The following is a 72,089-nucleotide window of genomic DNA, read 5'->3' on the forward strand; positions in this document are numbered from 1 at the left end:
ATTTATACTGACTTTTTAATCACCTGGTATATTACCCTTCTCTCCCTATAGCTTACCCCTATTTTGTTCAGCCTAGATAAGCCATTAACATATTTCTTTACAGCTTCAGGTCTTAATATTCATGATTTGCATTCATTCACGTTTATAGTTACTTTGTTCAGCTGAAACTCAGGAATGTGAAAATGTTGTGCGAGTTGTGCTTTGTTTCAGCTAGTATTCTAGTTTCTCTGTGTGAATGTGCATGTGCTAACGTTTCTTATATTCTTCCATCTCATTAGATTCATTTCTATTCTGTAATTTTATCAGTTAGTACATGTGCGTTTGTTCAATTCCCGTGATAGATACGGTTTAGATGTCCTTCCCTTCTCTGAATCTGTTTCCACTTCCAATTACCCTGCGATAATTTTCTTATGCGGGAAACTCTTTCACCGGAATGAAAGATTTTCAGTATTTTCATACTTTAACTTGGTCTGGCTTTGAGTGGGATGCACCACGTGGTCGAAAAGCCAATGAGCCGCAGCTCATCAGTCTCCAGTTCCTCCCTTTGTCGTTATGCTTCGACGTAAGTTCAGTTCCAATGCGCATTATTTCTTACAAGTGTTTCTATACATCTCGTAATATTTCGTAATTTCTTGTCTCCGTGCGGGTGCTTTGTGTGAGTGCACCAGCGGACGTGTCTATCGTGTGCTCGAGGTGATTATTTTAGCATCACAATTTGTTTTGGATTTACAATATACTTTCCTCCCCTTATAATTTTGGAATTGGGCAGGTCCGTGGTTTATTCTGGAACGTGGTTCCTGTTAGATATATCCGTATTTCTGCACATTATTATTTCCGAGCTAAATGGTATTTCGTGTCGTAATTTCCACTCAGTTCTAAGGTATGAATCTCCGGTGCTCCTCACTGATGTGTTACGCCAGTGGAGCAGTCCTTTGCCAACTACTTTGCTCGCAGCGCATGTTGTAGTCCTTCTTGTTCGTTTTCTTCCTTCTTCGTGGTGTTAGTATGGATCTGAAGGGTGTGTGTGCTTCCCTTAGCATGAAATTACTGCTATTTTGCGATTATCTAATGTATCTCATTGGTCAAGGAATTTGATTAACTTTTGCGTTCATTTGGTTATTTAAAGCGGGCACCAGCGATCATTATGTTTCCTACTGACCGCATAGAGTAAACATTCAGTCCAATTTAAAATTGATTTCCCTGTTACTGCTAGCGATTTATCCCATACATCCAAATCTCTGTTTCATAGGATACATTCTACAGCCCTTTTACCTTGTGAAAATGTATACAGGCCCATTCATTTATTTTTTTATTACGAAGAAGTTCATCTTCTAAGGTGCTCAGATTAGGAACAAATTGACTGTCTCATTAATGATGTTTAAACTGCGAGTCGCCTACTCTTTGAGTCGTCCACATTCAGCCTGCTCTACGACCAAAAGAAACAGTATTTGAATGTTCTCTATCCTCAGATGACAGACTCTGATCCGGTGATTGTTAAATTAGAGGTTATTTAATTCTGAGTAAGAAAATATCGTGGTGCTGCAGATGCTCTCAGTTTATTCCAAGACTGATCCAGCAACTGCACCACTGGCTCATGATTTCTGTTACTTTTAAAATGTGTAGACAAAGGTCCTAAGTCAAAACCGCAAAAATTCGTTTACTGATAACTAGAATCAGCTCACTGACCGATCACATACCTGTTGACCGATAAACACTAAATTGAGAGATTTTTATTGATCCGAAAGTGTCTCGTCAAGGAGGTGAAACTAGTTATCATTAAAGGAATTTTTGCGATCTTGACTTACGACTTTTATCCACACATTTGAAAAGCAGTAGATCGTATTTTTCGCTATTCGATAATGCCAAATAATATGAGTTTTGTCCGTTCTTTCGGATAAATTTTCAACTTGCCCCATTGACGTAAATAAATTCTTTTTTGTTTTAATGTCAAATAACGACGAGTCAGTTTTACATGAATCAAGTGATCAGTCAGTTGCTATCAAAGTTAAAACCATATACCAACAACTGCCTTTTAACGGTGAGCCTCAATTATATCTTTATAAAAATTAAATATTTATGTAAAATAACCGTAGAGAAACAAGTTGCCACGGGGCGCCCCCCCCCCCCCCCTCCCCGTCGGAGGTTCGAGTCCTCCCTCGGGATGAGTATATGTATTGTAATTATCGTAAGTTAGTTTCATTAGTTTAAGTTACATTAAGTAGTATGTAAGCCTAGGGACCGATGACCTCAGCAATTTGGTCCCATAGGAATTGACAACCAAAAATTGAAACAAGCACAGTTGTACAGGTTGTTTAATACAGTATATCATCTGTCTTACGATATTGCTGACACTTGTTCTCTTGAGTATTTCGATCATCTTACACTATTTTACAACTGAGCGCTTTATCTAGGTTGAAAAACACTTAGACGTCATTTTAAAAGCTTCAGAAGTTTAAATTCTGGATATAAAAACAAACGCTGTAGTTCGGTGTCACACATTAAAATATTTCAGCACAGTGGTTAGAAAACCTGGTTTCCTTTACGCTCAGTGTTGGAAGCTGGTAACCTAACGCTTCTGATTTTGGCAGGAGAGATTGAGAAAACTTGCATATCTTACTGGGTTAGTGATTAAAGTATGCAAGAAACATGGTTGCTACATTGGAGAGATGCACTCTTCTGCTTCAAATCAAAATTAGTGGAATGAACAGGAAACAGGATCGGAAATCGAATTCTGAATGTTATAATTATCACAGAGCCAGATTATCACCGTTATCTTAATTCAGACGCTGTCAGACTTCGGGAGTGTTATGGTTGCCAGACTATTTCTCTGACTGGCACACATCTTTTGCTTGGGAGTCATACCATGAAAATACTTTTACAATAAATTTGTGAACAACGTGCATGACTTAATGATCGATATCCATTGTGGTGCAATTTCTTAATGTTGTGAAACAGATAAGTGAAAGGTAATATGAAAACATAACTGTTGTAGTCGAATTAAGTCGGGTGATTCAGAGGGAATTAAATTAGGAAATGAGACAAATGGTTCAAATGGCTCTGAGCACTATGGGACTCAACTGCTGAGGTCATAAGTCCCCTAGAACTTAGAACTACTTAAACCTAACTAACCTAAGGACAACACACACATCCATGCCCCAGGCAGGATTCGAACCTGCGACCGTAGCGGTCGCGTGGTTCCAGACTGTAGCGCCAGAACCGCTCGGCCACCAGCGGCCGGCGGAAATGAGACACTTTGAGTAGTTAATGAGTTTTGATATTTGGGGAGCAAAATAACTGATGATGGTCGAAGTAGAGAGGATATAAAATGTAGACTGGCAATGGCAAGGAAAGCTTTTCTGAAAAAGAGAAATTTGTTAACATCGAGAATAGATTTAAATAACAGGAAGTCGTTTCTGAAAGTATTTGTATGGAGTGTAGCCATGTATGGAAGTGAAACATGGACGATAAATAGTTTGGACAAAAAGAGAATAGAAACTTTCGAAATGTGGTGCTACAGAAGAATGCTGAAGATTAGATGGGTAGATCACATAACTAATGAGGAGGTATTGAATAGAATTGGGGAGAAGAGGAGTTTGTGGCACAACTTGACTCGAAGAAGGGATCGGTTGGTAGGACATGTTCTGAGGCATCAAGGGATCACCAAATTAGTATTGGAGGGCAGCGTGGAGGGTAAAAATCGTAGAGGGAGACCAAGAGATGAATACACTAAGCAGATTCAGAACGATGTAGGTTGCGGTAGGTACTGGGAGATGAAGAAGCTAGCACAGGATAGATTAGCATGGAGAGCTGCATCAAACCAGTCTCAGGACTGAAGACCACAACAACAACAACAACTGTTGTGTTAGTAAGTAATATGTAAGACATGGATTAATGAAATACAATTACATATAGCATATTCTTCAAACGCTCGAAAATCGATATAGTTTTGCAACATTGCTGCTTTCTTTTCAAGTCTTTATCCTCACTTTTTATCCTATTTGCGTACTGAATTTGTATGTGAGTCTCTCTTCCTTCATTTACCTTCCGAGTCAGATTTTATTTGCCGACTTTCCCCCTGTATTGCTTGTTGGTTACATGTGTGGTTAGGAGACACCGTGTAACAATGTAGGTAACCCACCTCTCTGTACTTAATCTGACATTACTGTCTTGTAATAGGTTTTTTCATTAAATTAATGTGGTTAAGACCAGGGAAACGTTTTTGGCTGTGGCGGAAAAAGGGGAAAATTTTGCATGATCTGAAAAAGCTGTCGGTCACTTAGAGTGCAAGGTATCACGCTAGTGTACCGCGGAGGCGGTCGGACGAGCCTTTGCAGGGTTTATTCTCTTGGCTCAGGTTCTGCGAACAATGATGATGATGACATTATGTGTGTAGGGCGCTCTTACATATTCCCAACCTTTTCACAGTCCAGTCATGGCACTTTTCCCGAATGACGATGGAATGACGAAGACAACACAAACACCCTCTCCCTGGGCGGGGGAACCCTGACCCGGCCGGGGATCGAACCCGGGAACCTGTGATCTAGAGACGGCACTGCTACCCACTGGATCACTAGCTATGGACGATGAACGGCGGAATGGAAGATTGGTGTCCTCTGTAGCAGAACGGGAAACCACTTCTGGAATGGGTGAGGACTCATCCTTGTTAGTAAACTTCTTCTGGAGTCCTCAGCTGTTCACGTTCTGTTATGCAGCTGTGTGTGTCGTCTCCAGACACATATTCGCAAGCAAAATACATAGCGTGAGCTGCAAATTTCTAAAATTTGGCCTTCCCATGGGAACTGTGTGCCAAGTCTAAAACTATTTCCAGAAGTTTTGATAAGTCTGGACAGGGGGACGAGCGACACTCGTCTACCTTTTCCAAATACACGTATCTCAGTGGCAGATTCATTTTAAGTTTATGAAGGGAGCTAGAAAACGGATTTCCAGATCCCTGAATGGGAGAGCACTGAGGCCCTCTAGGCGCGCAGTCCGGAACCGCGCGACTGCTACGGTCGCAGGTTCGAATCCTGCCTCGGGCATGGATGTGTGTGATGTCCTTAGGTTAGTTAGGTTTAAGTAGTTCTAAGTTCTAGGGGACTGATGACACCCGATGTTAAGTCCCATAGTGCTCAAAGCCATTTGAACTGAGGCCCTGGACTTTCTAGACAAGATTTTGTGCGGTGCCTTTCTGAGGCCTGAGGGAAGGCTACCAAAATTCTAAGAATCATTTCTATTTGGATTCGTGTGGGTATGGGATTCGAACTTTTCCCTGGTGATGCTAATTTGGACTCCGCGCTCTTACGTGTTTTTCTTAACTTTCTGTCTCCTGCCAAGTCTTGGAAGTTTCGTTTTGGACATACGTCCATCCGCAACGAGTATGACAAGATCCGCGATTCAATGCCACATCACATCGGCTCAGCCCCACGTCTGTTAGCAGCGGTCGGCAGTTCGAGGCAGCGCGACTTGTCCGCCGACTCCTTGACGCCAGTCACGCGTTGGCAACGGGAAATCGACATATGGTGGGGGAAGGGAAGAGGAGTTTATGCCCGGTTTCTACTTCTAAGTATGGTTCCACGCACTTCACTCACCGTATGTAATATTTTCTTGCTTCAAAGTGGATTTTTTTTTTTCGTATCCACTTATGTTTTGTTTCGTTATCGAGTTAACTCAGCGGAGCTCACCTACATAGTGATGTTTGTGATTCTTCGTTTATCCACTGATCTGTTGTGTGCTCTGTTCTAACGCATGGTTTGAGCAATTTTAAAGTTTTACGATCATGCTTGAAAGCGTAATTCGTGTCTTATAGGTGTGTAGGCATCATTTCTGCCGTTAATGTCCAGCATCACGCTGCTGGCAGTTCTTATTTTTATCACTGTTCTAACTATGTAAATTCACTCTCAAATTGTTTTATGACGACGTTTAAGTGTCCTGAGTAATTTCTACGCACTGTTTAAATAAATATCCTTTTACCAGATCAAACTGTATCATTCAGCAACACATTAAAGCAAATTATTTAATTGACGTAGCCACTTCCTCCAACCACAAGCAATAGGCGAGAAGGCGAGACCCCTGACGAGTTCACGAAATTACGTTTTTAGATGTGCGTCGCAGCTGATCTTGCTAGCAGCCTACTAGCTTCATGGGGATAATTATTATATTATATGATCTGGGAGCACCTTATGAACAAGGGGTGTGTTGAAGCACACCCAGCTTGTGGCAAGCTGTATGTGAGTGGCCTACAATTTTCAGTTATTTAGAACGTTGCACTGTCACATGCACATGATCATTAACAGTGCTATTTTCACCTCAAAACTTCGTCTCCTCCCTCTAAAAGAATACACACTGAAAGTGTGGGGCCCCTCGTATGACCTGCATGTGACGTGTGGATAAATCGCTTCTGGGAATCTGGATGGGACTCCTAAACTGGCTTAGAGTTTTAAATTTTCTCATATAATCACCGTAGCGTACAATACTCTTGGAGCAAGAGAGTTGTCTGACGATTTTGCTTATCACAGCTCTTGTGGCCGATACCGAGTCGGTGCACAGCGGGGTGCATAGCAATCGAAAAATCTAGACGAAGGGTGCCAGAAGAAATTGAATTTTAGACTTCAGTTTGCGTTACTGCCTTAAAGCAATGAAAGAAACATTTGTCAGTGCGTTTGAGACATTTCACCAAGGAGTAGACAGAATGTTCGAAGAGGTGGCGTGTTTTCGTCCCAAATGGAAACGAGGTTTTGTCGCTCGGAATTGCCGCGTGGTTTGAGGCGCCATGTCACGGGTTGCGCTGCCTCTCCCGCCGGAGGTTCGAGTCCTCCCTCGGGCATGGGTGTGGCGTTCTTCTTAGATTAAGTTAGCTTAAGTATTGTGTAAATCTAGGGACCAATGACTTCAGCAATTTGGTCCCTTAGGAATTCACACACATTTGAACATTTGAAACGAGGTTTGCCACTAACGGTCGAGTCGGGAAGCGGTAACCCGGCGGACGACAGCATCGACTGGCGGCAACAAAGCCGGCGACAACCAGGCGGCGCAGGTGGCGGGACAGTCGGTGGTAGACCTTTCTGTGGCTGCGGTGCCTGGCCGCGTATCGACGGCGCCAGGGCGGCCTTTATGGCATTCCTCCGGAGGTGACGCTCGCGGTTCAAGGCGCCCGTAAATTAATGAGAGACACAGTAAAAGCGGCGACAGGTGCTGTGTAGGGTGGGACAGGTCGGGGATAGGTTAGGCGCTTTGTACAGCTACCTGCCCGCACGCAACGAGAGGCAGCGGGCATGGCGCTATCTAATGCCAGATAGCGGAACCATTATACGATTTAACGCAAAGCTCGTCGTTGTAAATCCTGTGGTTGGCGATCTCTACGGAAATCTACGTTCCAACACGAGGTCATTAAATAGTAACACGTGCTGGTACTCGACAAGCTACTGAATCACCAACCTGAGCCAGCGACGTTTTGTTTACAAATAAAACTTCGTGCCCAGCCAACGGTTAATCTTGCGTTTGGCTTTCTATGTTAGAGCAACGCTGCAAGTACCGTCTATGTCGTTCGTCATAATCAAACAGCGACGACATTTTCCTCCAGTCGTGTCTGGCACTCAGAAATAAAGTGCGGAATTACAGACAATATTACACACATCAAAAAAAGTTTTGCGTCGCCTCGGTTACGAGTGTTCCGGACCCTGTTCACAATATTGGAATAGAGATCAACATAAACATCATTTCCGTCCTTTATATTGCTCATGAATACCACACATTGCATGCCGTACCCTCACACAGCGAGAGCTTCAGAGGCGGTGGTCCAGATTGCTGTACACACCGGTACCTCTAATACCCAGTAGCACGTTCTTGCATTGATGCATGCCTGTAGTCGTCGTGGCATACTATTCACAAGTTCATCAAGGCACTGTTGCTCTATATTATTCCACTCCTCACGTCGTCCATAAACAGCCCCTTTTAGTCTATCCCAGGCATGTTTGACAGGGTTCATATCTGGAATCTGGAGAAGACGTTGGCCACTCTAGCCGAGCGATGTCGTTATCCTGAAGAAAGTCATTCACAAGATGTTCTCGATGGGGGCGCGAATTGTCGTCCATGAAGACGAACGCCTCGAAAATATGCTGCCGATATGGTTGCATTATCGGTCGGAGGGTGGCATTCACGTGTCGTACAGCCGTTACGGCGCCTTCCTTGACCACCAGCGGCCTACGTCGGCCCCACATAATGCCACTCCAAAACAGTAGAGAACCTCCACCTCGCTGTACTCGCTGGACAGTGTGTCTAAGGTGTTCATCCTGACCCGGTTGCCTCCAAACAAGTCGCCGAGGATTGTCTAGTTGAAGGGATATGCGACACTCATCGTTGAAGAAAACGCGATGCCAATCCTGAGCGGTACTTTCGGCATGTTGTTGGGCCCATCTGCACCGCACTGCATGGTGTCGTGGTTGCTAATATAGACCTCGCCATGGACGACTGAAGCGAATTTGCGCATCATGCAGCCTATTGTGCACAGTTTGAGTCGTAACACGACGTCCTGTGGCTGCACGAAAAGCGTTATTCAACATGGTGGCGTTGCTGTTAGGGTTCCTCCGAGCCATAACTCGTAGGTAGCGGTCATCCACTACAGTAGTAGCCCTTGGGTGGCCTGAGCGAGGCATGTCATCGACAGTTCCTGTCTCTCTGTATCTCTTCCATGTCCGAACAACATCGCTTTGGTTCACTCCTAGACGCCTGGAAATTTCCCTTGTTGAGAGCCCTTGCTGACACAAAGTAACAATGCGGACGCGATCGAACTGCGGTATTGACCGTCTAGCCATGGTTGAACTACAGATAACACGTGCCATGTACATCTTTCCTGGTGGAATGACCGGAACTAATCGGCTGTCGGAACCCTCCGTCTAATAGGCGCTGCTCATGCATGGTTGTTTACATCTTTGGGCGGGTTTGGTGACATAGTGAACAGTCAAATGGACTGTCCCCGTGATAGAGTATCCACAGTCAACGTCTATCTTCAGGAGTTCTGGGAACCGGGGTGATGCAAAACTTCATTTGATGTGTATATCAAAGAATAATGACAAAAAATATGACATTGAAACAAAATAGTTAAAACTGGCGCAAATGTAACATTGTAAGAACTTATAAAATTATTTACGTTAGCTATATGGAAGAAGACAAATCCCAAAATATGATATAATGTTTTATTTACTCTCCAAGAAACGAAATAAACAAGTTTAGAAAAGATAGAGGACTAAGACTGTCTTGTCTGTAATGTACTGTACATTTGAGAAAATCGTAAGCAACAGAAATTAAAGCACCAACAAATAGGGGAAGTATTCGATGGAGAGAAAACCCAAGTTGACGTCTTGCGGGAAGCTAGTTTACATGACGTTATCGAATTTATTACATTTTGTAGGAATGCTCTGATATCGAATGCCACTCCCCCCCCCCCCCCCACCCAAGTCACGGATGCCGGCAAACCTAATGAGTCATTGCAGTGTCGTCATCAGATATGTTAAGAGACCATTTTTCTTCTTATATCAATTAGCTAATATTTTGTTATTTGTGTGGGTATTCAGATTACTGTAATAATCTCCTGTTAAGATCGTAATTTTTCGGACCTGTCACGTAGGTTTCCATGTGCTACAAAATCCCACGAATTCTCAATAACTGTAGATGATTTTCAAGACATAAAGCAATAGATTGCCTGCCAAGTATTCCGCACGTTGAACAAAACAGATTATTTCGTGTGCATTTCGTCTCCGTGTGTCCCTACTATACACACAGCATTCCTACGTTGCACAATATAAAGTTAGGGCCGAATAAAGAATGTAGTTACAAGGAACAGACGGCACTCCACACACCATCTGACCATCTTAATACCACATTATTACGTAAAAGGAGAGAAACAGGAGTTTGGAAATGAGAACCGTGCTGTAATTTGAGCTCTGCGCCAGGAAGGATATACTAGTCGGACAGTAGCAAGAAAAGTTGTCGTAGCCCAATCTACAGCGCTGTATAGACATCAAGGGATAAAGTAAACTGGTACCAAAGCGAGTATTTTGAGATCTGGAAGAACAGATTAAACATCAGAGTGACTGGTTCAAATGGCTCTGAGCACTATGGGACTTAACATCTATGGTCATCAGTCCCCTAGAACTTAGAACTACTTAAACCTAACTAACCTAAGGACATCACACAACACTCAGTCATCACGAGGCAGAGAAAATCCCTGACTCCTCCGGGAATCGAACCCGGGAATCCGGGAATCCGGGCGCGGGAAGCGAGAACGCTACCGCACGACCACCAGCTGCGGACAGAGTGACTGGTATTGCACCGGAATTCGCGAGTAAGTAAACAGTATGCGAGCAGCTCCTATTTCTGTCTCAACAGAGCAACGCCGTCTTCGTGAACAGGGGTTAATAGGGTGAATAAGCGGCCAAATAACCTTTACTACACAAGCAAAATAAGGTAAAAAGATGGCAGCGGGCACGCAAGCATAAAAACTGCAGTGTGCAGCAATAGTCAAAGTGTTATTCACGGGGGATCTAGGTTTGAGGTATTTGGAAGCCATCGTGGAATGATTGTCCGTCGACTTCGTTGAGGTAGTATGAAGAAGTAGTGTGTGACGCCAAGGTGGAGCTTGGTGGAGTATCAGTCATGGCATGGCGATGTTTTTCGAATAATAAAATCGGTGATCTACTGAGAATTGCTGGAACATTAAGGTAGGATAATTATCTTAGGCTACTGATCAACAATGCAGTTCCAGTAACAAGAGACCTAGGGGTAGTGGGTTTGTTCTGCAGCAGGACAATGATATCAAACATGCATATATACGCAGAGGGTATGTCAAGAGCAAATAGAATTGTGAGGAAGTGAAGAACAAGATTTGGCCACGTCAGTCGCCTGACTTAAATCACATTTAACTCTTACATGGTGAACTTGCTGGGAAGGCCAGAAAACTTGGTCATCTAATGCTGCAAAGGACTTTGGAATGATTTACAAACATGTTGGACTCCAGTATCTGAAAAACGCAACGATCGAGCCAGGTGGCGCAGTGTTCAAACCCGGGTTCAGCCATCCAGATTTACGTTTCCCGTGATATCCTTAAATCTGCAACTGCGCTTAATGGCAGAAAGAGAAGTTATTTGTTTTGTTGGTCTATCTAATTTATACGACGTGTTTGTAAGTTGAAATATAATACGTAGATTTTCTCATGGATGACCGAAAACTTGTGACAAGTAGTGGAAAAAAAACAATTACGACCACACCGACAATGGGGTCTCGAACTCCAGTGTTCCAGCGCAAAATTATACCCACTGCACTAACTGTTTTTTCGCCAAGTGGACAGCACAGGTGCGTTGCATTAAATGAAGCTATCTGTCTTACATGGAATTACAATGTTGCCAAATTTCCTTTCTTTGACATCCATTTTGTATCGACATGCACTATTTTAAATTTCGTTGCAGACATTATTACAGTGTTTATATGCAAGCAATCGCTCTGTGGCGTAAGGAATCGCCAATTTCAGTGCATCATTTGTATACGAGTATCATATATTCATCAACCACACAACTGCTCATCAACATAACGTACGAAATAATAGTAAAAAAATTTATTCTCTGACATAATTCTTATTGTAGATGTCGCTAAAACAGCATGTAGAACAGGATGAGACCTGATTTCAAACATCCTGTTACCTGCATTCGACGGAGCTAGCCTAAACTGCGTCAGTTTACTGCTAACCATAGTTGTCATGGAGGAGGGAAGGACGAGTGTGATTTAACGTCCTATCAACAACGTAAATCAATAAAATACAGGCTTTTCAAGAAACATTTACGAAAATGGTCTTTTTTCCGTAGAAATGTCGACGCAGTATGTAATAAATCACGTGGTTAAGAAACATAAAACACGAGAAAGAGTGTTCTATAAAATGAGGGCGGATGAGTATTATATAGTTCTCGGAACTTTTGATATCCTGTTACTAATAAAGAATAAATAAAAAAGGTTCCTGCTTTCGTCAGTGAATTTTCTTTTTGTACATGGATAACCAACCCGCATGTATGTTCATTTAATCAAGCAATTCTCACTTAACCCAAATATGGCGTATGACCCATAGGTAAACTGCCCTGAGACACAGACTCAAACTTAGGAACATTGCAACCGAAGGTTATGTAGTACATTACCAAGAAACAGCGTCAGTCACGCATTATTTTTGTAACAGAATTATTCATCGTCACATTCACAGACAAGTATAATCAAGTTCAAATGGTTCAAATTGCTCTTAGCACTATGCGACTTAACTGCTGAGGTCATCAGTCGCCTAGAACTTAGAACTAATTAAACCTAACTAACCTAAGGACATCACACACATCCATGCCCGAGGCAGGATTCGAACCTGCGACCGTAGCGGTCACGCGGTTCCAGACTGAAGCGCCTTTATAATCAAGTATTTTTCTATGCGTTAAGACCTCCTGGTAGGTTTCTCTATTTTCTTTTTCAGTCATCTAGAATGTTTTGAGACAAGATAATTGCCATCATCAATAAATTATTTTTCTTTAATGATACGTGTAAACAGAAGGAGAGTTCAGGATGTACATCGCAGCTGTCCCCACTTTCTCTCCACGTCGAAGGACTTGGGGTCCCCATATGACCTCTCTGTGGTTTCACGTTTCTGTATGAAGTCACCAGTTGCCTTGAAGCCGTTCAGTAAAGTCGTCAGCGCGTCAAGATGACAATCGAGTGAAGTGCATCCTCGCTATCGAGACCTTTGCACAGAGCTGCCAGCCCAGGCATACAGAGCCATTGTCCATTGTGACCTTTATGCTTGCGTGGTTTCCGCCTACAGTCGCTTTCCTACGACTTCCACACGAGATATCCGTAACATCCTACGTCACCCCACCCATATAGCATTTACAAACAATAGATGGGAAACCTTCACGTTTCATACACTATTTCGATGTCTCCAGTTACAATGACATTTACTAAATCATGTGACATACAGCTTTAGAGATTTCGTAAGTTTTAGTCAAGGTGAAATATTTAGTCAGTGTTAAAATTTAAAATAAAATATTCTTAACAACAAAACCGCCTCTCGACCCTTTTCATTATCGTGTTCGCAGGATTTCATGTTCAACAGTATCTAAGGCGGATGTTTAGTTTCACACACCTTTTGATGAACTGCTATCACTTCGCCCCGCTGATCCACACAGTGAGATGAACGCTCTACTTTCAGGCAGATTGTTGCCGATTTGAGTGTGGAGCGTGAGAAACCCACCTTAACCTGGACAAATAGACGTCATAAGCTTGATCAGCCGACCGAGATGTCCAGAGCTTTGTCCTGATTTAAGATAGTCTACAACTTATTGAGTATAGCAAAATGATTTTGAATAAAATATGTAACAGTTTGTTTGCCCCGCACCTCTTTTGTTGTATAGAATTGTGCCCTGAGGTTAAAAAAAGACAGTACTGCTTTTGTTCAAACAGAAGTCACTATTTTCGGAAGACTGTACTTCTTGGAATATTTGTCTCGAAGACTACAGCAAACATTGAGCTGCATAGGCGGTGCTTTAATGTTGTTGACCTACAATTATAGTGACTTATGGTAGTATGCAACGTAATAATTGCCCATTTACTGACAAAAGACGTTCAGTGAGCGTGAATGAGAAGTTTGGGCCACACCGAAATGTTAAGAGACGGAAGTGTGATTTAGAAACGAATAATGCTGACATTAAATGGACAAGATAAGTAGCAAATAAAGAAATATTCTATTATACGAGATAGGAAATCTGTGAAACGCCCTTAGCAGATGAAGAGTGAGTTTGATACCACACATTATGTGGTATCACCGAATATCTAATCCTCTTGGGACGGGAGCAGCAGAATTTGAGGAACTATAGACGAAGCACCAGAATTTGCAGGTGTAGCATTTTAGTACCAAGGCATATCATGTAAATTGTAAGTTACACAGTTAATGCTAATGTACCACTTAGTTCGAAACTTATTGTAATAATAGTAAACCAAAATATATTAAACTCAATAGCAGAATTTAAATATATCAATGAAAGACTTTCTACATTAACCTTCAAATCAGGAAAAAACTATACACCATTGTAAATACACATACACCAACAAATGAGAAAAACAGAACACAAAAGAACAAACAGAATTTTTTTGGCGGGAACTGTCAAACACCTCAAACCAGATTTTATCCAAAAACACAATAATATTGCTGGGAGACTTTAATGCTCAAATCGGGAAAGAAAGTCATCACCAATCCATAGTAGGCAAATTCCCTGCACATAAAAGAACCAATGCAAATGAAGAAAGAATTATTAGTTCATGCATAGAGCATAACATAGTTCTAAAAGCTAAATTTTTTAGAAAACTCCCTAGGAAACAAACTACATGGGTATCCCTGAATCCAGTCTGTGGGAAGAAACAACTTGACCACGCTACTATAAGCAGACACTCTACATCAGAGATAATATAAAAGTTGCTAAGAGTGCAGGTTTAGATTCAGATCACTATCTATCTAACAGTAAATACAAAATTAGGTCAATATATTAAAGAAAGACCCAATATCAACCTAAAACGTTTGACACTCAGAAATTAATTAAGGAAGATAATTTCAGAACACTTTTGGAAAAGAGAACACCTAAAACATGGGAGCAACTTGAAAAATACATAGTACAGGTAGCAGAGGAAACCATTCTCCTTACCAAAAAATGGAAACATGCCTGGTGGAATGATGAGTGTGACGAACTAATCCTAACAAGACAACGAGTTTGGAACATACGGAATGCAAATAAAAATGATACAAAACAACTCCCTAAAAGAAGCCTGGAAGGAACAACAAAAGAGGCCTTAAGAAGACCAAAGTAAAACACATGAAAGACAGACTAGCACCAATAGACTCCAACTTCAAAGAGAACAATGCTAGGGACTTTTACAAAAGTTTGAAAAGTAGCTTAAGGAAATACATTCCATCTAGTCTATTTTTCACTGACCCAAAAACGCAGAAAACTGCATACAATAGCACAGAGAACTGTAGAATACTTGCCGAATACTTCGAAGAACTACATAAGTGTGATCCACCGAAAGAAAAATTTTATTTTGATATTGTAAACCCAACACCAACAGACTCAAAGCCGCCAACCACAGAAGAAATAAAAGAAATCATAAAATACCTTAAAAATGATGAAGCACCTGAAGAGGATAGATAATGTAGTTACTCAACTGTGGAAGTACTTTAGTGACAACATGATACAAAGTCTATCAGAAATACTCAAAGAAATCTGAACAATACACAGCTTACCACCAGAATTGACATCTGCGCTAATACAACCACTTCATGAAAAAGGGAAGAAAACAGACCCTAGCAATTATAAGAGAATCTCCCTCTTACTAGTTACCTATAAGATCTTGTCTAAGGCGCTTTTAAAAAGACCAGAAGAAATACTTGACAAACAACTATAAGAGTATCAGGCTGGACTTAGGAAAGGAGGGCCATGTGAAGAACAAATATTAAACTTAAAGAACATAACACAAATGAGGAAAATCAGGAACTTAAACTATGTAATCACTTTTGTGGAATTTAAAAATGCCTATGATTCAACTGACAGGAATACACTGCTTGATATCTTAAAAGAATTTGGGCTCAATACTAAAATAACTGAAATAACTAAAGCAATTTCGACAAATACAAAATCTAAAGTAAAATTTAAGGGAGAGCTCTCAGAATCGTTTGAAATAAAGTCAGGTGTCTGGCAGGGAGATGGTTTGTCACCTGCGCTTTTCAATTGTGTGTTGTGTGTTAAAGAAGGTAGTTCAAGAATGGAAAAAAATGGTTCAAATGGCTCTGAGCACTATGGGACTTAACATCTGTGGTCATCAGTCTCCTAGAACTTAGAACTACTTAAACCTAACTAACCTAAGGACATCACACACATCCATTCTCGAGGCAGGATTCGAACCTGCGACCGTAGTAGTCGCGCGGTTCGGGACTGAGCGCCTAGAACCGCTAGACCACCGCAGCCGGCTCAAGAATGGAGAAAGGCCATCAATATTAAAGGGATTCAACCAGGAAGGAATCCAAACAAGATCACTGTCGACTGTTTAGCCTTCTCAGATGACATAGCACTGATTACAGATTCGCTATATAATGCCTACGAACAAATAAGAGAACTGCAAAAACAAGCAGCTAAAGCAGGACTACAAACATCCTTTGAAAAAACCAAGTTCATGAGAAACATCTGTACTGCTCCTCGAAATATTGCAGTTGACAACAATACAGTACACAAAATCGATTCCTTTAAATACCTAGGAGAGTGGATTACATACAATGCAAACGAAAAGACAGCTAAAGAAACTAGAGTGCACAAAATGGAAACAGTGTTTCATATGACCAAAAACATTTGTAACAAAATATCCTTGTCCTGGAACACGAAATTAAGACACTACCAAACACTGGTCAGATCTGAAGCTCTGTAAGCGGCAGAAAAACTTAGTCTAACAAGAAATAAAGATCTTGATAAACTAGAGAAGGTCGAAAGAAGAATTTTGAGGAAAATACTGGGAGATAAAAGAAACGATAATGCTCAATACATGTTAAGCCCAAACGGAAAACTGAGAAACTTATTGATGTAATGAGGTAGAGAAGACTAGAGTTTTTTGGGGATATATTCAGAAAGGATAGCAGCAGACTAACCAAGCGGATATTCACAATACTCAATACCTACAAATCCAAGCCCACATGGTTCATAGAGACTGAAAAGTATATGGAAAACGCTGGAATTACAATAGATACAATAGAAAACAGATCACATTCCAGAAAGTTCAAAAGGCAGAATTTCAGGAGAGAAAGAAAATAACTAGACCAAAGTGGACTCAAGAAGAAAGGGAACAACACTCTAAAAGGATGAAGGAAATACGGAAATTAAGGGAATCTAATACAATGAAGAGTAGCCAAAAGAGAGTCATCGTATCCTCAAAATGGGTTATTCGAAAGAAAAAGAAGTTTTTTTTTTTTACAACTGAGTGTTTTAAACGAATTTACAAATCTCCAGAAAGAAACTGTCGCCTTTCAGTCTTACAGTAAGATTATTTGATTATGATTAAAATTCAGGTCATTACTGAATACCACCTGTGATCATGAAGATAACTGTAATACTAGAAATAAACGTAAATGGGAAATGCTCTTTAAATTACTTATTTTCTTCAGTTAACTTTCTGTCCTCTTAACAAGGTCATCACTTTTAAGTTCCGCGAACAGATATTTAACAGCTGTGACAATATTCAATGATATCATCAGTCATGTAATAGACGAATATTTTCTCTTATTTATGAGTAATGTGCTTCATGTTGAACGTCAAGCACTAGTACGCGTTCCAACCACTAATCCATTCAAGTCTGTCTACGTTTCGCTGCAACTCTGTTAAACATCTTCATGGAGCTTCGACGTTATCCGCATGACACAGGACATAGTACCGACATACTTTAAGGCGACATTGTCGACCGAGCAACCAGATTTCGCAGTAGCAATTGCTTTATTACATTTTCACAGAGAAATAAATATAACGTATTCTTGTCATATCCCGAGTATAAATTGTGATGTAGCTTCCTTTTCCAGTTTGTGCTGAGATTGTTCGAGATTATTTCCATCGCTCAGTACGGTCAAAGTAGTTTAACATTCCTAATCTGCAATATTACCAGTGCTTATACAGTGCGAAAGTTTTTATTTAGAAGATGATCTTGAAAATATCTCTATGCGAAGTGTGCCCAATCTAATTTGCTCATGAATAGGTATTTTTATGCATGAAGTTTCCTACGTTATATACAGTGTCTGTGTCTTGAGCAACGAGAAGCACTAATTTATGACTGAGAAATGGTTGAAAATGCGGTTGATCTGAGGATTCCAGAAGTAGAAAATTCCACCTGTCACTTTCCTTTTCATTTTTTTGAAGAAAACGTTTTGACTGTAGTGGGTTTAAAACATAACTTTATGCTACAAGAATGAGTCACGTAACACATAATAAAAAATAAGAGAAAGGACTATCGTAACTCCACTCGTAAGTTTCCATCGCTGGAATTGAACATGAACTTAAGAAAGAGCTACCCGTCTATCAAAAAACAAACATGATTATTCAAATGATTCCCGTGCCAGAAAACTATGATACCGCTAACAACGTCTTACTTGGACAGTAAATTCTGTTCTGAGGAAACTTCTTAAAAAGTACTCAAAGTTGCTACACTACTGGCCATTAAAATTGCTACACCAAGAAGAAATGCAGATGATAAACGGGTATTCATTGGACAAATATACTATACTAGGACTGACATGTGATTACATTTTCACGCAATTTCGGTGCATAGATCCTGAGAAAACAGTACCTAGAACAACCACCTCTGGCCGTAATAACGGCCATGATACGCCTGGGCATTGAGTCAGACAGAGCTTGGATGGCGTGTACAGGTATAGCAGCCCATGCAGCTTCAAAACGATACCACAGTTCATCAAGAGTAGTGACTGGCGTATTGTGACGAGGCAGTTGCTCGGCTACCATTTACCAGACGTTTTCAGTTGGTGAGAGATCTGGAGAATGTGCTGGCCAGGGCAGCAGTCGAACATTTTCTGTATCCAGAAAGGCCCGTACAGGACCTGCAACATGCGGTCGTGCGTTATCCTGCTGAAATGTAGGGTTTCGCAGGGATCGAATGAAGGGTAGAGCCACGGGTCGTACCACATCTGAAATGTAACGTCCACTGTTCACAGTGCCGTCAATGCGAACAAGAGGTGACAGAGACGTCTAAGCAATTGCACCCCATACCATGACGCTGGGTGATACGCCACTATGGCGGTGACGAATACATGCTTCCAATGTGCGTTCACTGCAATGTCGCCAAAAACCGATACGACCATCATGATGCTGTAAACAGAACCTGAATTCATCCGAAAAAATGACGTTTTGCCATTCGTGCAGCCAGGTTCGTCGTTGAGTACACCACCGCAGGCGCTCCTGTCTGTGACGCAACATCAAGGTCTCCTAGCTTAGTCCATGCTGTTAAAAATGTCGTCGAACTGTTCATGCAGATGGCTGTTGTCTTGCAAACGTCCCCATCTGTTGACTCAGGGATCGAGACGTGGCTGCGCGATCCGTTACAGCCATGCGGATAAGATACCTGTCATCTCGACTGCTAGTGATACGAAGCCTTTGGGATCCAGCATGGCGATCCGTATTCCATATTCTGCTAACAGTCATTGGATCTCGACCAACGCGAGCAGCAATGTCGCGATACGATAAACCGCAATCGCGATAGGCTACAATCCGACCTTTGTCAAAGTCGGAAACGTGATGGTACGCATTTCTCCTCCTTACACGAGGCATCACAACAATGTTTCACCAGGCAACGCCGGTCAACTGCTCTGTGTGTATGAGAAATCGGTTGGAAACTTTCCTCATGTCAGCATGTCGTAGGTGTTGCGAGCGGCGCCAACCTTGTGTGAGTGTTCTGAAAAGCTAAACATTTGTGTATCACAGGATCTTCTTCCTGTCGGTTAAATTTCGCGTCTGTAGCACGTGATCTTCGTGGTGTAGCAATTTTAATGGCCAGTAGTGTATGTATCTAAAACGATACACTTGTTAAATGACACTGATTTTTCTATCCACATTGTGTGGAAGTTGAAAGCGCAGTGATCATCATTTTCGGTAGTTTAAAGTGCCTTGACTTCCCGTAACAGTTACGTAATTACTGGATTAAAATCACGATATATCTACATGTTTCAAAGCATGACGAATCGAAGACTAATGAAACGTACGTTCTGGCTTAATGAAGTCAATGTCGATGAAAAACAATTTCGGTTTCAGGGATAAGTTTTATGTTCGGTAAATGTGTAGGGCACTAATGTGGAGTAAAGAGATCGCAGCAGAGCGATCCGTTCATTTACCAATTTTCTCTAAGGAAATGTTCGAAAGTTTACGATCGCGATATAAATATTGCTGTCATGTATTATTTTGTTCTGCCCATATTATGTCACATCGTGTTCCATACAGTTCATTCTTGCAACAGAAGTGTATATTGTCTGTATTTGAGACTCACATTTCCGCTATTTTTACTCAGATTTGTTAATTAGCATGAACTCGACAAAAAAGTACAAAATTCATAGTTCTAAATAGATTCAGGATATCAGTAAATATTATGCCGGTTTATTTCTTATTATTGCTAAAAGAATTTCCATATTCAGTTTATTGCTACTAGACCTCTTTTCCGCAGTCGCATTTGGATAAGTAATATATGTCTCATACCGTCTTTTACTATTGTAAGAAAGTCTTATTTAAACTAGGTGTTTTTCTCTTTATTTCAAAGCACCAGGAGAAGACCGCCTGGAACTGTTTCACTGGGCTTGTATACATGTGCTATTTCTTTTGTTGTTAGGCCCCTTTTCCATAGTCGCAGCTGTGGAAACGATATTTGTTAAAAAGAAAGAGACAGCATGTATAAGATGCCCAGTCAAGCACGCTTTGAAATGAAGCGAAATTCGTATGGTCAAAATAGGACTTCTCTTACAGTCGCTGAAGATAGTGTATAGCACATATTACTTGTAAAGTTAATGTTATATCATTCTGGAAAACCTTCGACAAGCAACAATACACTCCCATTTTAAATACCGTTGTTCGATCGTGGGATGCTAATATGAATGTTGTTCTCAGATGTGGGGTGTGTTCTAATCAGCTGGAAATCTGACTACTGTCGAGTGATTGGATGGTTCTGTGAGTGTGTGTATGACACAATACCGAGAAATACACACCAGAGATTTTTTGAATGCATGGTGTCTGTTACTTCGAAAGAACAGACGCCACGCAGATCCCGCAGCTGTGAAACACTACGTATAAGTTGAAGGGGGATCACTGGCGTCAGATGCAGTGGGATAGTGAGCAAAATCAGCGGCGACGACAAAAAATGTGTACCGGACCGGGATTCGAACCCGGGACCTCTAGCTTATTTTTTTTTTGTACTATAGATTTATTTTTGTTTCATTACAAAGAAAGATCCTACAACTGCCGTAGCTGAGCGTCCGAGTCGTCTTCTCGTCTGTTGGGAGGGTTTCCCCCCTATTCCGTCCCTAGAGGATCAATATGCCCCAGGATTCTTCTTCATTTTCAGCGTCTCATACCCGGAACGCCCCAGTGAGCAGGAGTATCCGCAAATAATGAACCTAAATAATTTGTGAAACGAGTTCTGTACTGCGGGTGGCGGCTGAAAGCTGCATGTGTCGTCATCAATAGGGACCAAAAGTCGAGTGTGCCTTTGGGAGCATCGCAAAATATGTAGTAAACGGCCATGCCTTTTAGCCAGTTAACGGCGTTCGTTCTGGTTGATGGAAAGTATACGCCGTCGGGGCGCAATACGTCATCAGGGGAGATAGACTCCGGCAATCGCCGCAAGAGTAATGCCAGCATGCGCTGCGTCAGTAGCCAGCACTCGCTGGTCGTGGCACACGTCAGACGGTGTGCATCCGAGTCAGCGACTGAGCATGTCGGACACAAGGGGTCGTCCGTCAGATGTATGGAATGTGTTGTGTCTAGACCATACAGCCTAGACACAATGCTGTAGCCGATAGGGCACGCAATGCTAACGCAGACGGGCGTGAAGTCTGGAACATGAGACTTATAAATGAATAAGAAGAAAAGTACGTAGATGCTTGTTACTTAACTTTTAATTAGTCCTTGGAATACATCTCTCTTGAATATTAGTAAGCTATAGGCACTGATACAAATGGCGCCTTGCTAGGTGGTCGCCATTTAACTTAGCAGAGGGCTATTCTACTGTCTATCTCTCGGCAAATGAGAGCAAGACTTAGCACGTCCAATCGCTAGCTATGTTGTCCGTACAACTGGGGACGAGCTCTCCTCAGTCTCTCGAGACCTGCCTTGTGGTGGCGCTAGGTTTGCGATCCCACAGTGGCGACACGCGGGTCCGACATGTACTACAGGACCGCGGCCGATTTAAGTTACCACCTAACAAGTGTGGTGTCTAGCGGTGACACCACAGAATGTAACCTCTGACGAGTAGCAAACTTCCCATTCACAACCACGTACCACAATGAACGCACCGTCGTAGGTAGAAAAGGCGTGTGTACCGCTCGCCACACCGTGTTCCAAGCAACTTCAGGATGTCTGTGGGTGACCGTATTTACAGGTTGCCGCCGTTGATAGAGGCGATAATAGTCTTTTGTGCTGGGCTTCCGTGTCGTCGGAAGTTCTGACCGTAAGTAGCTGAAGTCAATAAAGAACTCTCTGATGTGGGTGAGTGCCGGTGAAATGTGTCCTACAGAAACCGGGGGATGCAGAGAGTGTGGTGCCACTTCCGCTATCAGGGTGCCCGTCAGAGTGGCGTGGGCAGAGGTCCACGTGCGACGCATAGTGTTGAGATAAAGCGATCGCGCACGGTTATATACGTGAATTAAACCGATACCGCCCGCCCACTGCGGCAGTGTCAGGGTGGCGTATCGGACTTTAAAAACCAGACCGGTGCTTACGAAATGTCCATATGCTGCTTGCAATCTGTCGGCCATCGTAGCTGTCAAGGGAAGGATATGCGTAAAATAGTTCAGTCTTGAGACAAGATAGGTGTTGACATAACGTGTTCTGAGGAGCATATCCAAGCTACGCAGTTTGTTGTCCTGCAGCAGAGCACGTGTCTGGTGTAGGAGCCGGCGGTACGTAGCCGCTGCCGTGCGGCGGACATTGCTATAGAATTGCACTCCTCAACACTTGAGTACGGGCACCTTGTCAAAGGGCACCACCGTTGTGTGGGAAATCCCCCCTCCGACATCCATGTATTTTGTCTCCTTCACGTTGATGACGCTCCCAGCGACCGCCCCGTACTGGCGTAGCCACTGAAGCGCCATATGCATTTCATCCTCTGATCTGCCCAGGAACATCACGTCATCGGTGAATGCACCACAACAAAAGGTCACGTCCCGCAAGGAGATACCAGTTAATCGCTGCCGTAGACCATGTAAAGCTGGTTCAAGCGCTGCAGCAAATAATATGCCCGACAGGGGGCACCCTTGTCGCACTGACCGTCCAACAACAATGTGACCAGACTGATAACTGTTGACCATCATGCGGGAGCGCGCACCGTGGACCAGTCGAAGGACCACCTGTGCAGACTCCGGAGAGAGGCCCATGTGTTGCAAAACTGCGCGTAAGAAGCCGTGGTCGATGCGGTCGAATGCGTGGTCAAAATCTACGGCGACAAGGGCGCCTCGTATTTTGCAGGCCGCCGTCAAAGAAATTATGTCGCGGTATGCTCCTAACGCCGTATGAATGTTGGTGACACCACCTAAACATGTCTGATCGGTGTGGATGGCTTTCCCGATAGCGGTGTTGAGACGCGCGCGGAGGATACGGGCGAAGATCTTGTAGTCGTTGTTGAGGAGTGTGAGTGGGCGAAAATCCTGCCACCTACAACCACCATTCGGTTTCGGAACTGGGATCAAGATGCCTTCTGTGAATTCTGTGGGGACAGTGAAATCATGGCGGATCAGGTCTTGAAACATTTGGAGCCACTTGTCACCCCTTAAGGTGGTAAAAAGTGCGGTAGAATTCCAGGGGTAAACCGTCCGGTCCAGGTGACTTGTTCGGTGCTCCACGTGCCAAGGCCGATGTCAGCTCGTCGGGTATAATGGGCAACAGCAGACTATCATCGGGTGCCACGTCCCGAGGGGCGGGAAAATCGAGCAATAGCTCGTCATAGTCACGTATATTTCGCGGATCTTCCATGTACAAGGTCCCATAGTGTCTGGCGAACGTGTGCGCGATGTCCGTTTGTGTCACTGCGCGCCCGCCGTCCTCCGTGTTTACCGCCGTATTGAGCTGACGTTTGCGGTGGCGCCTCTCGCGCACAATGTGATGCACTGACGCTGTTTCGTTGGGGATACAGTCTTGCACTCGCGCACGGATGCGGACACCGTCTAGCTGCTCTGTCCTGATGCGAAGTAGACGAGCTTTGATGCGTTGTACGGACATCTGACGTTCGGGAGACGGCGGTTGCGTCGCCAGCTCACGTAACGCTGCATAGTAAAATTCCGATGTTGCCCTTTGCCAGTTCGATCTGTCACGCCCGTAGGCCATCAAGGTCTTTCGGAGTGCAGGTTTGACACATCCCAGCCACCACAGCAACGTGGAAGCATACATAGGCAGGCGCCTGATACATCGATGCCACGTGTCAGTGACTGCTCCACGACACGCTTCCTCGCGAAGGAGGGAGACGTTCAGCGTCCACGGGCCCCTGCTGCGTCTCGTGAGTTGTCGGGGCAAGGTGACAGTGCAGATGTACGCGAGATGGTCCGTGAAGGCCGTCGGCCAGAGTTCTGCATCACGGGTTGCTGTGCGGAGGGCACGCGAGACGTATATCCGGTCCAGACGACTGGCAGAATGGCTGGTAAAGTGCGTGTATCCACTCTGGGTCCCATGATGTAAGAGCCATGTGTCGTGGAGCGCGAGGTCACGTATCAATGCTTGTAGAGCCGGGCATGGGACGTAATGCGGTATCTTGTCCTCGGGCCGCAGAACACTGTTAAAATCGCTGCCCACTATGTAATGGTCCATATTTCCTAGCAAAAGTGGGGCTACCTCCTCCGAATAGAAGACATGCCTGTCACCACGGTGCGAATTACCGGAGGGAGCGTAGTCGTTAATGAGGCGGACTGCGCCAAGTGTGCGATGCCTCGCCCGTTCGGCAAGTACGTCGCGTCCGTCGCGTCTATGCCATTTCGGAGAAGGATGGCCGTTCCTCCTGCGCCATCAGCTACGGGTAGGCTGTACGTGGTGTAGCCATATAGGTCTAAACACAGCTCGGGACGGACCTCCTGGAGAAGGGCAATGTCCAAGTCTGCCGCTCTGATCATGTCGTGTAACATGCGGGTCTTGACAGTGGAGTGGACACCATTTACATTGACTGTTCCCACACGGTATGACTGAGACATATCAAGTGGCGGAAGCAGTGTGTTGGTGCAATCCAATAGTGATCTCACATACCACACACCACACAGCCATCCATCTGCATGCTGTGCATTACTGTGCCGTAGGAGTCCCTGACTGGCAGAGCCCTCCCGGCTCAATGTCAGCCATGGGCTCTGGTGGAGATATCGATGTTTGCTGTGCATCATCTGCCTCCATATTGTCTGCCCAATCACCAAGAGACGATTGTGATGTCATTGGGGGCTGGTCGCTTTCACAGGAGCCCACATTTTGGGAGTCGACGCAGTGCGCCTCGTTTTCTGGGCCACCAGATTTAGGAGAGTGTTCCTTGTCTTCAGGCGCCTTCTGGTGAATGATGCCACTGGAGTCCGTTGCAATTGTGGGCGAGTCAACGAAGTCGATGTCTTCCGCTGGCTTCACATCCCTGTCCTGTTCGTCAGCTGACAATCGCCTCTTCTTGTGTCGCTTGGGTGATTTTTGCTTTCGGGTCCGAGATTCGACATCCACTGGAGGGCGGGGCTCGACACAGTCTCGGTCGCTAGGAACCCCTGTGTCTGATCCCGACAGTGACGGTGGCTGGGTGCCCACGACGCTGCGGTGGGCAGAGGCTGTAGGAACCTCTGCACCGTTGGGCTGCGGCATCGTCGACGGCGCTGACTCTCCAACGGAGCTGGCAGCGGCTTGAGGAGGTAGCAGGTTTTGATCATCCATCACATCATGTCGTGCCGCCTCCACATATGTTAGCGGGAGAGAGGTCATAGTGGATCGTTGCGGAAGTTCATTGCGGGGCACCTGAACGAGGCGGCGCTGCAGACACTCAGTTCTAACATGGCCCTCCTGGCCGCAGCCCGAGCAGGTCCTCGGTTGTCCATCATACATAACAATTGCGCGGCAGCCACCAACGAAAACATATGATGGAACGTGCTTCTTAAGTTCTATGCGCACTTGTCGTACCCCGTTAAGGACAGGGTACGTTTCGAATGTGTTCCATTTCTCCTCTGTGTGGCTCAGAACTGTGCCGTATGGCCGCAGCGCATCAACGACTAGGTTGGCAGGAACTTCGAATGGTAGTTCAAAGATGCGCACGGTACGCACCCCCAGACCAGCATGGTCAACTCCTACCACGCTCACGTTACCGTCTGCGTGACAGAAGCGAAAGCCGTTTGCAGATCGTTGGAGTAATCTGTCGCAGGCCGCTTCGTCAATCAGTTTGAGGTACACTGTGCTGGTTACAATAGACAGATGAATTCCTATCAGTTCTTGTGGTTCGATGTGCATGATGTCTCGTAGAAACCGTTCAATTTCATGGGCCTTCGGTCTCGTGTACGATGCGTTGAACGTTAGTTTGATTGTAGCTTTCCGATATGAGAACGCCATGTCGGGTCGGTACAGGTACTATACGGCAATACAACGACGCGACCGCGCGCTAGCGGGTAAACAACAACACCTGCGGAGCACTGCCCGGCGCGCCGAGCCCGTCCGCACGGTAACACGGCTGAAAGCCGACTGCTTATTAGGCAGGTACGGTAACCACTGCGCCATCCAGGACATAGGGTTATCACAACTGCGCGACGTATATGGTTACGTCTCACGGTTTCGAACGGGCGTATAATGGGTAGGGACTGCGGATTGGTGGGGCTCGGTAAGAGTGTGGATCGGCCGAGAGGCATACCGAGATAGTTCGTGCAGTTGCGATAACGCTGTGTCCCGGATGGCGCAGTGGTTGCAGCAGTGATTAGTAAGCAAGAGATCGGGGTACACATTTTCGCTCGTCACCGCTGATTCCGCTTGATGTCCCGCTGGAGCTGACAGCAGTCACGCCCTTTCGATTTACAAATAACGCACCAGAGATTCCGAAGCAACCTTGAGTGCTATTCTGTCGCACTAATAGTGTCTCCTCTTCAAGAAACTCCGGACCTGTCACCATTCATCGACTGAACGGTGAGTGGCGTGTCAGTGGTAGGTCTGGGGGTTCTGGTCCTGGCAGTCAGGGACCACGTGAAGCTAATAAACAAGTTGAGGTGCTGTGCCATACTGAAACCGTCGGGGAACCTCCTGTGTCTCCTGTCAGGGGCAACCAAGTTTGTTAACCGTCCAGGATTAGAACGTACTGCAAGTAACAGCACGCTTTACTGAAGTGGCAGCAGGAGTAAGAAGCATCAGCTAGCGCACTCAGTGTGTATCCTTGGAGAATCATACAGTACATTGTTGAGTCTATTATGGTCGATTTTGGGGGAGGGGAGAGAGGAATCTGCCGGGGCTGTAGCTTGAGACACACTTCGAAACTGACGAAGTCTGTCATCCAGACTCCGAATTCATATTTGGATCACGCCAGTGATAGAAACAGAAAGCTGAGAAACTCACAATTCTAACGAAGATCACAATCTGTAGCATGCTCTTGAGAATTCGGTCGAGCCCTCCTGGTTCTGGTTTAAGACTTGCATCAGAGACTTCGAATATCATGCGAGAAGCTAGGCTGCCATTTCCTAGACTTGCACCAAAGGACTGAGAACTGTAGGGTCCCCCTAAATGGCTGAGTGGTGAACTAAATACCACACGCTGCTATCCATGTAGCTGAGCATGTGGAGCTCATAAGGTGCCTTTGTTAGATTCACTGACGCTAAATCCAGTAAATATAACTACAGGAGACACAGAACTACTAGTGTAAGATCAAAAGAGATGCTACCCACAGGTGATACTTGATACTTGTACACTGAAGTGTCAAAAAAAATGGTAGAAGCATGCGTATTCAAATACAGAGGTATGTAAACAGGCAGAATACGGCCATGCTGTCGGCAATGCCTATATAAGACAACAAGTGCCTGACTCTGGTGTTAGATCGATTACTGAGGCTACAGTGTCAGGTTATCAAGATATTAGTCAGTTTGAACGTGCTGTTATACTGGGCGCACGAGCAGTGGGACACAGCGTCTCCGAGGTAGCGATGAAGTGGGGATTTTCCCGTACCACCGTTTCACGAGTGTACTGTGAATATCAGGAATCCGATGAAACATCAAATCTCCGACATCGCTGCGGCTGGAAAATGATCCTGCAAGAATGGGACCAACGACGGCTGAAGAAAATCGTTCAACGTGACACACGTGCAACCCTTCCGCAAACTGCTGAAAATTTCAGTGCTGGGCCATCAACAAGTGTCAGCGTGCGAACTATTCAACGAAACATCATCGATATGGGCTTTCGGAGCCGAGGGCCCACTCGTATACCCTTGATGATTGCACGACACAGGGCTTTACACCTCACTTGCGCCCGTCAACATTTACATTGGACAGTTGATAACTGGTAAAAAAATGTTCCCTGATCGGACGAGTCTCGTTTCAAATTGTATCGAGCGGATGGACGTGTAAGTGTATGAAGAAAACCTCATGAATCCATGGACCCTGCATGTCAGCAGGGGATTATTCAAACTTGTGGAGGCTCTGTAATGGTATGGGGCGTGTGCTGTTGGAGTGATATAGGGCCCCTGATACTTCTAGATACGACTCTGACACGTGACACGTACGTAAGCATCCAGTCGGATCACCTGAGTCCATTCATGTCCATCGTACATTCATATGGACTTGACCAATTCCAGCAGGATAATGCCCCGCTCCACACGTCCAGAATTGTTACAAAGCGGCTCCAGGAATACTCTTGTGAGTTTAAAAACTTCAACTGGCCACCAAACTTCGCAGACGAGAATATTATACAGCATATCTGCGATGTCTTCCAACGTCCTGTTCAGAAGAGGTCTCCACCCCTTCGTACTCTTACGAATGAAAGACCTGGCGAATGGATCAGTGATTGTGGTGTCGTTATGTCTGTGTGCAAAAATGTATGCATATCTCACATTAGAAGGTACCACCCAGAGGCAGGCTAAGGGTATGTGTCATGTTGCCCTGAAAGCCCTCTCTATGCAAGACTATTTACAGTTCCTCTACAGTGGTAGTCGCGATGCTCTGCTGCTGCCGCAGCAGTTGGTGCAGTATTCTAGTACTCAATCGAGAGGACATGAGGTGTACACTGTGCTGCAATCTAAAGTCAGCCTGTCACATCATTTCTGATGATGGAAGGGAAAGAGGTGATTGGTGACTCTCAGTGAAAGGGAGAGAATGGGACTCGGTGTAAATGCTGCAGAATAGTATGACTCTTTTATCTTATTGCAAGTAACTGTGTTTGTGGTGTAAATGTTTATTTATTTATTAATTTATGCACATCATATGTGTTAGGAATGTGTATCATTATAATTATATACATTGTAAAAGAGCCTGCATACCATATTCATCATCAAAAATTGTAGAAAAAATTGTAGAAAATAGTACATCAGATATATATATACACCTTACACATCATTAAGTAGAATCATTTTTAAGTTTCATTTGCCTCTAATCATTCAGATGTGAACAGTTTTTAAGTGCAGATAGATATAGTAGTTCACAATCCTTCGAATTTGTTATATAACAACTCTGTAACTGCTACTAATGTTATTGTGGAATTTAGTTGTTGTGTAAGAACAAAAGTAGCTCTACTTTAATTACAGGGTGTGTCTATGTATCTAAAAATTGTAGATATTTCTTCTAGTGAGTTTTCTTGTTATTGTGTAAAAAAAAGAAAGTATCTCTACATTGACTATTAGCAACCACATTATACCTCAAACACCAAATTGCACATCCTTCATCTTCATAGTATGAAGCATGGAACCTTGCATATACATCATATGCTAGACTGCATATATTATCATTCCAATGCAGGTGTAAATTCGTCATATGGGTATAATTTGGAGTTCAGATAGACTTTGGCATTAGTAAACCAGCAATTTTCAAAATTGTGGAGTCCTTTGCTACACTCCTTCTTCCTTTATTGGTAGATTTCGCAGTTCAGATACACTCTAGCTTTAGTTAACGTGCAGTTTTAAAATTTGGTGAAGTCATTTGCTGTATTCCATCTTCTATAGGTCTGAAAAGCAAGTATGGTGAACCTAGGTGTTTCCTATTGAGAATAGCTTTTAATAGCCCATCCGGCAGTCCGTATCAGACTAACTTCCTGTCTAGCATTCAGAACAATTCGCTGGATGTCTGCAAGGTATCCCATAAGCAATTTTGGGGGTATACATACAGTAAATCTCATACTCCTCCACTGTTCTACACACTGGCCCGTCTATGAACTATACAGAATTTTCTAAATCGTTCAAATCCATGTAAGAGGCAGACACACATGTTAAGAGTTAATTCTTTGTCACATTGTGTGTATGGTCAGTCACAACCCCGTTAGTTCATATTATATCTCATGAAACAGGAATGCTAGACATTAAGTACAAGATTCGATGCCACTGTAGCAATACCAACCGTTTTCATAAACAATCCACCGGAATGTGTGAAACTCTTGAATGGGAGGGCTAATGCCCCCTGGCGTTGGATGAGAATCATAATTTCATCGTTCTTGTTAAATGTGGTTGATGTATAAGGTTTATGCTAGAAGTATTTCTGGCATATAATACACTCATCATATTCCATTGGTCTTGTTAAATCGAACAATATCATTGTAAGGTAGCAGACTTAATGATTTAAGGAACTCGTAATTCGCACGCTATCATCTTGCTGTTCTGCTGTGAAGTGTGTGCTCTATGTTGTGCACCTTGGTTTCATGCACTATGCTCATCCTCTCTTCACTGGCAATACGAGAAGACTGGGCGCTGCTGCAAGTCCCGACCTGTTGGAGGTCGCTACCGCCTCCAGTCCTGGCCAGTTGAAGGTCGCCGCCCCTTCCGGTCCTGACAGGTTTCTGCATGTTTGCTGTCACTGGTGGTTCTACTTTTGATAGAGCCATACCGTGATTTCCTCACCACGAACGTCAATGAGTTGGTTATCCTGGTCCTCAATACGTAGTTCAAGATAGCCCAATGTCTGAATTGTTATTGGGAGATAAATAGCATCGGTAAGCAGTCAACATTCATATATCCTGTTGCAACTATAAATTGTATGAATCAGTCAGGAGTTTGTTACCGTGTTACATTGGACACGGACTGTGCTGAAAGGAATATATCCACTGATTGGTCGGGTCTCTGAAATTTATTAGGGTCCTTCTTCAATACCCTTATAACTCTGCCACTGAACCTTTACAGTTAAAACCAATCGCTGAATTCAGTGATTATTTCAGATTGAAATGTGCCGATGTTTGCATGTAGCACAACCCCTTTTTCAGGAAGTTTTAAAACGTCTTTTAAATCGTCAATATCGTAACCACTGGTGGGCCCTGTTTCCACAATTTCTTTTCCATCATTAATTTTCAGATGTTCATTGTTAGCCTCTGTGATTTTCGAAATGCTGTTTTATGTCTCCAGGCCAATCAGCACAATACTCCTCTCCCCATTGCTGAAATCAGTCGGTGGGAAGTAATTCTTGCGTAATACTAAGGATCTTTCACATGGTTCAAATGGCTCTGAGCACTATGGGACTCAACTGCTGTGGTCTTAAGTCCCCTAGAACTTAGAACTACTTAAACCTAACTAACCTAAGGACAACACACAACACCCAGCCATCACGAGGCAGAGAAAATCCCTGACCCCGCCGGGAATCGAACCCGGGAACCCGGGCGTGGGAAGCGAGAACGCTACCGCACGACCACGAGATGCGGGCTAAGGATCTTTCTTTTAAAGTCAGTGCATCTGAACGTCAGCTGATGACTGGATGTTTAATGCATCTCATTATATGTCCTTCTACATAAGCATTAGAAGGAACGTGATGCACTGAGTCAGTATTAAAGACTTGTAGGGCACACGTCTTCTGACGTTGAAATATTGTTGTAACTCTTCTGGTGAGCGCATGTATCCAAATGAGTCGAAATAATAGATGTCATTTGTATTTTTCTTGATATACGCCACCCAGTGGATTCCTGGTCTTCCAGGAACATCTAAATTCACAACTGCACGTTCTCTTCAGTAATGCATCCCACATAAACACACCACAGAGTCTTAGAATGCCGATTTTTCCTAACAAACTCCAACTGCCCTATATTTGTAAGCGGTCTAGCTGGTAGGATTGCTAATGGGTTTCTTTTTATTTATGAAGAATCCAGTCCTTTTTTGTATGGTTTCAGGTACAATCCATTCCTGATGGCTGCTGCTCCTATCATGTGTTTACGACTTTTTGCTTTCTTGTTGAGAGACATGTGAGTGCAGGAATGAGGAAGGAGGTAATTCCGCCTGATGTCTTGGGTACTGGCAGAATACGGGGTGCTTTGACCGGTACTTCATACTCCAGGGCATATATAACTGTCGGGATAAAGTTTTTTAAACACCCTTACCTGGCCTCTTCTTCATCATTGCCTTCTTCTTCTTCAGTACACGATGTGCAGCGTTCATAACTTCCTGGAAATTTACACACAAGTTCAACTTAATATTACCATGGATGGTTTTAACACCTATATATGCCGCAATGCAGTGTGCAACACCACTATCCATTCTTGTAAGTATTGCCTTGGCTTTACCAACGAAAATGAGACCCGCAGCGTTACATCCTGAGAGGCCTTTATGTATTTCAAATGAAGTGTCATTTTCCTTAGATGCTTCATGAAGGAGGCTCATTCCATTATCACAGCGAGCCAAACGTTTTCAAAGCTTCGTACCAGGCCTGCAGTAATTACACCCAGGACTGTGCACTTGGACTAGAAGTTTGTCCAGAATACCAACACCTCATTTAATAAGTGTCCTATCATGTACCTTACGCTACTGTGCTGATTGTGCTCTGTGCACCCCATCATATAGCAAATCGTCATCGTCAATCCAGCAGTTTTCTGTTGCAGGGAACCAAGCCATTTAACTAGTGCTCCATTCCCTCGACGTCTTATGACATGCTCCGTGAGAAAACACATGTGATTATGAGCTCTCCTGCGTTTCCTCTGAGTAAAAGCATTTCGAAATTTCAGTGCCACTGCTTTCATTTAAGATGTAAGTTCTTGGGTTTGTTCTCTGGACGTAGGGAACTGCAATTATCTCACTGGACCAGTTTGGGAGGTATGACTTCTCAAATGCTGTCTTTTGTTTCCACATACGTACCAAACCACCCACATTACATTTCTGTTTACGTCGATCCAGCTTGTTAATGCGATATTATACAGTACTGGCATCCATGAGTCCAGTATTCCAAACGTTTCCAGGTCTCATTTTTATTGTGCTATGTTTGATTCTTCTGTACTGTGGAATTATTTCTGAGAAGATGTCTGTACATTTGTAGGAGACAGAAAGATGAAAATGCATCCAGATTCGACCTTTTATTGTTCTGTTCAGACGTTCCATGATAATCACTTTCAGGTATGTGAATGTTACGAGACTGCTGCATCATGGTCTTCAAACACCTATTGTAAAGCTTTCCACCGTGATCGATTTGGAGGTTGTCAGGGCATCGATTCGTCCTTGTCTGCAACAATCGCTCTAACACTTCCGCAACATCTCATCATGTTTTGTTTTAACATGTAATGCCCAGGCATATTTCGAGTATGTATCAATAACCATTAAAATCTATTTCAATCGATTATTTGGTTGCGAATATTCCTGCATATCTAGAAGATCAGCCTTTAATCACAACATGCCTAAGAACGTATCTTTTGAGTGTGGATCTGTGCAGTTTCTCGAACTGCTGTCTTCATAGTTATTCGATTATACATCTCTCTCTAAGTTCAGAGATTACTGAAGCAAACTTATTCGAATGAGCAGTATTACCAGGGGCAACTGATTGCACGTGCAGTTGCAGTCGATCTATTAGCTCATTTGATCCTTATAGTATATATTTACTGCAGGGATCGATTGCTGATTCTATTATGCTGGATTTCAATACCATAAACAATGCTACATTGAGCATCTGATTTAGGTTTTATAATGATTTTGTATTTCGCACTACTCTGGTTTCCTGGGTTGCTATGGACTCTGTTCATTTGCAGTATTTCAACGTACATCTCCCGCTCTTTGGTTGCATAACTTACAGTTTTTGTGGGCTTTAGGAAAATGAGGTTTATTAGACTAGTTGTTCTTTGAAATTCTCTATCACCTATCTGTATTGTTTTTTCTTTTAAACTTACAGGCTACATAACCAACACATACAGTTTTTCACCACTGTCTGAGAATGATTTGTCTATTCTGTTATCGCTGTGGCGATTAATGAAATCAGCAACGCTGTCATCATTGTGTAATTTTGCTGAGAGTTGATCGAGAGATTCAGTAACTGTTTGGAAGGTTTTTCTGAACATCTGCTCTTGATCCAAATGTCCTAAACTTAGCAGTTATGACTTCTCTTGAACAGCCTTCCGTGGCATGATGGCCTCATGCTTAGTTGACGTCTTGTTCTTTACTAAGCAGACGCCTTTGCAGGGTGTCAACCTTCAAGTTAACTCATGTACATTCTTCTCAATTCCACCAACCTTTACGGCTAATGATCTAGATCTTACGATGATCTAGATATACGTCTCTAGTTCGTTAACCCTAGCCAGTACGTCGTAGATCTGTCTCAGAAGGGTCTGGGCATACATCTCTAGGTCCTTAACTTTATGTTGAGAAGTTGAAATTTTCCATCTATGTACAGAAGCATTCTCTATCTGTGCAGACCTATCCTCTCCGGCTGAGTGCCTGACATACATGTGAACTTGTGAGGTTAGAGGTAATGCCTGAAAAGTGGTATTCTCTGCATACTTTAGACACTGTAGGTCTCGGGATATTGAATTCCTGATGATTTCTGATATGGAATGTCCTACGCATCTAGCTCCTACATCTATTTCGTGGTCAAAGTCTGATAGTACCCCAACGATAGCTTCGCCAAACCGCTACCCTTTTATACCTTTTGTACGCAATCCTAGCAAGCACCATCTCTATACCCGCTTATCGCTAGACCTTGGCTTTTGTCACCTTAGTGTTCAGACTATGGAAGAGGTCTGCACCAGAGAATGATCGCTTTAAAGAAAATATTTTCCATTGTTAAAGTTGGTAGTTTTCTTTTTTTCCTTGCAAATCTCCAAGGTATATCCTAGTTGATCTGAAGACTGTAAACGCCAGGCAAGTCGTTGCATAAACGCTAGATGTACTGAGCATTTCACAAATTGATATGATTTGGGAAGCAGATGATGGAAGGAATGAGGAAAAGACTATAAAACGACGGGCTAAATGGAAGGCTCAGGTGCTTTATATATTAGTAATTAGTCGCTAAATAGTAGCCGGCGAGCGACAAGACTGCGATACAATGTGTACAGCCGATCAGTAACTGTGGCGTGTACAGTGAGTGTGCAGGGTACTGTGGCCCCTTCTAGGTGCGCCACAGCTTTCCCTCGCACTCGGCCGAGGTGCGCAATGGCGGGCGAGCTCATATGCGGGCCAGAGCAATGCTCGTTTCAGCAACGGCGCTGCAGCGACACGATGACCGCTTTATGGCCGCCATAAAATAATGAAGACTTTTACTCCCTTCGTAAATAATAACGAACAAAAAATCGGGCTGCGCTCTGCTCCGTCTGCTTTCGAACAGTTTAATTACGATGGGCGCAGATTTACAGCGGCGGGGCGTGCCGTGGCAGAGCGCTCCGTGGCGTGCTGTGCAGTGCCGTGGCGCGTAGGCCGCCGCGCGTTGCACGCCGGGACAGCGAGCCGCAAGGCACCAGCGGCTGAGCTACTACTGACCGCGGGGGCGGCGCTACTTCCTCGACTTCGAATTAGGGCAAGCGTGGATCCACGCATCGGCTCTGAGGAGGGGCTGAGGGAGTGTTCTCAGTTTGCTACTGTCTCTCCCCTACGTGAAATATAACCTGCCGTGACATTAAATGCCACAAATGCCTGCGATTCCACGGATAACTCGATATACCGGGTAATCAAAAAGTCAGTATAAATTTGAAAGCTTAATAAACCACCCAGTAATGTCGATAGAGAGGTAAAAATTGACACACATGCTTGGAATGACGTGGGGTTTTATTAGAAACAAAAAAAAAATCAAAGTTCACAAAATGTCTGACAGATGGCGCTGTACAGCAAAACGTCAGTGACTGCGCATGACAATCGTGTATAAAAAAAGCTGTAATGAGAGGGAGAATCAGATGAGCCAGCAATCGCAGCATGTTGACGTTACCTGAAAAGTCGCTTTTAGTGAAGCTGTATTATCTGAATGTGGAATGTGCTACATCAGCGTTACGATCCTATCGCCATAGGAAGGGGATTCGAACGGGTAAAGGTTCGTTCACAAATGCAGCTGTGGCGAGAATGATTTTGAAGTTCGAAGCCACGGGTTGTTCAGACGATAGACCCCCTAGTGACCGACAGAGCACAAGGCGTAATGCTGCTGAGACAGTTCAGGAAGAAATGGAGACTGTAGCGGGTTCGTCTGTGCACGGGGAAGTCCGCGCTCGTGCAGTCGCACGTCGCATCGGCATTCCATACACTACTGTTTGGTTGGCACTTAGGCGTACCTTCCGATGCTATCCGTACAAAATCCATCGTTGTCATGAACTGTTACCTGGTGATTTAGTGAAGTGGAGGGCATTTGCGGTGTGGGCGTTTCAAAAGATGGCGGAAGATGACGATTGGTTGAGTAACGTGTTGTGGACCGACGGAGCTCATTTCACGCTCCGAGGGTCTGTCAACGCCCACAACTACAGAATTTGGGGTACCTAAAATCCCAGAACTGTCGTGGAGACTCCATCGCAGGACGAGAAAGTCACTGTATGGGTAGGGTTTACCACATCTACCGTTATCGGGACTTTTTTCTTCGAGGAAATGCGTGATTCTGGTTTTGTAACTGCTACCGTGACGGGTGAGAGGTACGCCGATATGTTACAGAATCGCATTATCCCCAGCCTGGCTGATAAACACCTGCTGGATCGTACGATGTTTATGCTGAATGGCGCTCCACCCCATATTGCTAGACGCGTGAAAGATCTCTTGGGCGCGTCGTTTGGTGATGATCGTGTGCTCAGCCGCCACTTTCGTCATGCTTGGCCTCCCAGGTCCCCAGACCTCAGTCCGTGCGATTATTCGCTTTGGGGTTACCTGAAGTCGCAAGTGTATCGTGATCGACCGACATCTCTAGGGATTCTGAAAGACAACATCCGACACCAATACCTCACCATAACTCCGGACATGCTTTAAAGTGCTGTTCACAACATTATTCCTCGACTACAGCTATTGTTGAGGAATGATGGTGGACATATTGAGCATTTCCTGTAAAGAACATCATCTTTGCTTTGTCTTACTTTGTTATGCTAATTATTGCTATTCTGATCAGATGAAGCGCCATCGGTCGGACATTTTTTTAACTTTTGTATTTTTTTGGTTCTAATAAAACCCCATGTCCTTCCAAGCATTTGTGTCAATTTGTACCTCTCTATCTACATTGTTCCGTGATTTATTCAGTTTTCAAATTTGTACTGACTTTTTGATCACCCGGTATAATGAGTTTGTTCATAAGTTCGTAGTGTTTTTCCATAAGTTTAATAAACACAGCAGATATACGTAACAGAGGCTTTAATCATCAATAATACACACTCCTTCACTATTTACGATAGTCTACCAAAGAAGGTAGCTTTTCAATTCTGCAACTGTAGAAACGGAGTGGTTTTAAAGCGAAGATCTCGTTGAGCCATTTTCGTAAGGCACTTTTATCCGGGGAGGGGCTTTCTTGAAGATTATTCGACAAAGAGCGGATAAGGTGAAAATCTGAGGGCACAAGATCAGATGAATAAGGTGGGTGCAGAATGACTTCCCACCCCAATACCTGTATACTGTTCTTTGTCAGTCTAGCGGAATGCCGGCGGGCGTTATCGTGGAGTAGCATTACTTCAGGAAGACTTCCTGGTTATTGTTCGTGGATTGCGTTTGCGGACCGAGACTCGAACTCGGGACCTTTGCCTTTCGCGGGCAAGTGATCTACCAACTGAGCTACACAAGCACGACTCACGCTCCGTCCTCACAGCTTTACTTCTGCCGGTATCTCGTCTCCTACCTTCCAAACTTTACAGAAGCTCTCCTGCGAACTTTGCAGAACGTCTCAGTTGTTCACAGTAAACATCAACACTCGCGGTTGCACCTCGGGGAAGCAATTCGTAGTACGCCATACCGTCGCTGTTCCACCAGATACATAAAATTATCTTTTATGGATGCGCACGTATTTGTAAGGAGGGTTGCTGCTTTGTTTGTGATGAACTATTCCTTTCTTTTCCTTATTTCACCATAAAGTCACCATTTCACGTCAGCAGTAACGATACAGGATAGGAGAGGTTGGTGTTGTTCGCGAGCCAATTGATGACGAGCGAGCAGAAACGCACTGACTTTTTTGATTTTGGGTTAGAGCTTGTAGCACACATACATTCCGATTTTTAAACCTTCTCCATTTGCCATTTTTCGATTGCACTGGCGTGAATTATTCTGAATTAATGAGTTCAAACGATCTTCATCAAATCCCGTATTCTTCCTGAACCTGGAGGATCACTAATGTCAAAACTATCGTCTTCTAAAAGAGAAAACCATTTTCTTGCCGTGCTCTGTACGGTGGCATTATCCCGATACATCTACATCTACATCTACATGGTTACTCTGCAATTCACATTTAAGTGCTTGGCAGAGGGTTCATAGAACCATTTTCATACTACTACTCTACCATTCTACTCTCGAATGGCGCATGGAAAAAAGGAACACCTGAATCTTTCCGTTCGAGCTCTGATTTCTCTTATTTTGTTACGATGATCATTTGTGCCGACGTAGGTGGGCGTCAACAAAATATTTACGCATTCAGAAGACAAAATTGGTGACTGAAATTTCGTAAATAGATCTCGCCGCAAAGAAAACCGCCTTTGTTTCAGTGACTGCCAACCCAATTCACGTATCATATCAGTGACACTCTCATCCATATTGCGCGATAACACGAAACGAGCTGCCCTTCTTTGCACTTTTTAGATGTCCTCCGTCATTCCAACCTGGTAAGAATCCCATACCGCGCAGCCGTATTCCAGCAGAGGACGGACAAGTGTAATGTAGGCTGTCTCTTTAGTGGGTTTGTTACACCTTCTAAGTGTTCTGCCTACAAAAAATGGTTCAAATGGCTGTGAGCACTATGGGACTTAACATCTGTGGTCATCAGTCCGCTAGAACTTAGAACTACTTAAACCTAACTAACCTAAGGACATCACACACATCCATGCCCGAGGCAGGATTCGAATCTGCGACCGTAGCGGTCGCGAGGTTCCAAAGTGAAGCGCCTAAAACCGCACGGCCACACCGGCCGGCGTTCCGCCTACAAAGCACAGTCTTTGTTTCGCCTTCCCAACAATGGTATCTATGTGTTTTCTTTCCAATTTAAGTTGGTCGTAATTGTAATTCCTAGGTATTTAGTCGAATTGACAGCCTTTAGATTTGTGCGATTTATCGTATACCAAAATTTTATCGGATTTCTTTCAGTACCCATGTGGATGACCTCGCACTTTTCTTTGTTTAGTGCTAATTGTCACTTTTCGCACCATACAGAAATTCTCTGTAGATCATTTTGTAATTGGAATTGATCGTCTGATGATTTTACTAGGAGGTAAATTACAGCGTCCTCTGTAAACCATCTAAGGGGGCTGCTCAGATTATCTACATCTACATCTACATCTACATCTATACTCCGCGAGCCACCTTACGGTGTGTGGCGGAGGGTACTTATTGTACCACTATCTGATCCCCCCTTCCCTGTTCCATTCACGAATTGTGCGTGGGAAGAACGACTGCTTGTAAGTCTCCGTATTTGCTCTAATTTCTCGGATCTTTTCGTTGTGATCATTACGCGAGATATATGTGGGCGGTAGTAATATGTTGCCCATCTCTTCCCGGAATGTGCTCTCTCGTAATTTCGATAATAAACCTCTCCGTATTGCGTAACGCCTTTCTTGAAGTGTCCGCCACTGGAGCTTGTTCAGCATCTCCGTAACGCTCTCGCGCTGACTAAATGTCCCCATGACGAATCGCGCTGCTTTTCGCTGGATCATGTCTATCTCTTCTATTAATCCAACCTGGTAAGGGTCCCATACTGATGAGCAATACTCAAGAATCGGACGAACAAGCGTTTTGTAAGCTACTTCTTTCGTCGATGAGTCACATTTTCTTAGAATTCTTCCTATGAATCTCAACCTGGCGCCTGCTTTTCCCACTATTTGTTTTATGTGATCATTCCACTTCAGATCGCTCCGGATAGTAACTCCTAAGTATTTTACGGTCGTTACCGCTTCCAATGATTTACCACCTATGGCATAATCGTACTGGAATGGATTTCTGCCCCTATGTATGCGCATTATATTACATTTATCTACGTTTAGGGAAAGCTGCCAGCTGTCGCACCATTCATTAATCCTCTGCAGGTCTTCCTGGAGTACGTACGAGTCTTCTGATGTTGCTACTTTCTTGTAGACAACCGTGTCATCTGCAAATAGCCTCACGGAGCTACCGATGTTGTCAACTAAGTCATTTATGTATATTGTAAACAATAAAGGTCCTATCACGCTTCCTTGCGGTACTCCCGAAATTACCTCTACATCTGCAGATTTTGAACCGTTAAGAATGACATGTTGTGTTCTTTCTTCTAGGAAATCCTGAATCCAATCACAAACCTGGTCCGATATTCCGTAAGCACGTATTTTTTTCACTAAACGTAAGTGCGGAACCGTATCAAATGCCTTCCTGAAGTCCAGGAATACGGCATCAATCTGCTCGCCAGTGTCTACGGCACTGTGAATTTCTTGGGCAAATAGGGCGAGCTGGGTTTCACATGATCTCTGTTTGCGGAATCCATGTTGGTTATGATGAAGGAGATTTGTATTATCTAAGAACGTCATAATACGAGAACACAAAACATGTTCCATTATTCTACAACAGATTGACGTAAGTGAAATAGGCCTATAATTATTCGCATCTGATTTATGACCCTTCTTGAAAATGGGAACGACCTGTGCTTTCTTCCAGTCGCTAGGTACTTTACGTTCTTCCAGAGATCTACGATAAATTGCTGATAGAAAGGGGGCAAGTTCTTTAGCATAATCACTGTAGAATCTTAAGGGTATCTCGTCTGGTCCGGATGCTTTTCCGCTACTAAGTGATAGCAGTTGTTTTTCAATTCCGATATCGTTTATTTCAATATTTTCCATTTTGGCGTCCGTGCGACGGCTGAAGTCAGGGACCGTGTTACGATTTTCCGCAGTGAAACAGTTTCGGAACACTGAATTCAGTATTTCTGCCTTTCTTCGGTCGTCCTCTGTTTCGGTGCCATCGTGGTCAACGAGTGACTGAATAGGGGATTTAGATCCGCTTACCGATTTTACATATGACCAAAACTTTTTAGGGTTCTTGTTTAGATTGTTTGCCAATGTTTTATGTTCGAATTCGTTGAATGCTTCTCTCATTGCTCTCTTTACGCTTTTTTTCGCTTCGTTCAGCTTTTCCTTATCAGCTATGATTCGACTACTCTTAAACCTATGGTGAAGCTTTCTTTGTTTCCGTAGTACCTTTCGTACATGATTGTTATACCACGGTGGATCTTTCCCCTCGCTTTGGACCTTAGTCGGTACGAACTTATCTAAGGCGTACTGGACGATGTTTCTGAATTTTTTCCATTTTTGTTCCACATCCTCTTCCTCAGAAATGAACGTTTGATGGTGGTCACTCAGATATTCTGCGATTTGTGCCCTATCACTCTTGTTAAGCAAATAGATTTTCCTTCCTTTCTTGGCATTTCTTATTACACTTGTAGTCATTGATGCAACCACTGACTTATGATCACTGATACCCTCTTCTACATTCACGGAGTCGAAAAGTTCCGGTCTATTTGTTGCTATGAGGTCTAAAACGTTAGCTTCACGAGTTGGTTCTCTAACTATCTGCTCGAAGTAATTCTCGGACAAGGCAGTCAGGATAATGTCACAAGAGTCTCTGTCCCTGGCTCCAGTTCTGATTGTGTGACTATCCCATTCTATACCTGGTAGATTGAAGTCTCCCCCTATTACAATAGTATGATCACGAAACTTCTTCACGACGTTCTGCAGGTTCTCTCTGAGGCGCTCAACTACTACGATTGCTGATGCAGGTGGCCTATAGAAGCATCCGACTATCATATCTGACCCACCTTTGATACTTAACTTAACCCAGATTATTTCACATTCGCATTCGCTAATAACTTCACTGGATATTATTGAATTCTTTACTGCTATAAATACTCCTCCACCATTGGCGTTTATCCTATCCTTGCGGTATATATTCCATTCTGTGTCTAGGATTTCGTTACTGTTCACTTCCGGTTTTAACCAACTTTCCGTTCCTAATACTATATGCGCACTATTTCCTTCAATAAGAGATACTAATTCAGGAACCTTGCCCTGGATACTCCTGCAGTTTACCAATATTACGTTAACTTTTCCTGTTTTTGGTCTCTGGGGACGGACGTTCTTTATCAACGATGATAATGTTCTCTCTGGTAAGCCGTCAGGTATTTTATCGTTTCGCCCAAGGGGGGGTCCCTCTAACCTAAAAAACCCCCGTGTGCACGCCACACGTACTCTGCTACCCTAGTAGCTGCTTCCGGTGTGTAGTGCACGCCTGACCTGTCTAGGGGGGCCCTACAGTTCTCCACCCAATAACGGAGGTCGATGAATTTGCAACCATTATAGTCGCAGAGTCGTCTGAGCCTCTGGTTTAGACCCTCCACACGGCTCCAAACCAGAGGACCGCGATCGACTCTGGGCACTATGCTGCAGATATTAAGCTCAGCTTGCACTCCGCGTGCGATGCTGGTTGTCTTCACCAAATCAGCCAGCCGCCGGAAGGAACCAAGGATGGCCTCAGAACCCAAGCGGCAGGCGTCATTCGTTCCGACATGTGCTACTATCTGCAGCCGGTCACACCCAGTGCGTTCAATAGCTGCCGGAAGGGCCTCCTCCACATTACGGACGAGACCCCCCGGCAAGCACACCGAGTGCACACTGGCATTCTTCCCCGACCTACCCGCTATTTTCCTGAGGGGCTCCATAACCCGCCTAACGTTGGAGCTCCCTATAACTAATAGGCCCGCCCTCTGTGACTGTCGGGACCTTGCCGGAGAATCGGCCACTGGCCCAACAGGCGAGGCATCCTGTGGTGGCTCGGAAACGATGTCATCACCACTAGGAAGCACCCCGTACCTGTTGGAAAGGGGTAAGGCAGCCGCCACGCGGCCAGATCCCACCTTCGCCTTTCGGCCAGGCACGCGCGAGCCCACCACTGTCCGCCATTCACCCTGGAGTGATGGCTGACCGGTAAGATGCTCACTGCCGGAAGACGCAGCGACATCAGGGGTTCCATGTGATTCCAAGGCCACCGAAGTAGGCATAGGTCTCACCACAGTTGCCCCAACGCCACTACGAGCCGACGCCTGCGCCTCGAGCTCGATGAGCCTAACAGACAAAGCCTCCACCTGTCCCCGAAGAGTGGCCAATTCTCCTTGCGTCCGCTCACAACAACCACAGTCCCTACACATGACTATGTTTACCCTACTCTATACGGTGACAAATTCCCAAGATAATCTTCTGATGAGCTACTCTGATAATCAAGAAACACTCACTGAAATACGAGACGCGAAAACTACGCTAGGTTTTCCCAGAAAAACTATTTAAAAGCTAAGCGCAGCAAATAAGTACAAAAACACTGTTATTGAAATAAAAGGTTCTACCTAGTAAGCACTCGAACACGCAAGAAATTACAAAAATAAACTAGTAATTACACAGATAACTGAAAATAAGTCGCTGCTGTTTGTAAAATATGTAAGAAGCAAACGGTGTACTCGCCTTAGTAGTAGCAGGAGCTAGCGATGCGCTCTCGCTGACGGTCTAACTGATCACCTAGATCATTTATATAAATCAGGAACAGCAGAGGGCCTATGGCTCTGAGCACTATGGGACTTAACATCTGAGGTCATCAGTCCCCTAGAACTTAGAACTACCTAAACCTAATCAACCTAAGGACATCACACACATCCATGCCCGAGGCAGGATTCGAACCTGCGCCCGTAGCGGTCGCGCGGTTCCAGACTGTAGCGCCTAGTACCGCTCGGCCACCCCGGCCGGCAGAGGGCCTATGACACTACCTTTCGGAACGCCAGATATCACTTCTGTTCTTCTCGATGATTTAACGTCCATCACTAGGAACTGTGACCTCTCTGAGAGGAAATCAGGAATCCAGTCACACAACTGAGACGATACTCCATGTTGTTGTTGTGGTCTTCAGTCCTGAGACTGGTTTGATGCAGCTCTCCATGCTACTCTATCCTGTGCAAGCTTCTTCATCTCCCAGTACCTACTGCAACCTACATCCTTCTGAATCTGCTTAGTGTATGCATCTCTTGGTCTCCCCCTACGATTTTTACCTTCCACGCTGCCCTCCAATACTAAATTGGTGATCCCTTGATGCCTCAGAACATGTCCTACCAACCGATCCCTTCTTCTGGTCAAGTTGTGCCACAAACTCCTCTTCTCCCCAATCCTATTCAGTACCTCCTCATTAGTTATGTGATCTACCCATCTAATCTTCAGCATTCTTCTGTAGCACCACATTTCGAAAGCTTCTATTCTCTTCTTGTCCAAACTATTTATCGTCCATGTTTCACTTCCATACATGGCTACACTCCATACAAATACTTTCAGAAAAGACTTCCTGACACTTAAATCTATACTCGATGTTAACAAATTTCTCTTATTCAGAAACGCTTTCCTTGCCATTGCCAGTCTACATTTTATATCCTCTCTACTTCGACCATCATCAGTTATTTTGCTCCCCAAATAGCAAAACTCCTTTACTACTTTAAGTGTCTCATTTCCTAATCTAATACCTTCAACATCACCCGACTTAATTCGACTACATTCCATTATCCTCGTTTTGCTTTTGTTGATGTTCATCTTATACCCTCCTTTCAAGACACTGTCCATTCCGTTCAACTGCTCTTCCAAGTCCTTTGCTGTCTCTGACAGAATTACAATGTCATCGGCGAACCTCAAAGTTTTTATTTCTTCTCCATGGATTTTAATACCTACTCCGAATTTTTCTTTTGTTTCCTTTACTGCTTGCTCAATATACAGATTGAATAACATCGGGGAGAGGCTACAACCCTGTCTTACTCCCTTCCCAACCACTGCTTCCCTTTCATGCCCCTCGACTCTTATAACTGCCATCTGGTTTCTGTACAAATTGTAAATAGCCTTTCGCTCCCTGTATTTTACCCCTGCCACCTTTAGAATTTGAAACAGAGTATTCCAGTCAACATTGTCAAAAGCTTTCTCTAAGTCTACAAATGCTAGAAACGTAGGTTTGCCTTTCCTTAATCTTTCTTCTAAGATAAGTCGTAAGGTCAGTATTGCCTCACGTGTTCCAGTATTTCTACAGAATCCAAACTGATCTTCCCCGAGGTCGGCTTCTACTAGTTTTTCCATTCGTCTGTAAAGAATTCGTGTTAGTATATACTCCATATGCACGCAATTTGATTAATAGTCGCTTGTGAGGAACGGTATCAAAAGCCTTCTGGAAATCTAGGAATATGGAATCGGTCTGAGATCCCTTGTCGACAGCACTCATTACTTCATGGCTTGCACAAGAATAATATTTTCTGAATCCGTGTTGGTTATGTATCAAGAAGTCATTTTCTTCAAGGTGGTTCATAATGTTCGAGTACAGTATAATCCCCAAAATCCTACTGCAAATTGAGGTCAGTGATATGGGTCTGTAATTCAGTGGGTTACTCGTATTTCCCTTCTTGGATATTGGTGTGACCTATGCTACTTTCCAGTCTTTAGGAACAGACCTTTTGTCAAGTGAGCGGTTGTATATGATTGCTAACAAAGGTACTGCTGTGTCTGCATACTTTGAGAGGAACCTGACTGGTATACCATCTGGACCGAAAGACTTGCCTTTCTTAAGTGATTTGAGTTGTTTCGCAACACCTAAGATATCTACTTTTATGTCACTCATGATAACAGCTGTTCTGGTTTCGAATTCTGGATTATTTACTTCGTCTTCTTTCTTGAAGGAATTACGGAAAACTGTATTTGGTAACTCCGCTTCAGTGGCACCATCATCGGTAACATTTCCATCGCTATCGTGCAGTGACGGTACTGACTGTTTTTTGCCACTGGTTTACTTTACATATGACCAGAATCTCTTTGGGTTTTCTACCATATTTTGAGACAATATTTCATTGTGGAAACTATGAAAAGCATCTCGCATTGACGTCCGCACTAAATTTCGAGCTTCCGTGAAACTTAGCCGGTCTTGGTGATTTTGTGTTCTTCTGAATCTGGCATGCTTTTTTCGTTGCTTCTGCAACAGTGGTCTGACGTGTTTTGTGTACCATGGTGGATCAGAACCGTCTCTTATTAACTTATGCGATATGAATCTATCTACTGCTTTCGATACTGTATCTTTGAATTTATGCCATATCTGGTCCACACTTACATAATTAGCTTGGTAGGAATGGAGACTCTCTTTTAGGAAGGCATCAAGCGAATTTTTATCTGCTGTTTTAAATAGACACATTTTGCATTTATTTTTAGTTGTTTTGGTTGATACGTGGCGTATATGTTCCTTTCTCCCTCGGTAGCCGTCATCCCTCTATTGAACTTAGACGGAAGAATGTGTCGGAGATGTTCCGATTACTTCACTTGACACTCCATTTTACAGCGTCCGCAGCTTCACTAACTATCTCCAAATGAGAAAGTGACAATATGTAAACTCAAATAGCAACAGCGAACTACAGATAAAAAATGACAGTCGATAAATAAACCCACAGCAACAGCGAACTACGGATAGAGAATGACAGTAGGTAAATAAGCCCATAGCAACTGGAATACCAACGTGCAAAACAAAATGGTGTTGATATAAGAAAATTCCATTTTCAGAGGTTTTATTTTCTTTTATTTACACGTCAAGTTTTGTAGGACCAAATTGAGGAGAAAATCTCCAACGTCATGGAACACGTCAGTACATGAAATTACAACACAGAAAGAACAACAGATAAAATAAAATGTTTGTGACCAAAAAAGTGTCAAGCCATAAGTTTAAGAAAACGCAATCAACAATGTACCATAGGAATTAACTTAACTTTTCAAGGAATTGCTCGACAGAATAGAAGGAGTGACCCATAAGAAAACTCTTCAGTTGCGGTTTGAGAGCGTTTGGATTACTCCTAAGATTTTGTAATTCTTATGGCAAATTATTGAAAGTGGATGCAACAGCACACTGCAGACCTTTTTGCACTAGAGTTAAGGAAGTGCGATCCAGATGCAAGGTTGGATTTCTGTCTAGTATTAACTGAGCGAAACCTGCTAACTCTTGGGAATAAGCTGATATTGTAAACAAGAGACGACAGTAAAGAATATATAAAATTGTGAGACCAATGTCAGAATACCCAGACTAATGAACAAGCGGCGACAGAAGGTTCGGGGACTTAGACCACTTACTGCTCGAACAGTCCGTTTCTGAGCCAAAAATATCCTTCGAGAATGGGAAGAATTACCCCAAAATATAATACCATGCGACATAAGCGAATGAAAATAAGCAGAGTAGACTAATTTGAAGTAGACTAATTTTCGTGTCGAACGATAACTTACTTCAGAAACCGTATGTTATAACCGTTTATTTTAGGAAATTTAGAAAAACTCATACACGACTAGAAGGTAAGGTAACCTAGTTTTCTTAGAAATTTCCAATTACACACATCCAAAATGAAATGCAGTTCTTTCCACACGCGATTTAACATGTCCGTTGTAATGGAAGAAATAGGATCTTCTGTTCTGTGGCTCAACTCTGGCCTATAATTAGGTAGTGGCTTAACATCGTTACAATCTTTTATAAAGCCCTAAAGGAAAAAATCGCTAGGCGTAAGGTCGGGTGACCTTGGCGGACAGCGGAGGAGGGCTCTGACTTGTCGAGCATTATGACCAAACCCACGGCCACAGACTCTGACATTCAACCAGTGTCGCATAGAAATGCCAAAGGAGAGCGGCTCCATGTTGTTGCCACACGAAATTTTCGTGTTAACCTTCCAGTGGAAGAAAGAGCCAGTCTTGCAACATATTCAGATGAGACACCCCTGTTACGGTGGCTTCAGCAAAAATTTTGGTCCGTACAGCTGATGTCAGGATACAGCGCAGGAAACGTTGAATCTTGGGCAACCACTTTGACGTAGTACAGGTTCCTGAGGATTTTCTAAGCTCCAGAGATGAACATAACAGATATTGACCCTCCTACTTCGACGAAAAGGTACCTCATCACTGAACAACACTCGACCAAGAATGACATCTTCAAGCTGAAACATTTCACTTGCAAAGTTACAGCGTACAAAACTGTCATGTGGCTTTAAAGATCCTTCCAACTGCAGCCAGTACGGACGCATGTTTAAATTTTTAATTAAAACCCAACATACTGACGTCTTGGCAATTGAAGTGCAAGTCTTGGCTCCCAGGCAGACTTCCTAGCACTACAAAGATAAGATGCTCTGACACGGTCAACATCCTCTTCAGTTTTGGTCATCCCATACTTTGCTTTATACACACACGCATCCGGTGGTATACAATTGATTCTATCACCGGCGGATATTTTCTGACACGTGGAGTATCACAATTACACTTCAAACAAAACGCAAGTTGCACTGAAATTACAGATTCGCTCTTAGCAACCTGCTGATATAAAACGTCTTACACTCGGGAAGCGCCATATTGTGTATGTGGCATATGTGACGCTACAGGCTGAAAAACAACAAAGCAGTATTTGCGCATAACCTTATTTAACATGTCAATTCTCACACGGAAACATCACCCTACAACGCTTACAGTTGATACTGCTAAAATTTATAACTAGGACATTCTTTTCTAGGCAGCCTATATTGAAATATAATAATAAGCATAATAACTATTATCATAATAATAACACCAACATATTTGCAATGAGACCTATAGACGGTTTCTCTCCGTTGCTCTTTAACTTTGTTTCACGGAAAGTCATAATGGAAGGGAGAAAGTTATTAGGAGAAACGCAAATCAGTGAGAGAGTTGGGTTAGGTTACAAAAGAGACAACCTACAGAAAGACTGCCTAACATTTGCAGACGACCTAGCTATTTTTTAAACTCAATGGAAACAGCATTAGACAGATTGAACGTAACCAAAACTAGTATTCGGATAAAGAAGCCATTGAAGCGAGAGATAACGGATGGAACCAACTTGCTGTTTCACCAAAGATATTTACACTAAGAAATTAATATCCCGCAATTATAAAGTTACACATTGTCTACTGTATTTCTGCCTGAAGCACTTTATGCAGCTGAATGTTTATTTCTTGAAAAAACAAAAAAACAAAAAAAACGCAATACAGGAGACGTTACGCAATAAAATGAAACAGCTGCAGCCGTCATTCTGGTGTCCCGCAGACATCAATCAGAAGGAAGGACGTACAGAAACTTAACACAGAAGACGTGGTAATAGCGGCCAAAGGATGGATCCCAAAGGGCTGATAAATAGACAGCTTAATTCGGTGAATTAAAATGGACTAATATCGCCAATTGCGTCAGTGGATCTGATCTGTGATGGCAAATGTCATGTATCTTAAAGTCTTCGAAATTTTAGCAGCAGAATTGATCCATGGCAAATGCCGTATTGTAGCTACGTGCATTCTTGAAACTGATTTTCCTTAAACTGTCCGATAATTTGAAGGGAGTCTATGATACACTGCGTTGAAAAATAAATGTTGTGTAAATGGCAACAAATTAACGTTACCCTTATGGCAACAGGATGTAAAAGCCGTTTTATCGCGTAAAGTCACCTCAGACGTGAAATGATTTGCATTACAAAATCCGTACAGTAAATTCATCAAACTGCAATTACAGTTCTCAAAACTATTTGTAATTATTTCAGTGCACATTTAAATTTATCTTTCAGAACGACAATAGAATTATCGTTACCAACATCTGCATTATTCCTATTACTTTCTCTACGCAAAAATTGTGTCTTTCTAGCTGGTCGTCTTTCAGTCAGACCCGTTAATGTTCTTCTTCGAGGTATAGCCTAAGGCAAATGTAGTTTCCTCAAAATACGACTAGTGGTAGCTATTCAAAATGAAGATATAGAAAATTAGAAGCACTGTAAATTTTGCGGTTACGGAAGCAAACGAACACAGTGTTAGTTCCATTTACTCTTAGACTAAAACAAGTGATAAAACAACGCTAATAAATACCGTGTGTTGTCCCCGATGGCTTCGTTGCTAGTTTCGTTTTCCACTGTTGACAACATCAACCACGTAGCAGCTGCGGCACAGTAGCTTCCGGTATGCACGTGTTACTGCAAATGAAGTATCTGCTACATTTTAACATGAACGGTATTATGAGGCAGTTTCACGAAACGTTGTCACTTTCACGTGTCATTTCTGCAATAGTACCTGATCGTTACCCTTAGTAGAAGCTGGTGGCAATATTAGAGACAAAGGAAAACTTTTCACAGGTGTGTGTCTACTTCCTTTTACCTATCCTAATAGCTATGTATACATACGATTTTTTTCTTTTCTTCACATCTACGTCAAAGTTCCTCTGTAAAAATACAAGTTTCATTGGCCTCCTTGTATAATTAATTTTCAAAATCTGTACTTTAATTTTCGATGCTCACATATTAATATTATGCACTATCATTATGAACGTCCACATTGCTATTACTTTCTCTACGAAAAAATTGTGTCAGTCTAGCTCTGCGCCTTTCACTCTGTCTCGTTAGCATTCTCCTTCTAGGCATACCCTTAAACAAATATAGTTTCCGTATGATAAGGGAATAATAGTGGTCGGAAGTCTTAGTTATTGAAAATGAAGAAATTAGAAATTACGAACTTACTTCAAATTTTCTCGTAGGGGCAGAAAATGACCATACCGATACAGAAAACTAAGCGAAATGACGACGCCAATACACAACGTTATTTACAGACTTCGTTACTACGATATGTTGATTTTCACTGTTGACAACATCAGCGACCTAGCGGTTTTAGCACACAGCTTCACGGTATGTGTGTTTTACTGAAAGTGAACCAGGTAAACATGAAAGGCCCTAGAAAGTGATTTCACGAAATGATGTTACTTTCGTGTGTCATTTCTACCATAGCACTTGATCGGGGCGCAGGGCAGAGGCTGCTAGCTCTCCGGTTTTCGATGTTCAGGTATTGAAGATTTTAATCTGTGATAGAGAATGAAACGTCAGTGTTGTGAAAACGAAAGCTTCTACTTCCTTTTACTACTCTTAACGGCTACTTACACACGTTATGTTTTATTTGTGCACGTCTATGGCAAAGTGCCTTTCGAGTTCTGTAAGGATCATTGGCTTCCTTGTAAAATTAATACTAAAAATATGTATTTAAATTTTCGTGTTCACGTATTAATGTTATGATAACACATGGTGCAAAGTAACTGAGTGGCATAGCTGAAGTCCGAATTACACTGTACGATATTAAGGAACGACTGACGCTCCGAAACAAACTGAAAGATTCTGAAGGTTCTCACAAACAAAACTCGAGAAGAAGATTATAGCCACTGCAGCAGAAGAAAGAAGACAAAATGGATCAAATGGCTCTGGGCACTATGGGACTCAACTGCTGTGGTTATCAGTCCCCTAGAACTTAGAACTACTTAAACCTAACTGACCTAAGGACATCACACACATCCATGCCCGAGGCAGGATTCGAACCTGCGACCGTAGCAGTCCCACGGTTCCGGACTGCGCGCCTAGAACCGCGAGACCACCGCGGCCGGCAGAAAGAAGACAGAAACATCGAGAAATGATGAGTGAAGTGTGGAAGAAAGGAAAATAGACACTGTTCAAGTAAACGTAGCCCCTAGTTGCTCATATGTAAAGAAAAATAACAATATTTTCACATCAATGCTTAGTACATAGCTTCAGCGTAACATCCAGTATATTGCAGATTAGAGAAATGTAGCATCTGAGAAGCATTTGTCTGAAAATTTGAGATGTGGACGATTGACTATAGGAGCATCAAGGAGAGGTTTACTACTGAAGTCGGACAACATATTACTTCCCCCATACATACATCTCGCGTTTTGACCACGAGGTGAGAATTCGAGAAATTAGAGCCAGTATAGAGGCTTACCGACAATCATTCTTCCCACGCACTATTCCCGAGTGGAACAGGGTTGGAGGGATCAGATAGTGGCAGCAAAAGTACCCTCCGCCACACACCATTAGTGGCTTGGGGAGTATGAGGTATATGTAGAAACAAGCAAAACTTTGACAATCTTATAATCTACACGATTTAAAATCTAAATTTGCAGTCAGCAATATCAGTATTTCAATAAGCACTACGACTGGGAACACGTGTCTGAAGAATATGGGAATGTAATCGTGTAAAATAGGCTAATGCTGATTCTTGCAGCCGTATCCGCATACGTTCGAAAACTCAGTGTTCCTGTTCTCGCTCAGTCAGGGTCTTTCCCTTTGTGCTTTCTTTTACTCAGCTTCACGTGGTTTTTCGGTTCTACCTATAGGCATAAGAACCGTGTCGGACTTATTGTTGAAATCAGGTTTGGGGCCATCCGCTTAATGTGCACTTTGACCTGGCGGGAATATTACCGATCAGGCTACAAGGTCATCCCTGCAGGCAGCCCTTCACGCAAACAACTAAGAAGTGTCCCGTGTTCAACGTGGCTGCCGATTCCTAGAATTCGTTGTCATATTCGAAACAGTTTTCGTGGAACTTTATTTCCGATAGTTACCTATGCCGTTTCGAAATTGACGAATGAAAAAATATAAAGGCTTCTACTAAAATATTACTTGGTAGGGGTCATGACACCCAGAACATCCTCCCTCCCACTTGTAATCTCACATTTTCTTTCATTTTCATTCACTGTTGTATTACTTGAACTCGTCTATGACCCCACACCAGTAAAATGTGTAGTGCCGCAAGTCAACGTGAAATTAGGCTAAAAACATCAGTGCCAAACCGTGGAAAACGTGGATGTACAAGACATTCCCAAATGTGTACAAAAAAAATGCTATTACTGGATCTTGCAAACTGTTTATATGATGTTACTTTCACTGTTGGTTTTATGTGTTTTCTGAAGGGTAGCCGGCCGAAGTGGCCGTGCGGTTAAAGGCGCTGTAGTCTGGAACCGCAAGACCGCTACGGTCGCAGGTTCGAATCCTGCCTCGGGCATGGATGTTTGTGATGTCCTTAGGTTAGTTAGGTTTAACTAGTTCTAAGTTCTAGGGGACTAATGACCTCAGAAGTTGAGTCCCATAGTGCTCAGAACCATTTGAACCATTTTTTTTTTGAAGGGTAGGCTGAGGATAAACCGGAATTGGCCTAAACGTACTTGGAAAGTCACAGACGTCGATGTACGTGAACTGTGCTGGAGATTCTGACTCGCAGATTCTCTCCGACACTGGCTACTCGTGTCTTAATGTATGCATTCTATATTCGCAAGTCGCCCTTAGTTCCTCTAATGTGCTTCTATAGTCAGTCAGCTACGCCTGTCTCCCTGGATTCGAATATCGTGTTTTGTGTCTGTATTGAACGGTGGTTCACCTACACTGAGCACGAGTGTAAAAATGTAGAATGTTAATACGGTTTGTTTCATTTAAAAAGCTTTTAGAGTTTGCGCATAAGAAATGCACAGGAATTACTGTCCAGCACAGCCTCATACCATGGTACAGAGCCACCATTGACCAAGAGAAAATCCGTGAAGCCAATGGAAAGCTTAACAACAATTAAAAAACTGGAAATTAAAGGTTCGGAAATTGAAGGTTTGGAAATTAAAGGTTTGGAAATTAGAGGTTTGGAAATCAGTTCTTCCAGCTACTACGTGTTAACTTCACCATTACTGCCTCGTTTCATTCATTTAAAATGACGTCGTAATCAGGTATAAAATATATTTATAATTTTGTCTTATTTCTCGATCTAAAAACTGTTCGTTTGAAAAGATGACTGTAAAGAGAAAAGAATGTTAAAGAACAGTGGTAAATAATACTCTTGGGTGAAGGAAGTGTATGAGTTTCTTGGTCACTACCCTTATGAATAAGTATGTATTTCCTACTATCACGTGATTACATACATGGGAGACTATGATAAACGTTAGATAGCCTCTAATTAACTGCTTCCTGACATTGGTTCCTCTGACAAACCCCCAGACAATCGTCTCGCCTCACTGCGTTGAATCGCTATCACAATCTAGATCGTCGATCTTACATCTGTGGCTTTTGCCACTCTTGCATGTCAGAAGTGGCTCAAGGAAACTATCAGGCGGCTGTCACAACAACCTCTTTTATTTCTATGTTTGAAGCAGTTACTGTTACAAACCAATGAAATCTTTTGGTAATAAAAGCAGGATCAGCAGTGTTTCTCGGGTGCGTATCCTCTGTAAGACGTGTAAATATAGTTAAAGTATGGAGCTGACTCCCTTTTTGGCGAAGTCATCAGTCATAGTCTTTTGACTGTTTTGATGCGGCCCACTACGAATTCCTCTCGTGTGCCACCCTCTTCATATCAAAGTAACACTTCCACCAAACTCTCCAATTATTTGATGTCCATACTCTAATCTCTCTAGAGTCCCTTCTAGTACCATGGAATGTTTTCCGTGATGTAAAACGTATTAACACATGTCCTACAATAATGCCTCTTCTTCTTGTCGGTGTTTGGCATATGATACTTTCTTCGCCGATTCTGCGGGAACGCCTCTGTTGAGTACCTTATCAGTCCACATAATTTTGAATAATCCCTTTTGGCACCACATCTCAGACACTTCCACTTTCTTTTCCGGTTTTCCCACTGCCCACGATTCACTACAGTGCTGTGTTCCATGGCTCTTGAGTTCTGACTCTGAAACTTGATTCCCTGTTTCTACCGTAACTACGGCAGCTTCTTCTCTGATGTTAACACACACTTCTTTCTCCTCTAATAGCTCTTCAATGTACTCTTTTTAGCTATCCGTTCTCTCTCTGCGTGTGACAGTTTTAATTTTGCTCATGGCACCAAAGGTTGCTTTCAGTTTCCTATATGTTGAATCATTCCTTCTGACTATCATTTCTTCTCAGAATTCTTCACACTTTGGCTGCAGTCGTTTCCCCTTGGCTTCCCTGAACCTTCTGTTTACTTCATTCCTAAGTGATTCACATTCCTGTGTTTCCCTGAACATATTTTTACTTCCCTCTTAAGTCGATCAGTTGAGGTATTTCTCCTGTAACCCATCTCTTTTCCTGCAACCCTTCGCAGATACTTCATTGACCTAAGTTTGTGTGTCAAAAATCTGTGATCGGCCTTTTTAAAGATGTCCCCTCCTCTGCAACACAAGTGTCTACTACGGTATTCCTTCTCGAAGTATCCACGCCTTTGCTGAACTTCAAACACGTCTTACCGTTTCTCGGTTCTTCGATATATCACTTCCTCCCAGATTGGTTCTTCTGGGCGATTCTCTTCAACTTAATTACTCTTAATTTACTCTTCATGATAACTAAATTGCGATCTAAGTGTATGTTTGCTCCTTAGTAAGTCTTACAAGTCGATCTCTGTATTCGGAATCTCTGTCCGGTTATGACGTAATCCAGCTAGAACCTTCCTGTGTCTCCGGGCCTCTTTTTATGTATACCTCTTTCTCTTGTGGCTCCTGAATGGAGTGGGTATTACCAGCTGAAATTTATTGCAGAACTCAGTCTTTCTACCGTCTGATTCCCACTACTAATCACACATTTTTCCGTAATTCTTACTTCTACTCCCTCCCCTGCAACCACGTTCCAAACCCCAATAATTATTAGATTATCAACTCCGTTTGTACTGCATTACGCATTCAGTGTCCACATAAAGTTTCTCTATCTCTTGATTACCTGCTTCTGACATCGGCATGTATGCATTAACAATTGTTGTCAGCGTTGGTTTGCTGTCGAATCTGATGAGAGCAAACTTATCACTGACCTGTTCGCAGTAACTCTCTCTCTGCCACAACTCCCTATTGATGACGAACCCTTCGCCGATGATATCTATTGCTATTGATATTCCCTTACATTTTTCTAACGAGAAATCCTTCACTGACTCATACTACATTTAGACTGAGCCTTAGCACTTCCCTTTTCAGATTTTCTAGCTTTCCTATTACGTTCAAACTTCTGACATTCCATACTCCGAGTCGTTGAATATTGTGCCATCGTTGGTTACTCCGTCTTCTTCTCATGGTCCCCTCCTGGAGATCCGAGTGGGGCAATCGGCCGAAATCGTTTGCCGATGGAGAGATTATCGTGACACTTTCTCAGTTACAGGCAGCGTCTCTGTGCATACGACTTACGTGACTTTAACGCACTGATTTACATTGCCTTCTGAGTCATGAAGAAGTTGATCATTGCTGATTTCTCTGTGTTTTCGGGGCATTTTCCCACCCCAATAACAAAAGTGTGCGCTGAACCGCTGTCCGATGTTCCACCCTCTTTGACCAGGCCGTCGGCAGGACGAGGGTGACTCCTGTCGCTGGATGATTTGGGCGCCATTACTGATTACCTTTTATTCAAAGTATAAGCAGAGATTGGGTTCGAACCCGAGGCCCAGGACTTTTTGATTGCTAGTCAAAGACGCTAGCTCTAAACCGTTACTGACCCGGGTGAAATACTATTTGCAAGTACGAGACCAATCTCGACCAGAACTTTGGGACCTCACTATCTCCGTTAAGACGTGTTTCGTATTTACGAAGGCGTGCTAAAACGTAATGCCTCCGAATTTTTATGTGAAAACTAATGAAGCAGTTTAAATAAAAGAAACGTTATTAATAATCTATATCTTTATTCTTCAAGTCTGCATATTTGCTGTCCTCTGTCCCAAGAGTGTTCCTAACTCTAGGGTGTAACATGGCTGTTTGTAACGAAATTGTGTTGGTGGGTTGAGACAGAATGCTGTATAATCTAGTTTCAAATTCGAAGAGTTGTCCAACACATGTGGCATCCTCTCCTTCAGCATGAGAATCACGGACCACACACGAGCGATGCGACGTCTGCAATAATCCCTTATAATAGGGTCTACTGTCATCGATTATCCTCCATGTAGTCCCTACTCGGCCCCATCCGAACCTGATGAATGCCTTGGATGACTTCCCCTTGATAGTGCAAGCAGAGGTGAGGCTGCCTCTACGTCAACAGTCAAACATCCTACAGTTACGGCATGAACAAACTGGTCTGCCGCTGGGAGAAATGTGTTCGTTGTGTAATGAATATGTAGACATGAAGAGAAAAGATGTAGAGTGTTAATATAGTTTGCTTTATTTAAAATTATTTAGGAGTTTTTACTTAAAAATTCGGAGGCATTGCTTTTCAGTAAGCTCTTATACATATGGAAATTAATGATAGAAATTCATATGATTACTACTCGCCAAAGACAACTGAGGTCCCATTCACAGCACGAAATATATCACGTAGCTAGGAATTGCTATATTTCAGCAAAACGTAGGGGGATTTATCTCATAGAGCAAGCATAGGCAGTAATTACGGAAAATTTCTTCAAGTAGACGTAACGTGTTGCGGTTAACGTCTTACAGAAATCTTTTGTTTTCGTCGTGAAATTAACGCAGCTATTTGTCGGATTGCAGAATTTCCTCATGATGAGCTTGTGCCGTTCTGCCACGAACATTCACAGTATCTTGTAACAACCAACAACGCCTGGAAATCGATGACGTTGCGACTGTAGCTTATGACTTGTATCTCATATGGTTCAAGATGCCCAAATATTGTGCTGTAAAAACAAAGTGCAAATGGAATTCTCGTGATATTTACTTGGCTAATTCATCACCTGATGTACTCTCCACTCTCAACGAAACTGCAAATATTACTGAGACGTTGTGTGTGTAATGCACTGATTTCATGTATCTTTCAAACACATACTTATTGGAATGAAGATACTGGTATCCTAAGCATTTTATACATTCTGTCGGACAGAGAACAAAAATTTGAACCATCTAATGCTGCAAATTCATTCAAAAAATTATTGCATTAATTCCATAGAGTAAGTATAAATCAGGAAGTAATATACACAAGAGGTGAGAAATGTAGTGAAACTAAGATCTCAGCCATGTAGTCACCAATATTTTTGCGACAATAATGAACGTATAGCTGGTAGCACTAAATGGGGATGAAAATCTAATAATCATGGGTGACTGTAGTAGGGAAAAGAATTGAGTTACATGGAAATATGGGCTAAGTAGTAGCAATGAGAGAGGAGTAATACTGTTCGACTTCCGCAAAAAGTTTCCCCTAACAGTACCCAATACAGCGTTCAAAATTCAAAGAGGTGGAGGTGTACCTGGTAAAGGCATGGGAACACGAGAATATTACAGGTGGGTTACGCTATCGTCATACAGAGATACCGAAATCAGACATTAGATTGTAAGGCGAAACCAGGTGCACGTGAAACTCAGACCACAATTTAGTATTTAGGAAGGGTATACTGTAAATTAAGAAAGTCGTCTCAAAGAACCAGTGTGGAAAGAAGTGGTATACTGAAGTACCTACGAATGACGAGACGTATTTGAAGTTCGCTGAGGATTTGCGTATAGCGATAAGGAATGGCAGAGTGGGTAGTTCAGTTGAAGAGGAGTGGACATCTCTAAAAAGAGCAACCACAGATTGTGGACAGACAAACTTATAAGGAAGGTAACTGAAAAGCAGCCTTTGGTAACATTAGAACTACTACAACTGATCGAAGACAGAAGAACAGAAATTTTCAGGGAAATACAGGACTTTAACAATATAAATCCCTTAGGTATGAAATAAATAAAAAGTGCACGGCAGTCAAGGCGAAATGGCTGCAGGACATGTGTGAACCCAGGATAGGTAAGTGCTAGAACAAATGCAGAAACTAAATAACTGCTGCCTACTAAAGTAGAGAGTTTGGCTTTAGGGAGAATAAGGGCACCAGAGACGCAGTTCGACATTTCACTTGATAATGGAAGCAATACTTAAGTAAAGTCAAGACACGTACATAGGATATGTGGACATAGACAAAGCATTCGAGAATATAAAATGGTGTAAGACCTTCGAGTTTCACAGAAAAATTTGTATAAGCTGTGGGGAAAGTCGGGAAATTTGTTGTTGAAAAGGAAACTGAGGGCTTGAGTTTTATACTTTGTAAATACACCTAGATGTATTTTCTTCGTACAGTTATGTATTTTACATGAAAAGGACATGAAAAGCGGACTAGCACTGGCACAGCACGCTGTTCTGGCCAAATGAGTCTCCTACTTTCGTATATCGGTTTCAATTTGAGGAAGAAATTTTTTATGTTGTTTGTTTGAAGCGCAGCATCATACGAAACTGAATCATAGATTGTGATAAAACCGGAGGAGAAGAGAATCGAAGCGTACGAAATGTGGTACAACAGAAGGATTTTAAAAATTAAATTGGCTAATAAGACATCAGATGAGGATATTCTTTGAAGAGTAGGCGGAGGAGAAACGTGTGGAAAAGACTGACGGCAGCAAAGGGACATGAGGAAAGGAAGCATGTTTCAGGTGATAAGTTCCATTATAGAAAAACTGTTGGCGTAATTGCCCCCTGAGGAGTAAAATGAAAATTTCTGATGGTTAAAAACCAAATTGATTCGATCGAAATTTACTGACACTCTAGGTTAATTTGTTAGACGTAATTCTGTTAACAAAATTTCGCTAGACTCTAATACATAACACTTCATCATCATCACCATCGTAAGCCATTTAATATCCACTGGTGGATAAGAGCCTCCTCTAGATATTTCCTTGCATTACAATGTTTAGCAATACGAACCAGTTTCCTCCTGCATATCTTCTCATGTCATCTACCTGTCTTCCATAAGTATGTGCTCTAAGCCGTTCTTATTTCTTGTAATTCAAAAAAGAGCTTTCTGTGGTATTCTGCTATCCATCTTCCTGGAAACTGTCCATCTCACCTCTATTTTTTTCATCACTGTTACAGTTAAGTCTCCCTTACTAGTCTGTTTGCAAATCCAATTATTTGCTTCCTTGTTTCTCGTAGAAATTTGCAACATGCATTTCTTCTTTACTCGATGAGCCACCCTCAAATTTCTTTGTGTTAGAAGGCCACGTCTCACTGTCCTGAGTCAAAATTATAAATACGAATTGTTTGTTAAAGTTCAGTTTCATGCATTTTAAAAGCTTCTTTTCGAAAATTCCTTTAGTTTATGATCGCCTTTACTCTTCTATTAATTGCTTTTGATGTTGACCCAATGGTAGAAATCACCCACCATTAGCAATAAATTGCAATAGAAACTATGTTTTCAGGTTTCAGGAATTGGTATAAGTTCTAAGACCAGTTCCAGTGGATGAAAGAATATTTTCAGGTAGTGAATTTAAGCAAAAGTACAGTTTCCAAGACCTTTCAAGGAAACATGCTATAAAAAGGTATTGAGCTAACAGTACTGGGGTAGTTTTAGTGAACAGCCTGTTGTTAGTACTTATAATTATTGAAAGATCTTTAACGAATACCAGTTTCATTCGCCACGGATTACAGGTGGGGAAGCAAAGTTTTGACTAGGGTAGCAATAAAAACTAAAGTGATGAACTTCGTACAGCACTTTCGATGTGGAATGGCAGACATCGGGCCAAATATGAGAAAAGGATAGTAAAACAAGCGGAACCAAGCACCCCATTCATCAGTTATTTTTTGGTTTAGTGAAAAACGAGGTGTACATGTGAGTTTCAGTTGCTTGTACGTTAACTTAGTGTTATGAGCAATTTGTCAACTTTGTTACTCTAAAAATAGTAGTGTAATTTTTTTTACAGTCTGATGTCTAATTATGTCCAAGACTTTATTTAGGATATCGCATGACATCTTTATCATTCAAGGGTAATGGTGTGAGTTAGGTTGGGAACCATTGTACTAGATGAAGGTGTAGGAGGTAAAATGTGCAGGAGACGTCAGAGATTGAAATATATCCGACAAATAACCGACGATACTGAGTGCGTATGCTACTCTAAGGCGAAGAGGATAATACAGGGAAGGATTTCTGAAGACCGATGAATCCTCCACTGTATCAATGGGCTGAGGCATTTGCTTTTTCTCTTGCAGTCATATGTTATTTCACTGTGGAACAAGCATTTCAACGTGTTATAGAATTGCAGACAGGCACACTGAAAACTAATTTCTAATTTAATTTCAAAAGCTTCCAAATTAGAAGTTTTATTGCCCAGACAGCAGCTGAATCATATCCTAATTACTAGTTTCAATAAAGTTATTAAGCTAGTTTCAGATCATCGGGAACGTGGGTTACGATGCCCCTAGGTGTGCCACATTGTCATCTTGCTATTGCAAACATGGAGGTAAACCCACAAAAACTCAGTATGGAGCCAATTATCAACATACACACATCTGACAGCAGTGGATGCACTAGCTGATTTATCTGACACCTCTGTGCCTTGCTGATACAGTTGTGGCGTTTATTTTAGTGTACAGGGTGATTATAATTAAAGTTAAACTTTCAAAACGCTGTAGAAATAACACCATTGGTGAGAATGACGTCAACTTGCAACGGAATATTATCGGAGAAGGTGGAAAACATATGTCAGAAGAAAAAAATAGTGTGAAAATTGATCAATAAATGGCGCTGTATGTGTCAGAATACGTAAATTAAAACTCCTGCTATGCGCACGACCAATTGAAGTTGGCATAAACACGCCGGGCATACGGATTTTCCTCCTTTTGCGTCTGAGACGTTCGCCATAACTATATTTATACAGGATCGCTCTCTGCTTGTCAAGCTGTATTACAAGAACGATGACTGTGGACACGTCGCTCTGCAGAAGTTCCGGACACTGAAGGGCTTGAAAAAAGGCGTTGGTTCGACAGCTGCCTTGGGTCTGGAGAGAATTATTCGGAAAGTACAAAAGAAGGGTCATCAGGTTACCTTCCATTCAGAAGGCTGTTGCACGCAGCGACTGTTGTATTGACTTGTAAATAATAGATTTCAGCTATCAGTCGTCCTTTTTAAATTTTATTGGCAGATCCAGATTTCAGCTAGAAACTAGCCATTCTCAATGCAATATAATTTTTGATCAATGCATGTAATGTCTGTTGGTCGGTTCATTGAATAACATTACATGCATTGATCATTGATCAAAAATGATAGTGCATTGCCAAGAGTTAGTTTCTAGCTGAAATCTGGATCTGCTAATAAAATTTAAAAAGGACGACTGATAGCTGAAATCTATTATTTACTAGAACTGAAAGGCTCTTTTGGTGTGCTACCTGGTAGAGGGAGGAAACGAACTGATTCCACGTCAGTGGAAGCAGTGGCCACAGCAATGCAGAAGAAGACGAGTGGTAGTGTGCAAACGTGTACTGCACGGAGAGTTACCCGAACATTGGACATACCCGTGAGCATGGTGCGTAAAATCCTACGTAACACCCTTCTTTGCTTTCCATTCAAAATTACCCATGTGCACGAGTTGCTTCCTGTTGACCTGCCAGCAAGAGAGACCTCTGCTTTAGAATTTCTTACTCACATGGAAGTTGACAATGATTGGCCATGGAAGGTTTTGTGGGCGGACGAAGGTCACACGCATCTGACAGGATATTTCAATACACAGAATTGTCGAATATGGGCAACGGAAAATCCACACTCATATCAACCAGTACCACTTCATCCTGAGAAGGTCACTGTGTGGTGCGGATTTACGGCATCATTTATCATAAGGCCACATTTTTTCGAAGAGACAGGTGCTTCCTGTCATGTTACTTGTACCGTCACTGGTAAGTGCAATCAATGTCTTTTGCGCAACCACGCCATTCCAGTTCTCCAACAGCGTGGATGTGTGGATGGGAACATTTTTATGCAGGATGGCGCACCTCCGCGCACTACAAATCCAGTTAAGCAGCTGCTGACGCGCCATTTCGGAAATGCTACCATTATCAGCCGCCATTTCCCTACAGCCTGGCCGTCCCGATCACCTGATCTTAAACCGTGTGACTTCTTGCTGTGAGGCTGTGTGAAAGATGTTGTGTTCAGTGTTCCAATTGCAAATTTAGCTGCATTGATGGAACGGATTTCGCAGCACATTCTGAACTGACCCCGGAAACACTTCGATTAGTTATGAGACATGCTGTCTCTCGATTTCAACTTGTTGCAGAAAACAGGGGACAGCATATTAAACATATTTTGCGACGGTCACACGGAAATTAATAATCCGATTTGATTCTGACTGATGCTTTTTACGCGGTTTTTGGTCTCAGGACAATTAAAAACCGATGTGATTGGTGCTTTTAATGCGTTTTTCTCCTCAGGACAACTAAAATTTTCATGAGTTATGCTCTTTATGTGGGTTTTGGCCTCAGGACAATTAAAACCGATTTTCCCATTCAATGTGATATGACCTTGCGTGGTGGATGGGCTTACGTAACTAACACTATCAGACGTGTACTCCCATTCTCATAAAAGCAATTCTAGTATATTCAGCCAAAAAAATCGAAGTAAAACCGCCTGCACCATATTCAATATAAAACCCTGAAACTAATTTAGACTCACCCTCAGCAAAATCAAAAGGATTTCGATTAGTTTCAGCCAAACAAGAAGCAGTAGTAGAGTAGTACAGTTTGTTTAACGTCAAACGTGCTCCTTAGGCATTGTTGTATGATTCATTAGTCATTTGTAGTCGACTACCACTAAAGTATGATGCTTACAGCGCCATCTATTGCTACATTTTGTAAGTATTTAGTCTTCTTCTACCATACGGTTTCCCACTTTTCCGATAATATTTCGTTGCAATTTGATGTCATTCAGACCAATGGTGTTATTTCTACAGCCGTGTAAGAGATTAACTTTTATTGTAGTCACCCTGTACAATGTAGCACGGGAATGTCTTTTCTGTTAGTTTCCCCTCCATGTTTTCAACGTGCCACACGTATTCGGTTATCTGGAGATGGCAATATAACTTCGCTGTAACTAGTAATCCAGGATAAACATCAACTGCGACCTGGGCACTAAAATTCGATTTTGGAAGCTTTGCTTTACACTGATATAGACATCGCTCTCCTTCTGACAATGTCATGTAATCACTAACTTATAATAGCTTGCGTAACTGATTTTTTTGATGCGATACTTGAAGCTGTATGATCATGCCTCGTGTAGTCGTACTACATCTACATCTACGTCTACATACATACTCCGCAGTCCACCATACGATGCGTGGCGGAGGGTACCTCGTACCACAACTAGCATCTTCTCTCCCTGTTCCACTCCCAAACAGAACGAGGGAAAAATGACTGCCTATATGCCTCTGTACGAGCCCTAACCTCTCTTATCTTATCTTTGTGGTCTTTCCGCGAAATGTAAGTTGGCGGCAGTAAAATTGTACTGCAGTCAGCCTCAAATTCTGGTTGACTAAATTTTCCCAGTAGCGATTCACGAAAAGAACGCCTCCTTTCCTCCAGAGACTCCCACCCGAGTTCCTGAAGCATTTCCGTAGCACTCGCGTGATGATCAAACCTACCAGTAACAAATCTAGCAGCCCGCCTCTGAATTGCTTCTATGTCCTCCCTCAATCCGACCTGACAGGGATCCCAAACGCTCGAGCAGTACTCAAGAATAGGTCGTATCAGTGTTTTATAAGCGGTCTGCTTTACAGATGCACCACATCTTCCTAAAATTCTATCAATGAACCGAAGACGACTATTCGCCTTCCCCACAACTGCCATTACATGCTTGTCCCACTTCACATCGCTCTGCAATTGCAATGTTACGCCCAAATATTTAATCGACATGACTGTGGTGGTGGTGGGGGGGGGGGGTGGTTAGTGTTTAACGTCCCGTCGACAACGAGGTCATTAGAGACGTAGCGCAAGCTCGGGTTACTGAAGGATTGGGAAGGAAATCGGCCGTGCCCTTTCAAAGGAACCATCCCGGCATTTGCCTGAAACGATTTAGGGAAATCACGGAAAACCTAAATCAGGATGGCCGGAGACGGGACTGAACCGTCGTCCTCCCGAATGCGAGTCCAGTGTGCTAACCACTGCGCCACCTCGCTCGGTCCGACATGACTGTGTCAAGCGCTGCACTACTAATGGAGTATTCAAACATTACAGGATTCTTTTTCCTATTCATCTGCATTAATTTACATTTATCTATATTTAGAGTTAGCTGCCATTCTTTATACCAATCACAAATCCTATCCAAGTCATCTTGTATCCTCCTACAGTCAGTCAACGACGACACCTTCCCGTACATCACAGCGTCATCAGCAAACAGCCATCCTATCCAAAAGGTCATTTATGTAGATAGAAAACAACAGCGGCCCTACCACGACGGCCGAAGTGGCCGTGCGGTTCTAGGCGCTACAGTCTGGAGCCGAGCGACCGCTACGGTCGCAGGTTCGAATCCTGCCTCGGGCATGGATTTGTGTGATGTCCTTAGGTTAGTTAGGTTTAATTAGTTCTACGTTCTAGGCGACTGATGACCTCAGAAGTTAAGTCGCATAGTGCTCAGAGCCATTTGAACCATTTGGACCTACCACACTTACCTGGGGCACTGCAGATGATACCCTCACCTCCGATGAACACTCACCATCGAAGACAACGTACTGGGTTCTATTGCGTAAGAAGTCTTCCAGCCACTCACATACCTGGGAACCAATCCCATAGCCTCGTACCTTAGTTAGGAGTGTGCAGTGGGGCGGGACCGAGTCAAACGCTTTCCGGAAGTCAAGGAATATGGCATCCATCTGATACCCTTCATCCATGGTTCGCAAGATATCATGTGAGAAAAGGGCGAGTTGCGTTTAGCAGGAGCGATGCTTCCTAAAGCCGTGCTGATGCATGGACAGCAACTTCTCTGTATCAAGGAAATTCTTTATATTCGAACTCAGAATACGTTTGTTAGTAGGTCGTTTTGTCCGCCTCAGTAGCGTAGCGGTAGCGTTACCGCCAACGACGCAGGGGTCCCGGGTTAGATTCCCGGTAGGGGACTGCGTGTTGTGTGTCCTTCATTATCATTGACTCGCAAGTCACCGAAGTGGCGGCAACTAAAAAGGACTTGCAGTACGGCGGTCGAACTCCCCCGAATGGGGCCTCCCGACCTACAATTCCATACGATCGTTTCCATTTTTCAGTAGGTCCTTTCGAAAAGTAGAGCAGCTGGACCGCCGCGTGTTCCTCGTACACGCGGAAGCACAACAGATTGCGGTAGCCACAGCACGGTACAGAGCGTCGGCGTCGGCGGCAGCGTCGGCGATGGGCGTGTCCGCTCGCGGCCGCGTGACGTGTGGCGAGCGCCGCGCTCCGCCGTGGGAACCGCGTGGGCCCGCGAGGACCCATTGTCCCACTTCCACGTGGCGGCGCAAGGTGGCCGCGCCGCCGGCTGCGGTTGCCACGCCCGCGGCGCACTCATCCATCACCGCTGACACCTGCGGCCCTCGGTCCCACCGTCCCAGCACGGAGGCGACTCTCTTCTGGGCGCCGTTCCCGCCTTCCCGATCACGGGAGATTCGTTGCAAGGTGGAAATCTCTATCTCGAGACTAATTTATACGAGTGCAAGCTATGACGTAAGGCATTTTCTTAGAAAAATTTTGTCATAAGGACTGCAACTAATATCATCAGAAATGACATACCAGTGAGCATTAGCACACAGCTTCCGCCCGCCGAACTGACGACGAGGGGCGCTGTGCTCGCCAGCTTCTATTAAGATTTTAGGCGTTCTCCCATATCCCTATACAATGAGGTGAAAAAAGTCATCGATATCTAGACAACTGGCCATTAAAATTGCTACACCAAGAAGATGACGTGCTAAAGACGCGAAATTTAACCGACAGGAAGAAGGTGCTGCGATATTCAAATTATTAGCTTTTCAGAGCATTCACACAAGGTTGGCACCGCTCGCAACACCTACAACGCGCTGACATGAGGAAAGTTTCCAACCGATTTCTCATACACAAAGAGCAGTTGACCGGCGTTGCCTGGTGAAACGTTGTTGTGATGTCTCATGTAAGGACGAGAAATGTGTACCATAACGTTTCCGACTCTGATAAAGGTCGGATTGTAGCCTATCACGATTGCTGGATCCCAACGGCCTCGTATCACTAGCAGTCGAGATGACAGGCATCTTATCCGCATGGTCCGCAGCTCGTGGTCGTGCGGTAGCGTTCTCGCTTCCCGCGCCCGGGTTCCCGGCTTCGATTCCCGGCGGGGTCAGGGATTTTCTCTGCCCCGTGATGACTGGGTGTTGTGTGATGTCCTTAGGTTAGTTAGGTTTAAGTAGTTCTAAGTTCTAGGGGTCTGATGACCATAGATGTTAAGTCCCATAGTGCTCAGAGCCATTTGAACCATTTTATCCGCATGGACCGTGCAGCCACGTCTCGATCCCTGAGTCAACAGATGGGGCAGTTTGTAAGACAACAAACATCTGCACGAACAGTTGGATGACGTTTGCAGCATCATGCACTATCAGCTCGGAGACCGTGGATGCGGTTACCCTTGACGCTGCATCACAGACAGGAGCGCCTGCGATGGTGTACTAAACGACGAACCTGGCTGCACGAATGGCAAAACGTCATTTTTTTCGGATGAATCCAGGTTCTGTTTACAGCATCATGATGGTCGCATCCGTGTTTGGCGACATCGCGATGAACGCACATTGGAAGCGTGTATTCGCCATACTGGCGTATCACCCGACGTGGTGGTACGGAGTGCCATTGGTTGTACGTCTCGGTCACATCTTGTTCGCATTGACGGCACTTTGAACAGTAGAGGTTACATTTCAGACGTGTTACGACCCGTGGCTCTACCCTTCATTCGATCCCTGCGAAACCCTACATTTCAGCAGGATAATGCACGACCCCATGTTGGAGGTCCTGTTCGGGCCTTTCTGGATACAGAAAATGTTCGACTGCTGCCCTGGCCAGCACATTCTCTAGATCTCTCACCAACTGAAAACGTCTGGTCAATGGTGGCCAAGCAACTGGCTCGTCACAATACGCCAGTCACTACTCTTGATGAACTGTGGTATCGTGCTGAAGCTGCATGGGCAGCTGTACCTGTACACGCCATCCAAGCTCTGTTTCACCCAATGCCCAGGCGTGTCAAGACCGTTATTACGGCCAGAGCTGGCTGTTCTGGGTACTGATTTCTCAGGATCTATGCACCCAAACTGCGTGAAAATGTAATCACATGTCAGTTCCAGTACAATATATTTGTCCAATGAATACTGTTTTATTATCTGCATTTCTTCTTGGTGTAACAGGTTTAATGGCCAGTAGTGTATGGGCACATATACAGATGGCGTAGTATCACGTACACAAGAGATATAGTGCAGTGCATCGGCGGAGCGGTCGGTTTTTTCTCAGATGATTCACCCGCAAAGGTTTCAGAAGTGATTATGGCATCACGATTGGGACTAACGGACTTTAAACGAGGAATGGTAGTCGGATTAGACGCAAGGGGCTTTCCATTTCGGAAATCATTAGAGAATACAGCGTTCCTTGATCAAGAATATTAATAGTGTGGCGAGAACATCACATTTCAGGCATTATCTCCCACCACAGACAATTCAGTAGTCGACGGTCTTCACTTAACGACCGATTCCAGCTGTGTTTGCTTAGAGTGGTCGGTGCTAACAGCCTTTCTTTGGCTTCTGACGTTTCCCGCAATGACGCAGGGTTGGCATAGTTAATCGAATTTGGCAAGGTTAATTTAAGGGGTGGCCGGATGCCCTTCCTGCCGCCACCCCGTACCCCCCAGGACGGAATTAGTGTACTCCAATTGTCTGTGGCTAGTGTGATCCATGGAATAGTGCGAATGTGTTCAGATGTCTGCGAGCCGTGTAACTGAGGCGGGACGTGGGTTGAAAAATGGTTCAAATGGCTCTGAGCACTATGGGACTCAACTGCTGAGGTCATTAGTCCCCTAGAACTTAGAACTAGTTAAACCTAACTAACCTAAGGACATCACAAACATCCATGCCCGAGGCAGGATTCGAACCTGCGACCGTAGCGGTCTTGCGGTTCCAGACTGCAGCGCCTTTAAACGCACGGCCACTTCGGCCGGCGTGCGGGACGTGGGGATCAGCCCGGTATTCACGTAGTGGGATGTGGAAAACTGCCTAAAAACCACATCCAGGCTGGCCGTGTCGTTAAGCCGTCGGGCGGATTCGATCCGGGGCCGGCGCGCCTACCGGAGTCCAAGAAGCAGCGCATTAGCGCTCTCGGCTAACCTGGCGTGTAACAGACAAGCAACACTGCTTGAAATAATAGCGGAAATCAATGTGGGACGTACGACGAATGTATCCGTTAGATCAGTGAGGCGAATTATTGAGTTTGTGGGCTATGGAAGCAGACGATCGTCGCGAGTGCCTTTGCTAACAGCTGGGTATTGTCTGCAGCGTATCTCCTGGGCTTGTGACCATAGTGTTTGGATGAGTTCCGATTTCTGTTGGTGAGAGCTGATGGTAGGGTTAGTGTGTTCCGTAGACCCCACGAAGCCATGTACCCAAGTTGTCAACAAGGCTCTGTCGAAGCTGGCGATTGCCTCCATTGGGGTGTGGACTGTGTTTACGTGGAACGGACTGGGTCCTCTGGTCCAACTGAGCGCATCATTGACTGGAAATTGTTATACGTCTGTTTGTGTGGTCATATTCTGCAGCAGCTATTAACAGCTATTAACAGCTATCTGTTACTATAGGTTATCTGTCATGAGTTGACTGCAATCTAATTTTAAATATATATAAGACACGTTTAGCTTTTATTTACAAAGCATCTTATGTGATAGTGGTGTTTCTTTACATAATCTGCTCTTCCCTTCTTGCTAGCAGTGGTCGGTGTCAACAGGCTTCATTTCATATCTGCACCTGGCAGTTTCTGGTATTTTGCGTTATTTCCAGCGCTACACTATTCACAATTGACTTTCTTAATTGTTTTTCATTCACCACTGGCACAGTGGCAGGGAAGGAGCAGATTACGTAAAGAAACACCAATACCACAGAATATGCTTTGTAAATAAGAGCGAAAAGTGTCTCGTGTAATTATTTTTAATTAAATTGCAGTCAGCTCAAAACATATAACCTATAATAACAGATAGAAGTGGTTATGTGATTCTTGAGTTTCCCCCGGCGTATTTGATAATCAAAATATCCACGGGTGTGCTGCCGGTCTATAGTGTCCAACGGGCACAATATTTCGGCGATCATACATGTCGCCATCATCAGGTGAACTGACGGACTGAGCTCCTGTGAACGTGCCGGCACGGGGATCCGTACGCTAAGGCTGCTCAGAGGGAACTTGGTTCGGTCGCGGCGGCGGCCGATTTAAATACCCTCCGCCCGCGGCGCGCTCCCTCCGCCGTCCGCGCCCCGCGCCACGGTCGCGCGGTGGAACAGGTTGCGACGGCGTCTGAGATGACGTCGGTGTGATGGCTCTGTCCGCCGTGGTCGTCACAACTATACGTTTTCTCGATGTACTCTTGATTAACCCGATCGCTGGTTCCCAAGCCTTGCTAAGATTATTATGCCACAGTCGCGGTTTATGAGGTCGTCATTGGTGCGAATTTCGATGGCCTCTCTAACAACGCTGTGCCAGTATCTCGACGTCTGTACCAGAATCCTCGTGCGGTCATACTCCATGGCGTGATTTTCCGACAAACAATGTTCAGCGACCGCCGACTTGCTCGGATACATCAGTCGAGTGTGCCTCTGGTGTTCACGGCATCGATCCTCGACGGTACGCATCGTCTGACCAATATACGACTTGCCACATTGACACGGAATCTGGTACACGCCGGCCTTCCTCAAACCGAGGTCATCCTTGGCGCTCCCCACCAGTGTACGAGTTTTATTTGGAGGACAAAACACAGTTCCGACCCGGTATTTCTTCAGGATGCGGGCGATTTTCCCCGAGAGTGCGCCTGTGTATGGAATAAATGCAGTGCCTACCTCCTCCCTCGTGACTTCATGGTTATGTTTGTCTAACTGAAGACTTTAAGTTCCAAAACAAGGATGGAATTTTTTTGGATGACAATGGGTTGTGTCACCAGCCGCAATTGTTTATGATTCGTTTGAACAACATTCTGGCAAAGGTCCCGAGTTCGAGTCTCGGTCGGGCACACAGTTTTAATCTGCCAGGAAGTTTCATTCTGGACAATAGCTAATTAGCGTTTAGTGGTTGTGGGATCGAAACCGAACAGCACTTAGCGAGTAGTTAGGAGTGTGTTACGGGAAGTGTTTGCATCTGGTAGGACACGAAAGATAGTCCATGAGACCGTTTTTTTTTCGAGTGCCAGTCAGAGATTTTATAATGTAGGATGGATGGTATCTTTGTGGATTAGGAGTTAGAAGTTAGGGAACCGTTAAAGACAGGCAGAGCATCCTATTATTATTCTTAGTATTTAATAGTGCTGTTTTTGAGGTATGGTTGGTAACGTCATAGTGTTAGCCTGGATGATTAATAGGGAAGCGTGGGGCCGGGTGAAGGATTACAAAGACGGTGTAGTCAGTAAAGAGAAATACATAAATGGCTGCTGCGTATTAGCCATATAGTGGAGATAGAAACCTGGGGACAAAACCGACCCTTGAGACAGTCTTATGGATGCATTGCGGAGGTGGTACTGCGTTTGACTCTTTATGCCAGGAATGTCAGAAAGTTATTTTTAATACAGATGTGACGGGTAGGAAGGGCACAGATTGATGGTTTAACAAGGAAATTCGAATACCATAGTCGAGCAATGTCTAAGGTGACCAAGATACCGGAACGGCGTTTCTTACTTTACAAAGAATAGAGGCGGATTATGTTGGTGACGAATCATCTGCGTAGCACTTGGCATGAAAGCAACAGTACATATTAGGTAGGGGAAGCTGCTGTATGAATGCACTGCATTAAGGAGAAATCAAACACTTTGCTGAATGGCGCACAGAATGGTGTTTCACTGAAATTTTGTTGGTTGTAAGGAAACATTCCACGGCTCGTGATTGAAACCCCTCTGTAGGATGACTTTTTACAACGAGGCTGATGTATGGAAGAAAAAAGGGCTTTATGCAAGGTGGTGATAAGTAAAGGAGTCACAGACAGGCACTATCGTGTGTTTTCCTAATAGTGTTATTTTAATGAATTATTATAACTGGTGTGTGAAATTCGGCTTG

Source organism: Schistocerca nitens, chromosome 4 (genome assembly GCF_023898315.1).
Source record: "Schistocerca nitens isolate TAMUIC-IGC-003100 chromosome 4, iqSchNite1.1, whole genome shotgun sequence".
In the NCBI taxonomy this organism is placed as follows: Eukaryota; Metazoa; Arthropoda; class Insecta; order Orthoptera; family Acrididae; genus Schistocerca; species Schistocerca nitens.